At 41.6% G+C, this 72,089-nt stretch overlaps 1 protein-coding gene across 1 annotated transcript; it reads left to right on the forward strand.

The window, feature by feature from the left end:
• Positions 1–3,736: 3,736 nt before the first annotated feature.
• si:ch73-267c23.10 (serine incorporator 1) lies at positions 3,737–54,537 on the forward strand. The gene is made up of 10 exons (XM_035152927.2): positions 3,737–4,124; positions 17,307–17,468; positions 22,577–22,770; positions 42,580–42,659; positions 42,806–42,943; positions 43,166–43,335; positions 43,970–44,060; positions 45,993–46,194; positions 50,979–51,206; positions 53,039–54,537. The coding sequence occupies exons 1-10, from the start codon at positions 4,086–4,088 to the stop codon at positions 53,172–53,174; spliced, it is 1,440 nt and encodes a 479-aa protein (XP_035008818.1). The 5' UTR covers positions 3,737–4,085; the 3' UTR covers positions 53,175–54,537.
• The last annotated feature ends 17,552 nt before the right edge of the window (positions 54,538–72,089 follow it).

The raw sequence follows: 72,089 nt of genomic DNA on the forward strand, positions 1-72,089 counted from the left end.
TAAAGTGCTTCACAAAATACATGGCTGTGGAGATAGCTGGGAGAGCACCTTCACCTGAGGATCAATCAGCCCAGGTGAGAACTGTTAGATGATTGATGCCCTGATACAAAAGGCAGCAGCAGAGCTTCCTCAGAGAGTGACTCCGAGGTCGGACACTGAGGAGAGAGACTGAGACACTCAAAGAGGAGAGACTGACGGGAGGAGAGACTGAGCTAAAAAGCTGAAGAAGTTTAAGTTGAGGTTCATTTATTGTGTGTGTGTGTGTGTGTGTGTGTGTGTGTGTGTGTGTGTGTAAAGACAAATAATAGATGCTGTAAAGCAACAGAGCCATCTCTGGCTGTGTGTGGGAGAGCCCCGTGGCATGGTCGACTGCCACTATGGCAAAAAAAGGAATGAATAAAAATAAAAGGTATTCAATATTAAGCACCAAATCACATCATTACGGTCAAGACCTTCAAATTTATAGAGAAACCCTACAGTTCCCATAATGAGCAGCACTTTGGCGACTGCAGAGAAAAACTTTATCATTAACTGGAAGAAACCTCTAGCAGAACCAGACTGAGTGTGGGCGGCCATCTTCCTTGACCGGTAGGGGTTGGCGAAGAAAGATGTGGAAGAGATAAGAGGTGGGTGGAAAAGAGGGGAGAGAAAAGAGGGGGAGAGACCAGGAACAGTTGTGTTACCATCATATTTAAACTCTGTCAGACGTGTTGTTGTAATGAAAATAATAATCTTCTGTTGGCGTCATCAGGTGTTTCGGCCTTTTAATTGTAATAACATCAAAAGCCTGCTATCATCAGCAGTAGATTCAAAAGCTGTCCCATGTAAGAAACTACATAAAATATAGTTGCAATAAAAGTAAGATAAAAAGGAATAAAAACATCACAGTAGCACCAGAGTTACGAATAACATGTTAAAAATGCTTTCCTATAAAAAAAGATTTGAGCAGTGATTTAAAGACAGGTAGTGATTTGGCGAGCCTAAACTCGGCAGGGAGTTCCAGAGCCTCTGGGCCCTGACGGAGAAAGCCTGGTCACCCTTGTTGAGAAATATTTGACCATCCTCGCACATTACTGTATCTAACTCAGATGCGCCAGACAGAGAGGCACTCAACTCTCTTCAACTCTCACCAACTATAACTCTTGCGTATTTCACCAGTGGCAAGACGCAAGGACACAATGTAATTTAGTTATGCAGACTTTAGGCTTAACTATCCAACAGGATGTGAACACCTACATGTAACATAGAGAGTGACAGCAATTCTAGCCATTCTTGGATGGGCTGTTAGAATGGGTGATGCAAGTAGAAGGAGATATATGGGGATGCTGTGGGAGACATCTTCAGATTTGGGGGTGACAATTACTCATGTTACTCTGTTAGCTTTTGTATATTGTTCCACCTTCTGGTCTCCTTGATGCATCAAGTCTACATTAAAACCTTTTGCATAAGACATCAGCTGCTGCCTGAGTTCTCCTTTCACCAGCTTCCAGAAAACTTCCATAACAACCCTGAGTAACCAGCCTTGACCTAGGGACAGCTAACAAGGACAGGCTGGCCAATCTCAGGTTGCGATTTGGATTGTAGGGAGTCAAGAGCAGTGAAATGTAATTAGGGGCCAGCCCACGTTGAGCTTTGATAGTTATTAAAATAATCTTAAAATCAATCCTGAATTTATCTCACTCACACTCCTCCGCTCCCTTCACTGGTTACCAGTGGCTGCCCGCATCCGTTTCAAAACATTGGTACTTGCGTACCGTGCTCCACACAGATCGGTCCAGTCTACATCCAGGACATGGTCAAACCTTACACCCCAGCCCATTCACTCCACTCTGCATCTGCCAATCGGCTTGCTGCTCCCTCACTGCCAGCTAAACACCCAACAAAATCACCACTGTTTGCTGTCCTGGCTCCTAAATGGTGGAACGAGCTCCCCAACGACATCAGGACAGCAGAAAGTGTACACATCTTCCGCCGCAAACTAAAAACACATCTCTTCCGACTATACCTTGAATAAAAAGAAAAAATAAATGAATAAATTTTAAAAAAGGAGCGATTTAGTAGCACTTATATGGCACTTACCTATAGCACTTTGTAGTTTGGCTTTCTTGAAGAAAAGTGTACTTTCTTGAATCTTGTTGTTCTGGGTTTGTACCCTCATGGTTGAATGCACTTATTGTAAGTCGCTTTGGATAAAAGCGTCAACTAAATGAAATGTAATGTAATGTAACTGAAAGGATGTAAGACTGGGATTGACCTACGGCGTAGCTTCGACACAGAAGCAACAATCAGCCTTAAGGCGGGGGAAAGTTAGGAAACTTCCATGGGCCCAGCACAGACAAGTTAGGCAGCTGCAATGATAAATCAATGTACTCGTTGCTGAATAAGAAAAATGTTTCCTTTTTTCCCGTCAGAACAAAAGAAATGTATAAAGTGTAATTTTAAACCTCAGTGAACAGAGAACAGATTGTTAGTATTATTAGTTAGTTAATGTTTTTAGCAAAATTGTAAGGATAGCCTTTATATTTCACCCCTCTCTCTGTTCACTGCATGGTTCAGTCTTGCTTAGTTTCCAGTAGGTGCTACAAGCAGAAAAGAACGTGAACTGTCAGGCCCTGGACACACTGGCTGCGGTTGCGCCACGGAAACGCTGTATGTTGCGGTTGTCTGTTGTTCATGCTGCCAGCGTTGGTCATAGAGGTCTGGCTTTGTGTCATCAATTCTTTATGAAATGTTCGCTCATCGTGAAATGTTCACTCATCGTGCATTGTGACAGAGACTACTGCCCATCATCTGGAGTTCTCTTCAATAACTTTTAACAGCCTATAACTACAACCTTTGTGAGGTTTCTGGTGGGACAAATGTATTTCCTTGTATAAAACTGGTCCTTTATACTGAAATAAATACCAGTACTTTACAGTATGAAGTCATGCATCTCCTCAAATATTTTAGAATAAAAGCTGTTTAAAAAACAAATGAATGGCTTCAGTCAACAGAATAGCTGGAGAGCTTTTATTTTGAAATGGGTAGAGGAAGTGTTGCCAATTGTTATGTTTGGCTTTTGATTCATTGGCACAACAGCTGGGAGAAAAATGTAACTTAACTGATCTTTAAAAGATCTATTTAAATAAAATAACACCCTGCCGAAATAAGGATTCATTGGCAGGTTATAATAACCCTTTTTGTATGCATCCATCTCAACGCAGCACATTAGGACTAATTTATTCATGTAAAATTCACTATTGTGTCTAAAAAACGTTTTTTTGTATGTTGTCCATCTCTATTGCACAACAAAGTCCCTAAGTCACTTTGAAAATGTATACAGTGGTTATTTAGCTCATTTGGGGCTGATGAAGAGTGCTTATGTAGCTAATGTAGGGTTCTAGTTTTTAGTTTTTTCTTTAATTTTCTCTATTATTAAACTATGGAACATCAAATAGGTTTCCCTGTTCACACATACAGTCCCTGCGGAGAAACGGATCTCTGGAGTCCAGTGCATGTCTGGAAGCAGCTTTATACAACACAGGCGCTGATCTCCGTCATGTGAAAGCATTCACAGAATCACTTCCTGTTTGGCAATTTGTCTTCAAAGTAAAAGCATAACGTTCACTTTGTTGTTGCATCCAATGCTTTACACTGAGCGGAATTGCAGAGCTTTAATTTTGAAAAGTTGTGGACTTGGGTCTGATGAGCTTGATACAGACCTCTGATAATGAACAAATAACAGCACTTCAGTAAATCTAAAGGTTTAATGAAGCAGCCACACTTGCTGCGTGAGGAAAAATATTAGTGATATCAGACATCCCAAATTGCAGCTCAGCGCTGACAAGATGCCTGTCTGAACAACAGACGCCCGTGACAAGAAGCAGACCCGTGGCGCAGGCGTCATGCGCTGCTCACGCAGCCAGTGTTGCCCGGGCATAATGAGGATTTCAGACTAAACTCCTGTGTCCAGGACATAGACTGTGGTCCAGCACTTAATTTCAGCTCTGTTTTAAACCTACCCTGGAGAGACACAAAATTATCGGAAGCAAGAACACGGATTTACGGACTGTTACTACAACCTTTTGGTCTGAAACTGGGCAGCCATGGGAGCTGTTCTGGGAGCCTTGACATTCGCCAGTTGTGTAAGTTCTGATATTGCGAAAATGAACTGTGTTATCAACAGCCGCCATTGATGTTAAATGTTAGTCTTATACCTGGTGTTTTAGTCCCAATACTGCCCTTTCTTTTGGGCTAAGATAGAGCAGAACGTGACGTACAGCATTTAGTGACTCTTGTTCGATGTTGACGTATTCACAGAGCAATGATTACATTCGTCATACTAAATCGATGAATTGCTTTGTATTCATTCCCCGACTGTTTGTATGTTTGTGGGAAGAACGGAAACGACCATATTCTAGTAACCGGCGTTTTGATCACTTGCCTTTCGCTCACTGCTTAGTTCGGACACCACCGTCACTTTACACAGTTTCCGTATTGATGTCATTTCACCAAACTACCCGTTAATTACTGAAGCTGTGGAGTCCTCACTGAGCTCACAAGTCATTTATATCTCATTAGAGAGATGGTGATAGAACTTGTTGTATCTACAAGCACATAATCAAAAATTATAACGACTGGTTCACAGCAATGTAGTAAGTTACACCGTGTGACCAGTATCTAACAGTTCAAAGACGGAATGGGCAGATGTCTGATCAGTGAAAAGAGAAGAATTGCACATGACTGTTGTAACAAGGGGAAAATTGTAAATGGTACTTTATCAAATTAGAACTAATTCCGTGACGTCAGAGTCAACTAGACATCCCTGAAACACGATGTGATAAATTGTTGCTCTAAAACAAGGCAGAGTTTCGATCTTTTTGGCCGCTCCAAGCATCTTTACCGAATCAGCGCAAATAGACGCGCATTAATAAATGACGGCTTACTTGACCAAATTGCTCAATCCACATATATCTAAAAATGAGTGTCATCATTTCCTCTGTTTGTTAGTTAGTTTGCAGCAAAACGCAAAAACAGAAATTTTGTGTAATTGTGGTATTTGACAAAAAGAAGAATTCATAAAATGTTGCCACTTTTTCCACTTTGCGAAAAATGGCGTTTTATTGACATTTTAATGAATTTTTCAGGAAATAATTTTAAGGATCCTTGTTAAATAAACAATTTATATTTACGGGACTGATTTCTATAAGTGTGTTTATTTTGGCACAGCTTGATGGAATTTAATGGTACTATTGGGCCCTGGTGGGGGTATGTGCTCTACTGCCATTGTAGTTTCTAATAAACACAAAACAAAGGTGTAGTGTGTCTCATAATGGAAATCATAGAGGCCACTGCAATGTAAATAGTTGATCATAACAGACTTGGTCATCTGCTTACACATGATTAATTGGATTAACTCGGCTTTGTTGCCTTGTGCAGGGTCTGGAAAAGGGCCATAATCAGAAATACCTTCAAAATAATGGATTCAGATGATGGTAACAGCAGGTATATGTACTGCAGGAGGAGAGCATAAGAGTAGATAATCAAACATATGGGACAGGATCCATTTTAGATAACTGGCTTGAGTTACAACAATTACCACGAGAGGATAATAGGCTTAGGCTGCTGGGCAGTACAAATGCTTTATTCGGTTGTTTATCTGTTCAATTCCGAATTCAACAACCTCACAATTTATACGAATGATTAAAAATAATGACACTCGTCACAAGTTTTGCAATAATCAAATATTAAAACAAACATAACAAATGCGGAATTTGCAGTGATTTTGAAATAGAGAAAACAAACAGATACATTTCCAAGCTATGACCAGCAAATATTTGGGGATTTTATAATATATATACGTGATTATTATATTATGGAAATTGTCATCAATTTAATAAATTACTAATAATTGCAGCAATGTGGTTTGCTTGGCTCTACTCTTGAGTAAACGATTATCTAAGGTACTGTAATGTTCAAGCAAAATAAAGACCATGCCTCTGTCAATTTTACACTAATGAACACATTATCATGGTTTGTGTTGGTCTTAAGCTTGGTCAAGCTGGCCATGTGCTGTTATCTGGCACATATTACCATGGCCTAGTCTGTGCTCGTACTAAGCCGACCTTGTCTGGCTAGGTATTAACTTGTTGACTATATCTGATCCTCTGTATCGCTTAACACCACCTTATCAGTGTGTGTGTGTGTGTGTCAGAGAGAGAGAGATTTAAAACCTTTATTTTTCAAAATGTATACAAAACTACTGTCAATGTTTCAATGACAATAAGTGGATCTGTACAGTACATTTCAGAACAATATTAAAACCTACCTAGAAAATAATATTAAATATTAAAACATCGTCAATCACAGAACATATTACGTCATTAAAACACCACTGTTTGATGAAGCCATCCATGTTCTTCATTTCTTTAAAAAACCTAAAATCTACCCAGACTCTGGCCTTCAGCAGCGAGATAAAAACAGGAAGAGCTTCTTGTCCTGTCCTGTCCTCTACTCTATTTTTCCTGCTGCTGTAGATGGACATTTTGGCTTCTCCTACTATCCAATTTAATCATTTCCACTTGCACTGGCTGGATTTCCTATATCCAACTCCTAGGATGAAGGCACTCTTATTCCATGGCTCATCAAACTGTTTAAAAACATTCTGAAGTGTATTAAAAAGGTAACAGAGTCTTTTACAAGCATGAAAAACTGTTTCTGCTTCTCCACAAAATGGACAATTGCATTTGACTGTTGGGTTGATGATAGAAATAAAACTGTTAACCGCGATGGCACGTATAAAATCCTCCATTGCAGGTCACCAGTCCTTTTCTTCAAAGGTGGTTTGTATAAAACCTTCCACACTGGTTTGACATTGCTGTCCACATCCAGTCTTCTCCTCCACACCGTGTCAGTCCTCACATCCAGTTTGCTTCTGTTCAGGGTTAAAACACAACATTCATACATGGCTCTTCCTTTGGCTGTGTACAGGTATACCTGTTTCCAGTCCGTTTTATTTAAAAAAGGTCCTGTGAGCCCGTCCAGATTTGGACTAAACCCTAACTCTGGAAAGGGGTCGCTGTCGTCGGGGGTTTCGGTTCCAGTACTGTACTCCTGTAGCATCTTTACCTCCTCGTCTGTGAGTCTCTTAATCCATAAATAAAAATTCTCTCTGCCTGTCGCATGGACCTCTGTCCAATGAGAGAAGCCACAGCCGGGATGTCGGTTAGTCCAGGACCTGCTGCATCATCTATTTTCCTCAGGGTTACAGCTCCGGTGGTGCACAGCATACTGGTGAGGCCTGGTGTTGAGCTGCTCTGGACATCCAGCCTGGCTCCATTGATTAGCGGCTCTTCCAATAGCCAGTGCAGAGAGTTTGCAGGTTCCAGCCTTTTCCATTTAAAAAGGTTCCATGTCTTAAAAAGTGACTGATAAAAAGGAGATAATCCATACAGTTTTAAAAGCTTAAAATCCATTAAGAACAGTGCCATGTCTAAAACCAGACCAGTTGTCCCCCTCAGGATGCTGTTTGTCACTTGTCTCCAAACAACATCCTGTGGACCTGCGAGATATTTCTGGATGAACTGTAATCTAAAAGTGGCTATTCTGCTTTGAATGTGCACCAGCCCTTGCCCCCCCTCCTCCTTTGGTAAAAACAATACACACTGGGGCACCCAGTGTAATCTGTCCCAAAAGAAATCTGTTAAAATGGCTTGTAGTTTTTGTGTGAGTCCTTTTGGTGGTTCCATGCATGCAAGCCGATGCCACAGAGCAGAAGCTACCAGGTTGTTAATTATCAATGTTCTGCCTCTGTACGATAACTGTGGTTTCAGCCATCTCCATTTGTTGAGTCTTCCTTGTATTTTCTCAGCCACCCCCTCCCAGTTCTTCTGAACTATGGACTCATTGCCGACATATACCCCCAGGTATTTGAGACCGTCTCTTCTCCACATCAACCCCCCCGGCAGGCTGGGTAGAACCCCCTCCCAACTTCCAACTGCCAGCGCTTCACATTTCCCCCAGTTTACTCTGGCAGCTGACATGGTTTTAAAATCACTGACAATTTTTCCGAGTTCTTGAATATCCTTCTGGTTTTTTACAATGACGATGATGTAGTCTGCATATGCTGATAAAATGTGGCTTTTTTAAAAATCATTTAAAATCAAACCTTCAATGTTAGCTCTTATCTTATTTAGCATGGGTTCGATAGAAAGTGCATATAACATCCCTGAGAGCGAGCAGCCCTGTCTCACCCCCCTGTGCACTTTAAAAGGTGCACTCAGGCCTCCATTAATCTTCAGTACACTCTCAATGTCCTGATACAAAACCTTGATCATAGCTATGAGACATGGGCTGAGGCCAAACCTCTCCAGAGTCTTCCAGAGGTAAAGGTGCTCAACCCGGTCAAAAGCCTTTTCCTGGTCTAGAGAAATGAGACCAGTTTTTATGCCTAATGAACTAGAGAAGTCCACAATATCCCGAATTAAGGACACATTGGGCAGCTCTCCACAGAATGATTCATACATGGCATTGTTCTCAGTGTATTCACTTTTGTACAGATCATTATAAAAACTCACGGCTCTCTTCCGGATCTCCTTGCTGTCACTGAGTTCTTCTCCTTCAGGAGATCGCAGAGTGTGGATGATTCTGCTTTGTCTGTTCTTCTTATCCATTCCAAAGAAGAATTTCGATGGTGCATCCATGAGCGCTGCCGTCTGGAACCGTGACCTGACCAGCAACCCCTGAGCCTTAGTGCCCAGTAGGTCTGTAAGAGCAGATTTTTTAGACTTGAGATCTTTAATATGATCTCGATTTCCAGTGGAATCTATTAAATTCAGCAACTCCACAATTTCCGTCTCTAGATCCTCCATAGATCTGGTTATGTCTCTTGTAACATTGAGAGTATACTGTTGACAGAGCTGCTTTATCTCAACCTTCCCACAGTCCCACCACAGTTTTAAAGAAATAAAATAAAATCATTTTTTCTTTCTTTAAAACCGCTCCAAAAAAACATCCTTAAAATGTGCACCACATAAAAGAGACGTGTTAAAATGCCAGTATGCACTTCTGGACTTTAATTTAGAGATAAAAACGTTGCACACAACCAGCGCGTGATCCGTAAAACCAACAGGGAGTATATTGCACTTTTTGAAGATGTTAAAATTATGTTTAAAACAATAAAACCGGTCCAATCTCGCCATGGAAATTAAATTCCCTCTGCAATGAGTCCAGGTGTATTGTCTTTTATTGTCATTCATCCTTCTCCACACATCACAAAGGTCATGGGCCTGCAGCAGCTGCCTCAGTGCACGCTGCGATGCACTGTGGGGTTCTAGATGGGTCCTGTCTAAAACATCATCTTCTGTACAATTAAAATCTCCTCCTAAAAATAAAAAATCATAAATTTTAACTTTGCTTAAAACTGTGTGTAAAACCTTTACAAAACAGACTCTGTCGGGTTCTAAGACAGGAGCATAAACATAAAAACTAAATAAAACTGCTCAACCTTTGCCCTCACCACCAGTAGTCTGCCCTCCACCACCTCCTCCACTTCCAAAGACTCTGGTGTGAAACACCACTTCAGTTCTTTTAAGTTTCATTTGCTGGAACATCAGAGACCTCTTCGCCGCGTCTCTGGCTCCGTTTATATTCAACGAACTAAAAGACTCATGTTGTAAAATATAAAAAACCCACACAAAAACAGGACTGATTGGTAATCAGGATGTAAAACTTTATTCATCATCTTCATCATTGTTTTTGTTTTTCTGTTGTCTAATTCTTTGAACAATATTTTGAGTCTATATATCTCCTGGTCAGTGAAGCCTCCTCTGCCTTTGCTGCTCATGTGCAGCCGGGCAGAGTTTGAGAGCTGCTCTTTATCAGAGAAATAATCTTCTATTTTCAATCCTTTCATATTCTTTGTTTTCTGGAGAAACACTTTTATCTTCCCCGCACTGTAGCTTCTTGTGCTCTTTTGGCTTCCTGTCCTGAAGTCGGAGGATTCACTGTCAGCAGAGTCGGTCTCCATGTTGGACTCAGACTCTGCTGCTCCTCTCCCTCCTTTCTTCACTGTTCCTTTTTTTGCCTTTGAGCTTCCACTGTTGCTCCTGGTCTTTCTTTTCAGATGAGGAACTTTAAGCACCTCCTCATCACCCTCCATGTCAATATCGCTTACCTGATCTACCTGTTGGACCCCCCCTGTCCCCTCCTGTTCCCCCTCACCTACCTGATCTACCTGTTGGACCCCCCCTGTCCCCTCCTGTCTTTCCTCACTCACTTGACCTTCCTTTGGGACCTCCCCTGTCCCCCTCCTGTCCTTCCTCACTCACCTGACCTTCCTTTGGGATCTCCCCTGTGACCTCCTGTCCCTCCTCACTCACCTGACTCTCCTGTTGGACTCCACTTGTCCCCTCCTGTCCCTCCTGCCCTTCCTGCTGGACCCCCCCTGCCCCCTCCTGTTTTTCCTGAGTGTCAGCTGTTTTATTTCTCTGTGGACACGCTTTAGCCTGGTGTCCTTCCTTCTCACAGCTGAAACACTTCGTGTTGTTTGACGTTACAAAAATCACGTAGTCGAACTCTTCCACTCTGAGTTTAAACACCAGGTTCAGGTCCTCAGTCCTGTTATTCATGATCATAAATAGATGCCTTCTGTGGGACATCACGTGTTTTAACAGAGGGGACCTGCATCCTGAGGACACTTTCTTTAGTTGAGACACTATCTTTCCGTGTCTGGACAGTTCTCTTATCAAAGTCTCGTCTCTAATAAACGGGGGGACGTTAGACAGAGTCACTTTAACCGTCGGTGTGGCGAGAGGCAGAACAGATACGAACGTATCGCTCACTTCAATCCCGGTCGCCACCACGTGTTCGCCTTCTCTACGCTGTCTTGAAAAATGACAACCGCGTTGTTCATTCTAGCAGCGGACTTCACGCTGCTGTGCCCCACCACCCTCCCCGCGGCCGACTGCAAACACTCACACACACACGCACCACCTAACACCTCCTCCGTGTACACCGCAACACCACAAACCCTAATAACCGACAATACACTATATATATATAAACAGAATTATCAACAAATAGAACAAAATCGCACAAACCCCTCATTAACCGCAACCAGCTCTCAGCTCACACACTTTTTGAAAATAACTTTATTAGGCACTATTTAACTACACACATTGTACCACCTAATAAATTATTTTAAAATACACATTTCGGCAATAAATATATAAATAAAAGATTCACACAAGGTAATCAGCATAAACAAGTTCTTGAGCTGTCACAGAACATAAAAACTCTTGGAAACACCACAGATCATTAAAAGAGTCCAGGTCACCTGCTGCTTTATAAAAACTAAAATCAACCAATACTCTGGATTTAATCATGTTGATACAGACAGGGACGGACTAAATCTGGAGGTTTTCCTCTATCTTCCTCTTCCTGGTTATATACACTGCCATCTTGGCCTGCCCTAAAACAAAGTTTAAAAGCTGGCTTTTGTGTTTGTGTTTGTGTTGGCGCGTGTATCTAAAACCATAAATAAAAACCTGCTTGTTAAAAACTTCTTTAAAACTGGTAAAAACAACTTGTAAAAACAGAAAGAAATCAGAAAGACGGTGACACTCATAAAAACAGTGAAAGATGGTTTCTCGACCACCATAGAATGGGCATTTGTCTTCCACTGTAGTTTTGATTATGGAGACAAAAGTGTTTACTGCCATGATGGCGTGGAGCACCATCCACTGAAGGTCTTCGTGTCTTTTACTGAGTGGAGGTTTGTACAGCGACCTCCACTGAGGTTTGAATTCTTGGTCTAAACCAAGATAGCTCCTCCAAGGAGTGTCAGTTCATCCATTAAGTTTCTTTATATTCAGTGTTTTTACCATTAGTTTGTAGAGAGTTTTACCCGAAGCTCCCTCCAGGGAGACCGGGTGAGCTGGCTTCACCAGAGGCCCAGAAGAGTCTTTTGTATCCAGTGCCAGGAAAGTGGCGGGGAAAGGGTCCTCCACATTGGGGGAAATAGAACCATCTGTGAATGAGTTTAAAAGCAGGATGTCCTGACCTGTTAGCCTTTGTTTCCAGTGGTCAAGTACTTTCTCCTTGATTCTTGTTGGCCAGCCCCGTGGGGTCTTCTAGTTGGGGCCCGGCTAGCTCCTCCATCTGGCCCAGCATGGAGACCCCCGCAGCCCACAGCACTCTGGACAGGGTGACTTCTGCCCAGCGGGGATGATCTAAAACAGTCCCGTACAGGACAGGCTCCTGCAGCAGCCAGTGCAGGGAGTCCCCCTGCTGCCTTCTCTCTTTTTTTTTAAAGTTTCCAGACTTTAAAAACACTTTTGTAAAAAACAGGAAGAGATGGTGTGATTATCTTGGTATCATTCATTAAGAACAGGCTAAAATCCTGACCCAGGGTGTTAAAATGTTGCAGGATGCACCGGGATAGAGGTCATCACAGAGTATCTCTTGGCCCAGTCAGCAACCTCTGTAGGAACTGGAGGCGGAAGGCAGCGCCCCTGCTGGCCAGATGGACTAGACCCTGTCCCCTCTCCTCCTTAGGAAGGAAAAGGACACTCTGTGAGCCAGTGCATCTTGCCCCAAAAGAAATCTATTAAAACCCGTTGTACCTCTGCCAGGAGAGAAGGTGGAGGCCAGGTTGTTTGCAATGAGTGTTCGGCCTCTGTACGACATTTTTTTGCATCAGCCATTTCCATTTTAACAGTCGACCTTTGACTTTTTCTAGGACATTGTCCCAATTTTTTTTGATTTGGGTCTCATCTCCCAGGAAGACTCTGAGGTGTTTGAGTCCTCGCCTTTTCCAGACCAGACCTCCAGGCAGCCTGAGCCGATCCCCCAGCCTCTCTCCAACCATCAGAGCCTCGCTCTTCCCCCAGTTCACCTTTGCAGAAGATATAAAACCAAAGTTGTTTACAGTGTCAGATGAAATATCAATGTCTTTTTGTGTATTTACAAGGACGATAAGATCATCTGCATAAATTGATAATTTAAAAGATACACTGCACTGGGGGAAACACACACCTTTTTAAAACCATTCTTAGCTTATGGAGTAGAGGCTCGATGGCCAGAGAGTACAACATACCAGAGAGAGAGAAGCCCTGCCTCACCCCTCTCTGGATGTTAAAAGGAGCACTCAGCCTGGAATGTCAGTATAGAAAACCTGGACCATGGTTATAAAGCCTGGGTTGAACCCAAAAGCAGCCAGAGTCTGCCATAAGTACTGGTGTTCAACCCGGTCAAAAGCCTTTTCCTGGTCAATGGAAATAAGACCAGTCTCTACTGCCAATGAACTGGAGAGGTCCAAAACATCTCGAATCGATGTGACATTGTCACTTATGAGCCTGTAAGTCTGGCCAGGGTGGATGAAGGACGCCATAACCTCCCTCAGTCTGAGGGCCAGAGCTTTGGACAGGATTTTGTAATCCGTGCACAACAGAGAGACCGGCCTCCAGTTCTTCAAGTCTTGTAGGTCTCCCTTCTTCGGCAGCTGGGTGATGACGGCCCTCCTGCAGCTCAGAGGGAGCTTTCCGTTCTGGAGACTGTCATTGATTACCTCGAGCAGATCCTGTCCTAAGATGTACCAAAAGGACATCAGCAGGAAGGCCGTCTATCCCTGGAGCTTTGCCACGCTGCAGGCTCATGGTGGCTCTGTGCAGCTCTTCCAGTGTTATTTCTGCGGCTAGCTCTCTGTTGTTGTTCCTGCTGACCTGAGGGAGACCATTCAGAAAGCTGCTTTGCACATCTGGATTACTTGACCACTCACTCTTAAAGAGGTCTCTATAGAAACCGGCAGCAAACTTCCTGCTCTCAGACGAGTCTGAGACTTCAGAGCCGCTACCCGTTCTTAAACAGTGAATGGTCTTCCTTTGTCCATTTTTCTGCTCCAACCCAAAGAAGAACTGGGAGGGGGCGTCCATCTGTGAGATGTTCATAAGTCGTGCCCTGACCAGAGCTCCCTGTGCTGAGACGCACAGCAGGTTGGCTATAGCAGACTGTTTGAACTTGAGGGAGTCTAAATGCCCTTGATTTCCTGTAGAAGCGACTAAAGACTGTAGTTCTTCTACCTGTCTCTCCAGATCCCTCAAAGTCCGGGTTAAATCTCTGCTGACATTGCGAATGAACTGCTGGTAAAGTTGTTGATTTGTGTTTTTCCAAAGTCCCACCACTGCTGAATGCAGTTGAAGGCAGGCCTGCTCTCTCTGTGAGAAAACCAAAATAACTTAAAAGCATTTCTAAAAGCCTGGTCGTTTAAAAGGGCTGTGTTAAAATGCCAATAGGCGCTCTTTAAACAAACCTTTTTGATAAAAACGGAGCAGGAGACTAAACAATGATCAGTAAAACCCACAGGCTGAATAAAACACCTTTTAAAAATATAGAGGTGATCCAGTCTGGCCAGGGATAAAACATTTTCTTTTGCGTGACTCCAGGTGTATTGTCTATGATTACTGTTAAAAACCCTCCACACATCAGACAGCTCATGTGCCTCAGTCAGTTGATTCAGACTACGACATGATGCAGGATGGCTCTAATTGATTCCTGTCTAAGGTGGGATTTCCTGTTTAATATCACCTCCAAAACACATCAAATCATCACCACTACAGGTTTTAACAGTATCATCTAAAATGTTTAAAAATGCCATTCTTTTCACCCCATTAGTGGGCGCATAGACATTTAAAAACACAAGCTTGATGTTCTCATATTCTGTTTGAACCTTTAATAAAACACCTGGAATGATCTCTTCTACTGTAAATTAAAGGAAAGTGGTAAAAAAACTCCTGGCAAAAAGAATCCCCCCCCTTTAAGTTGACTTTTAAATAGCTACAGCCTTTATGAGGTTTATGGTATGACAAATGTATGTCCTTGTTTAAAGTAGCAGGTACTCAAATAAATGCCAGTACTATACAGTTTGAAGCTGTATCTCTCTCTCTCTCTCTCTCTCTCTCTCTCTCTCTCTCTCTCTCTCTCTCTCTCTCTCTCTCTCTCTCTCTCTCTCTCTCTCTCACACACACACACATTTAAGACCATTTTCAAGGCAAATCCTGTGTAAAAATAGTGCTGGCAGTAGCAGCTGAACCATGCTGCCAGTGTGAACAACAGACAATCGCAACACACAGCAGAATCACGGTGCAATCACAGCCAGTGGGTCCTTGCCATAACGTAATGAGCTCAACAGGCTGCACCTGCAATTGTGTGGTTGGGGCACGGAATCACAAAACTGTGCACGTTTGGACCAGATGGTTACATCCCCACACAGATCCTGCGAGTCTGCGAGATGTAATATCCCGTCTCATGATTTAATTTCTCTTTATCAGCTCCTCTGTTAGCTTCGTCACTTATTCAAAATCACACTATAAACCGAGCAAAATCTCTTTTAGTCCCTCAATTAGGTCAATACACTGAGATACTGACAGTTTGGGCTTTGTAAATAATGTGTGATAAAATGTCCCAAGTGGGATGAGTAAAAAATTAAGATTTTTTTTGCATTTGGGAGCGAGTCATCTGCCACGACCAGCTGTCATGAAACTTTTTATATTGTTCAGCATATCAAAGAATGTACTAACATACCTCACAGAGTACCAAATTCAGTCTGGGAGAATGACAGTGGACATACATGGCTTTCGGGAAAGGTTTGTTTCCGAATCACATGCACACCTCTCCTGTTTCCTGATTTAACGGATTCCCGTCAAAATTGTAGTGCCTTAAGATAATATATGTTATAATATGGCACTATACAAATGAAATTTAATTGAATTGAAAAAGGTTTAGCAGAGTGAACAAAGGAAATATCTTGACGTCATCAAACTTGAGTGCCCAAACTCAAAAAAAACAAAACTTTGCTATGGAGAAATTGCTTTGTTCTCTGGCTGATGAATCTGACATAGAGCCCATTATCAACACCAATAAGTTGTCCATCTGGAAGACCTATTTCCACACAGCCACCAGTTTGCGTGAAGATTTTTCCCTTTGCATCTGTAGCAGTTTTTTGTTCCCTGCAGCCTCACCTTGTGAACGCTTGCCGCCCTGACGTTTTCACTCTCCACCCCTCTCCTGTTGGCCAGCTCCATTTTGAGCGCGATCTTAAACGCTTGGCAAAAGTGAGATTCTTCCAAACAGGACTATTGTACTCACTAGTACCGACACCGGGTGTCTCTCCTTCCCTGTGAGGAAACGTTACTTACTTACTTTTATTGTTATTATGGTGTATTAACTAGGCGGACGCAGAGATAGCGTTCAATCACTTTACTGTCATCTTACGTGATAAAGGTCAATGTGCATGCGCTACTTTTACCATGGAACCTGACCTTGTAGGTCCACAAAGCATAAGTAAACATATACAATATACCAATATTCCACACCATCTATGCGGAAATGCTTAAAGCCGACCTTCAAACTTTAACCAAGGCACTCACAGACCTCTTCAGGAAGATTTGAGAAAAGGATGCAATACCTGGTGACTGGAAAAAGGGCTTAATTGTCAAGCTCCCTAAAAAAGGCAACCTCCAGAACTGTGACAACTGGTGAGGTAACACACTGCTTTTCATTCCATCCAAAGTCTTCTGCAAAGTTCTCCTTGGCAGAATTGATACTACTATTGACTAGAGGGTGAGAAAGGTGCAGGCCAGTTTCAGAAGAGGCAGCGGATGCATTGATCGTATATTTGCTCTTAGAAACATCATTAAGCAGTGCATTGAGTGGAACAGCCCTTTATTCATTGTTTCCATTGACTTCAGGAAAGATCTTGTGATCATATGGAGTTCCTCCAAAAATGGTCACAGTTATGGGGATGTTCTATCATCAGTTTTCGTGCAGTGTCAAAGTCAATGGATACCTGTAAGATTGGTTCCCTGTAGAAACTAGTGAGCAACAATTATGCACAATTAAGTCATGTCAGATGTGTAATTGTCTTATTCATGTCCTATGTAAATAACCCAATCTATGTTATTGTTAATATTGTTGAAGTGTCTTTCTGTTATTTTATTGTGAAATATTTGCTCGCTTTAAGGTCATACAATTTCATTTCAGTTTTTTGTATTACATGCTTTTATTTTGAAAGTGTTCCGGTAGAGACGCAGACTTCCTGTTATGACTAACTTCACAACGGAAAAGTTTTATGTTTTTAGCGACCCTCCGAAGAGGCACAAGTTCTTACGGTGTTATTTAAGGAAGGCTCAAATAAACCACAAAAACATCAGTTAAAGTCTCGACCATCTTTTGGGGGATATGCTACGAGTTTTTACTAAAACTGTTTAAGCTTCAGTCAGAAAATATGTCTCCTCCTAAATTCTGAAATGTATGATTTTGTTTGTTCCCAGGTGCCATGCCTGTGCAGCAGTGCAACATGTCTGATGTGCAGCTGCTGCCCAAGCAGTAGAAACTCCACTGTTACCAGAGTCATCTATGCCTTCATCTTGCTGCTGGGGACCATTGTCGCTTGCATCATGCTGTCCCCGGGAGTGGGCGAGCAGCTCAGAAGGGTATGAGGGGATCGCTCTCTCTCTCTCTGTCTCTCTCTCTCTCTCTCTCTCTCTCTCTCTCTCTCTCTCTCTCTCTCTCTCTCTCTTTTTTTCTCTGTTGTCTCATTCCATCTGCAGGATGTTAATAGCATGTGGTGATGTTTAGAAACTGCTTTATCAAAATCATACAATTGTTCTGGATGTAACTTAAAGGGATAGTTCACAGAAAAATGAAATTTATCATCTACTCACCCATATGCCGATGGAGGGGTGGGTGAAGTCTTTGAGTCCACAAACACTTTTGGAGTTTCAGGGGTAAAAAGGGGGGACTAGGATTTAGTGAACTATCTTCAGACGTAAATACTGCCTCCTTACTGCTCGTGTGGTGTCATACGAGTGTCCGTAAGCCCCGACATTCAAATTCGACTCAAAACATCATTTCTACTAGGGCGGAACGATATTAGGAAAACATGCGATATACAATATCCTTGTTGAATATTGCGATGATGATACGACTTGCGATAAATATACATAAACAGTCCCTGGCTAAGGACCCAGAGACCACGGACAGCTCCACAGCCGGGAGAAGGCGCACAGCCCGGCCGCAGCGCCACCATGTCCGGGGCAGACACCCGGGGAGTCATGCACAGTTCCACTAAGATCACCTACAGCAGTGGTTCTCAAATGGGGGTACGTGAAGGCACTCCAGGGGGTACGTGAGATTTTTAAAAAATATATTTAAAATTAGCATCCATTCAAAAATCCTTTAAAAATTGTTATTTAATAAATATTCAATAAAATATAAGTGTAAGTTCATGAACTGAATTTTATATTCAGTAGGCTATTCAATTTCATTATCCTAAAAACCCAGAGTCTCCCCATACCAGGATGGTTTGACCCAACCTGGCACACGCCACCTGTCATCACCTGTCATCACTGCCGCCTTGAAAACTCAAACAATGGAGTCGCGGTTGAAGCGTAGCAGCAATGCCGCTGAAAACACAGAGGGACAATTGCCAAAGAAGGTGAAACCAGAGCCGGCAAAATTCCGTCAGTATTCACAAGAATATGTTTTAATGGGATTTACGTCCACGAGTTGCCACCCACCCAAGGCTTTGTGTAGCATATCCCCCGAAAGATGGTTGAGACTTTAACTGATGTTTTCAGGTTTATTTGAAACTTCCCTAAACAACACCGTAAGAGCTTGTGCCTCTTCGGAGGGTCGCTAAAACATAAAACATTTCCGTTGTGAAGTTACAGATTCATAACAGGAAGTCCGCGTCTCTACCGGGACACTTTCAAAATAAAAGCATGTTTTTAAAAAAACGGAAATGAAATTGTCTGACCTTAAAGCGAGCAAATATTTCACAATAAAATAACAGAAAGACACTTCAACAATATTAACAATAACATAGATTTGGTTATTTACCCTTTGTGTTTTTTCTGTGGGGAGAGATTAGCCAACAGTGGCATGAAGCCAGCACATCTTCAGCGGCATCTCCAGACAAAACATGAAAGTCATGTTGGTAAGCCACCTGAGTTTTTTAAGAAGAAACTTTCTGAATTCAGGTCATCTCAAGACACGATGTGAAAAGCCTCCCCGCAGCAAACGGAAACAAGCTACCTGTCACTTATCAGGAAAAACTCCTGGAAGTGTCATCTGACCGTGGCCTCCAGATGAAGTTTGCCACATCCACACTCACACAGTTTTGGGTGTGTGTGAAGCAGGAGCAGGAGCAGCTACTACCCTTTGCCTCCACATATTTATGTGAGGCCTCCTTCTCTGCAATGACTGTGATCAAAACAAAGCAAAGAAACAGACTGTGCCTGGAAAAGAGCTTGATCACAGCAGTTGCTTCCCTGCCACCAAGACTGACAAAGATCCTCAGTGAAGCACAAGCACAAGTTTCTCACTAAAATGTAAATGCAAAAGCACTCACTCAGTTCAATGCAACAATGTAATCTTCAGTGTTGACAGTTTGTAAATTTAAGATCAGTATTCTTTTCGATCCTTAAAGAATATATTTTAAGATGATAAATATTTAAATTTTTTATTTTTAGCTAATCTTTTATTTAAAATTAAGTTAATGATTTATTTTTTGTGAAGAAGTGTTTATCTATAATTAAGTTCATGAGTTCAGTTTGAGAACATATCTTTATTATGATCCCAAAAGAGGTCACTTTAAGTTGATTGTTTTTATGTGCACAAATCTTTATTTATAATTGGGATAATTATTTCTTTTTTAATAAGTCTTTAGTTATTTTTATATCTTTTTATTTCCAAATAGTTCAAGAGAGACCACTACAAATTTGTATATGGAGTGTCCGGTCACACTGTGTGTGTGTGTGAGAGAGAGAGAGAGAGTATCGATCATTATGTGATGATCAGTGTCGATATTGTGACGACAAACAAATCAACTTTTAAAACTGTAGCAAGTCAGAGGGAGAGAGACAGAGAGAGAGTTTCACAGTAGAATTTAGTCGGAAGAGGAGGAGCAATATCTGTTTTCAAATTCTCGTGTTTTTTTTCTATTCTCTTTTTCCAACAATGATTCATTGACCTGTCAATGATCTGAATGTCTTTAATTTACTGTCTAGGGCAGCAGGGCTCCATCTGATTGGCCAAATATTTTTGACACGCAGAGCGTGAATGCATGGCGCATGGAACACCATTTGTCGCAGTTTTTGCTGTCTTTTGCGATATATCTATCCCACAGTTTTGATATCGCGATGACGATAGATTTTCCATATATCATGCAGCCCTAATTTCCACCATGTTTTAAGCCTAAAAGTCCGCTGATATCTTCCGATGAGGTGCAATTAGGGACTGTCGGAAATGCTAACTTCCTTTAGCTTTAGCCACTTCTGGTGGACCTTTAGGCTTAAAACACGGTGTAAATTAGAGGTGTGGAAATATCTTGATTCTTAGATGCATCGGGATGCAGACTTGGACGACTCTGCATCGATGCAGAGACCGAACATAAATGATTCATGTTTTCCGCTACGTTCAATGGAGCTTCCTCCTCACTCCCACTCTGACCTGTGCTCACTTTACATTTTAAAGGGGACATAGCATGCAAATTCCACTTTGTTAGTGCTTCTACAGGTTAATGTGGGTATCTGGCATGTCTACCAACCCAAAAACTCTGGGGAAAAAACACTCGCGCGTTTTGTTATAGTTCCTCTAAGTCAGAAACGTCATGCTTGAGCGACTCGATTGCGCTTCCTGGGTATTGTTTCGTAACAAGGAACTGGAAGTCTCCCTACATGGTCTTGTGTTAGTTCTCCAGCGCGCAGCCGCCTGGCTGTTCACACGGGACGAGCATTTCTCCGCTGGTCAGCCCCATAGACTGTATATATAAGGTCAGCCCGCGATTCTGCTTTCTCCGCTTGTTGTTGTACCCGTTGAATGTCGGGGTTCGGGGTAAATGATGGTCTTCATAGCCCCCACCTCTCTTTCTCTCTCTGTCTGTCTGCTTGTGTGCTTGTAGTGGATGGGCAGAGGGGACATTTAATTATGTGATTGGGAAAATTAAAACTCCAGGACAACAAAGGGAATACAAAGTATGGGATGCATATTTGATAATTTATATCATATAAAATATGTAATTTATATCGTTTAAAATCATGGGGGGAGAGGGGGGAGGGGGGAGCTGGCTCATTAGCATTTAAAGGAACAGGCACTCAAAACAGGTCGCTCTGTGGAGGGCTGTTTTATACAGGGTAAAAAGGGTGCTGTTTTATATGATCCTTGTGGTATTTTGACCAAAGTATGTTACAGACATTTCATTAAGACCCCAAGGAACCATATCAACTTGTGGTAAAATGGGCATGCTATGTCCCCTTTAACAATAAACACTGTTTAAGCCAGCTACACAACACGAGACGTAACGTGATGAGCACAGTCAGGACATCAGGGTTAAAGTGACTGGAACGATCCATAGTCAAGATCTGACATCATCGATTCATAACTAAATACAAGTGATTATCAGTTCATGTGAAGAGGGACAGAGACGAGCAGACACACACACACACTCACACACTCCTGCCGACAGAGGTTCTTCCCGCAGATTACAACGTAACATGACGTGCACAGCCAGGACATCAGGGTTAAGACCTAACGCAATGTTTTAACTTCATTGTTGCAGAAGAAGCGACGACTCGTTTATCCAGGAACATAAATATTCATCCAGCAGGTTTTTATAGAGATCAGTTGTAAGTGAGTGATTAGAAAACATCAGAGGAGCAGAGTCACTTGTTGACCTGCGGAGTAATGCGCCTCATTGCAGTGGTGCTGCTAAGGAGGGCCAGGGGGAGCCAGGCGGGGTATCAGAGTTTGTCCTTTTAAGTTGCAGCACACAAGTTTAAATTGAATGAATGTCAAATCAGTGTGGAGAACACTGACCACTGTCATAGACTTACTGTTGTAGTCTGATTTTTGAATTGAAGACCTTATTTCGTAAAATACGGCACAATTGTTATAACGTTAACAGTCTATAATACTTTTTAAAGCACTTTCTAAATAAAAACAGAGTTCATGTTTGTCTGAGTGATTGTATTAATCGTGCCACATGCAGTAATATAGAAAATTGGAGATACATTGTGATACATTAAATGCATTGAAATGCATCGAGATGCATTGATGCATCGTTGTGAATCAAATCATTGACTGCTAAATCGTAATCGAATAGTGAGGCTAGTGAAGATGCACACCTCTAGTGGAAATGACCTTGTTTCGATTTGATTATGAATGTCGGGGCTTGCGGACACTTTGATGACATCGCACAAGCAGTATAGATGCATGTTGTGTTTTTTTATTACGTCTAAAGATAGGTCACCAATGTCTTCAATTTTATTGAATTCGGCTGCTATGCTGTTTACCCCTAAAACTCCAAAAGTGTTTGGTGGACTCAGACACTTCACCCAGCCCTCCATCGGCATAGGGGTGAGTAGATAATGAGTGAATTTTCATTTCTGGGTGAACTATCCCTTTAAGGTTGTTCATAATGTTTATTTTGTTAAATTGTTTTGCCCAGCCTTACTCAACGAGGTTCAGCTCCTGATCATCTTGGTGTTGTTTATTGATACTTTGTACAGGTAAAATGTAAACTCCTTTTGTTTTGCTGTAGATCCCAGGCTTCTGTGAAGATGGGGCAGGTTCTTCTATCCCCAGCCTACAGGCTAATGTCAACTGTGAAATGTTTGTGGGCTACAAGGCAGTGTACCGTGTCTGCTTTGGCATGAGTATGTGGTTCCTGGGATTTTCTTCTCTAATGATCAATATCAAGAACAGCAGAGACCCCCGTGCTGCCATCCATAATGGGTAAGGATTGAAGTTACCCCAGCAATGCACTCATTTTATTCCATATGTGGTGAGCTAAGCATGTGCATGTTTTTGGAAATCTAGCTGCCTTCTGATTCAATTTCTGAAAACAAGCATACACCTAGGGCCTGATCTACTAAGATCCCAAATAAAGAGTGCTAAATTGCTTGTGGATTATAACAGATTGCACGTTTGGTTGGTGGGCGGTTTGCGGGTGATCTACTAAAAATAATTGCGTAAATGATAAAAGGTGCAAACATGGTAAAGGCAGTAGTAACTGGTTTCCGCCATGGAGCATTACTGAGAGCAGAGTGACCGCAAGCACAAGGCGAAATTTATTATCATGATATTGGAGGTGTTAGTGGAAGAGGCAAACAAACATGTTGTTGAGCTACGGCAAAACAAATGAATATAACTCAAAGAAATGAGATATGGGAGAGTATCTGCGAGAAAGTAAATGCTGTGGATAAAACAAAAATAGCGACCAACGAAATTAAGAGAAGAAGAAAAAATTGCTATTAATAATACCTCGGCAAATAAAACAGGTAGGGGTCCGTCTTCTTCCATGCCGTCTCCTCCTCACCACAATAACTGCAGCCATCTGTGCACAAAGCTGTGCAGATTAGCACCTACATTTCAAACCTAAATATAGACGCAGTCACAACCACCACAATTATTTTCAGGCTTTGTAAATCACAATGCTTGTGCATTCAAGTATTTGCATCTACTCCTCCCAATATATTGCACACCTGGGTAGAAATGCCTGATATTGCATATTAATTTAGGTAAACGTACTAAATGGACAGTGCTGGTTATTCTGCACGCAATCCTCAGTGCGCACCGTTAGTAGATCAGCTTGCATGTTTTTTTGCGGGTGAAATCAAGTTTGCACACGTGACAACCTTTAGTAGATCAGGCCCCAAGTGTATTTAATAAGGCTTTTTGTGATCATAGGTTTCATAAGGTTTACATCATGGACAGCAGCTACCTTTGCCCTGCATTCACATTTGGTGTCTTGAGATTCTTTACTACAGCTGCAGCTACTGTGTATTTCTGATCTATTCATTATATTTTTGATTGTTCAGAAAAAGTTGTTCAGTTTGTTCAGTTTAAAAATGTACCAACCATCATGTTACTTGGTGAACAGCTTCATTCATAAATTATTTGTGTACATAGCTGACTAAAAAATAAGATAAGATCATCCTTACTCAGACAGGGGATATTTGCCATGTTACAGCAGCAAAGAGGTCAGTCAAAATAGACATCAGTTAAGTAATGATGAATAAACATGCAATACCTATAAATGTAAGGAAATATAAAAAAAGAATTTGAATAAAAACTTATATATACAGTGTTAGAATATGTACAGATAAATGGATTGCACAGACAGAAATGAATATTGCATATTTAGCAGAGTTAAACCTGAGTTAAAGTGCAGTCCATAATAGGTGTGTGTGGTCTACTGGGAGTAGGGCTGGGTGTACAGTCGTCCTGTTGCATAGAGGAACAACCTGCAATACCTCTCCATCAGACACTTAGGGTGCATTAGTCTGTCATTGAAGGAGCCTCCTTCATGGGGTATCCCAGGACTGAGCTGGCCCTCTAGTCAGCTGTTGAAATGCTGCTCCCCCAGAAAATCCCTCCAAAGAAGATGGCTGATGTCTTCACAGATGCACACAGACAATGATAATGTCTGCTCTGACCCTACTTGTAAAGTGCAATGGCATGATCAGTTCAGTCCAGATTATTTTTCAGGTGAACACCCTGATACTTACAAGAAGGGGGGAAATCTACCACCAGTTATTTAATTTCCCCGCATTGATCTAGGGGCAGTTCCGTTGGCACCTATCCACAAAGTCTTTAGACACTAGAAATTTGTTTTCACAGCCATTCAAGTACAATCAACACAGAGTTTCACATTTAATCCACAGAAAGGACAGGATGTCACATGAAACATAAAATATAATGACTGACTTTGATGCACAGCTATGTCCTGCGTCAGTTCTCTATATTTCCTGAAGTCCCCATCTGTGATGAGGCTGACGATTGCACAGTAATCAGAGAACCTCTGCAGGTGACAGGAGGCTGAGTTGTACAGAAGCCAGGGCCGTTCCTTGTGGGGCCCCCGTGCTGCAGACAGCTGTGTACGACGCACAGTCCTGGGTCCTCATATACTGTGGTTGGTTGGTCAGATGGTCCAATATTCAGGATGTGAGGCGGAGGTCTACTTCAACATGCTCCAGTTTGTCTCTCAGAAGTGCAGGTAAAATGGTGTTGAAATAAGATGGAATAAGACAACAGAGAGAGAGAGATAGTTGTTCATGATCCCTCTTACCCTTCTGAGCTGCTAGTCCACTCACGGGCACAACAGCACTGGAGGAATAAAAAAACATGATTCTCCCAGTGCTCTCAGGCTTCTCCAGGTGAGAAAGAACTCTGTTGTTGCAGCTGGTCCTCCATCTTCTTCCTGTAGTTGTTCTTTCCCTCCCTGATCCTCCTCTTAAGCTCCGTCTGAAAAACCTTCAGCTCCTCCTTGTTTCCTGACCTAGAAAGCCCCCTTTTTCTCCTTGCTATTTTGCAGATTTATTTTCCATTGTAATGTTATGTTATTTATGTTATGAAATATCATATATTTTGATTGGGAGTTATGATAATAATGTGCTGGAATGTCCTGTGTTGAGTTGATTGTTATTAGTATAATTATTATTAATGGATGATTATTACAATCTGATTTAATTTGATCATGACATGACTGGATAACTGTCCAAAACATTGCAAAGTAAATCTGCACAATGGCGTCAACACTCTTGCCCCTAATTGGCCATTACAGGGCAATTTCTTCATGTACATATGCTATAAGAATCTACAAACCAATATACTCAAGAGATTAGGATTTATCAATTACCCAAATCCCTCAGTTTAATGAGTTCATTTGTGCCTTGAAGTCTTTTCAAGTGTCAATTTCAAGGGTCAGTTTGTCAGTTTCACAACTTAAATTTGAAGGTAAATCAGTAATTCAAAATTAGTACACAACATTTAATGTGGTGCAACTTCAAAAACGCAATCTAAAAAAACAATTATTATTATTTTTATAATTTCGGATTAAATCAAATTATCTTGGATCAAAGCAAAGAAGGGGTTAGGGGTATAGGGTCGTCTCAACATAGGTCAGTCAGGTCTGGCTTGTCAGGTCATGTTTTTGAGTAGGCACAGTTTTGTAATGGACCTGTCCACCCTTTTGATCATTCAATGATGATCAGCACTATATCGCCTGGTCTCAGATTTCCTTTTATCTGATTCCATTTCTGTCTATCCCAATCAGTGGAAGATACTCTTGAGTTCAGCGTTTCCAAAAGAGGTCTGTGATGTATTGGACCTGTTTCCATCTTCTTCTTGAGTAAGTATCCCATTTGTCAAAAAGTCTGGATGGAAGAATTGGCATACCCTTTATTTGAAGCAGGTGGTTTGGTGTTAGAGGTCCTAGGCCTTTCGCATCGTTGGACAATGCTGTGATAGGACAATTGTTAAGGACTGCCTCCACCTCCTCGAGTGTTGTTTGGAGACTTTCGTCGCTTAAGGTTTGCTCCTTTGTGATTGAGTCGGGAATCTTTTTGATTGTTCAGATGAGATGCTCCAATACGCCTCAATGATGCAAACCGTAAGGGTTTTTTAAAGTTCACTTGAAACCTTTCTGGAGAATCAAGTTTTGGATCTTATTAAAGTTAAGATGACCAAGTGCTTCTTGGAGTTTGTGATATATTTGTTTGTTTGTTCCGTTGTCAGGGTCCAAGCCAGTATGGGTAAACAGTGGCAGATCAGGTGTAATACGGTTTAGAGGTTGGTCGGTCATCTTTTGTTCCATTGCATTACCATGCCATTGCACGCAGTTGTGAGTTATCTTCCACACAGCCGGAATATTTTGTTCATGGTTTGGAAAGCATTTGGTTTCTTCTGCAGGGACCCACCAAGGTGTGCATGTTGCTCAGGAATAGTCTTGAGAAGTGGCTGTCATTGGGAAGAATATCCGGCTATTTGGTCTCATCTGGCTTTGCCAGCAACTCTCAGGGTTTCCTTCTGGAGGATAGGATCTAGTTTTTAGGTTATACTGCTCTCAGTCATTTAATCTCTGAAGAATTGTTCTTGGATGTAAGACACAAGTGCTTCCTCAGCCTCTGCAAGATAGTTCATGGACAATTGTTGTCCGGCATGGTCTGATTTAACAGATGTGTGCGTAGAGTGACTTTTCTGTGAATTTGAATTTCAAGAGGTAAGCTGCAGATTTGATCTATATGTCCCATGATGAGAAGTGCCCAGTAAGCTGGGTTAGAGGACAATGATCATGCAGAGCAGTTGCAGCAAAAACCACGGCAACTTTCTTGACATCTGGGACAAGTACGAGACTGAGTACGAGAGGTACTTGAGGATGTATCGGCCAGTGGTTCTCAGGTTGCATCAGGAAATCAGGGCCTTTAAACCACCATCCTTCTTTAAAGAGCAATTTGCAGGTCAAAAGTTTTACGAAATTCACACTTAGCCTCTTTTTAAAATGATCAGTCAAAAGGTTAATTCATGATGTTTTTTACAAGACATTAGGGAAAAATTCAGAGCGAACAGCATTGCTCCTACAAATGCTTTTCTTTCAATATCACGTCATATTATGTCACATAAGGGGTGTCATCTCTACTGCAAACTGTGCAGTAGTAGTAATTGGTCATGAGTCTGATCTGCTATGTTTAAGGAAGTTGCGTTTTTTTCTGGAGTTATACATTGCATTCAACATCTGTGATCCTGCTGAACTATTGTGTTTGTGTGGGCTGCACCAATTCCAGCCTGTCAGGACATCGTGTCCACAGTTTTCCTGACAGAAAGAGTGGCACTAGATTTAGAGCCTGCGTTTCAGGTGCAAGTGAAGAGAGAAGATTTTAACGCTGGATCTGTCACAAAAATATGCAGTCGTATGCGGCGCTCATTTCAGAAAGGAGGATTATGTTCCCAGTGTCTTGATGGAGTTAAGGATGGGATATCAAAGCCAGAACCGGGTGAGATGACAGCAAATACGGTTCCATCGCTTCATCAGGTGCACTGTTAGCAGCAGCTTCAGCTTCCACTGTCTGCAAGCTTCCAAATCAGTCAGCATAATGATTTCAATGTGATAAGTAATCATTTTATGGCAGCCTGGTCCGTTATGTATTATCTGATGATATCCAGCCTAACTATTATTTTAAGCCACCTAGCTTATAAGGCTAACATTAGCTAGCATTAGCAACGTATTTTGTAAAACCTACCATCTGACCATCGTGAAGTGCATTTGCATAGCTTGATGACTTTGTTTGCACAGCTAATAAATATGGAATGCATTTTAATGTGGAATATAATGTGCCAAGATTCTTGGAGATACTGCGAGTGATGACTCCATCTGTGCTTCACTGTGGCTTGCAGTGCAGCAGGTAGTTTAATTATCACTCCTCTATCGAGTATTAGCTATACAGATTTTATAGCAAATACATTTACTTTTTCCATTTACACAATGTAGGAGGGAAACATTTTTTGACCAACTGCATTTGAACTTTACAATTTTAAATTACTTATACTTCACCAGTTGTTGTCCTTGTCTTTCGGTTTGCATGGCTACACAGACAATAAGGGTGCTGAAGCAGTTTGGGCTTCAGTATATCAGTGCAAGCACCTTCTTTCGCCTTCAACACCTGAACACAATCACTACCATCACACAGACCTGGCAGAATGAGCAAAGAAGGATCTGAGAGAACATGAAGAAGATGGGGGTGTTAATCCGCTCTGGTGACAGCAGGTAGTACTCCTGGATTTGTAACATAGACATACAAAAGGTCAAACAGTATTTGCAGCTATAACATGAAACCATATGCCATTGCAAAATCTGAATTAAAGTTCATAGTTCAGAGTCTGAACTTCAGACTGTCCTGTCATTGTGCCAAATGTGGAACATACTCATTGACTAAGGACCTAATCAACAATGTTTTGGATCGCCAACGAGTCCAGGTAATGTAACGTAATCAGACACTTAAAGAAGTTGCACTTTCGATTCTAACACGGTCAGCAATATGACTCAATAATGTTTTTAGAGCTCAGAGGTCCCAAGTTGCCCCTGAAGCGCAGCATGGAGTTCCTTAAGAAACAACACATTCAAGTGTCAGCCCTCATCTCAGACAAAAATCTGCAGGTACACACAAGAGAACACTAATCTACACTCAAGACTGCAGTACCCCCTACTACCAAGGGGATGTAATGTTCCGCCACTAATCTGCATTTATATGACAGTATTATATATATATACTTTTTTTTGATATGAAGTTTCACTATCACCTCTCTAACACAGTTGGAACAAAAAACATTATAACAATGAAGATGGAATTTATTTCAGGGCTCCTGTATTAGACTGCATTAGTATTAGTCAGGTGCACTCAATCAACTAGGATAGTTAATGGCACTTTTTTATTCAACTTTTGAATTGCATAATCAAATTTTTCTACAGGATTCTCTTGGCAGCCCTGCATTTTCATAGTAATGGCAGCCGTGAGGTTACTCAAACTAGTGATTGAGAAGAGCGATATGCGTTTCGCATTCAAGGTGGCCGGATAGTCCGCCCTAATAAGGAGAAGCCATCATACAGTTATCACCTTCATTCATTACCTTAATATTATGTGCATGAGTCAGTTATAATATCACTGAATGTGATCTAAACATTTCCCCTTCCCCCATCATATGCATCAGTCCTCATGGAGTCTCTGAGAGAGAGAGATACTCCAGGTCACCACAGGCTCTACGAGAGAGCAGTGCCTCTTGTCCTTCCCTGCACCTGCCCCCCTTTCCACATCCTGCCAAAAGACTAGCAAGTATCGAGCAGTCACGATTTAACAGAATTTAACACAAACAGAGAAAGATCAACAGACTAGACAGAGGCAGACACTGAGTGGAACTGATGGCGGGAGTGCAGATGCAGCAGGCAACTATGAAGGACCCTATGAGAGATAATTCATAATGGTCTCTCACACACACCAGTACACTCTCTCACACACACTACTATACTCTCTTACATATACCATCATAAACTCTTAAAAAGACTACTATACTCTCTCACAAATACTATTATACTCTCTTACATGTACCATCATACTCTCTCACACACACTACTAGTGTTGTCCTCGTCGAGACAACCAGTGCGTCCCCAGGCATAATGCCCTGCTATATTTTAATGGATATATTTATATTTATATAATATATATGTATACTATAACATTATATTAATGTATTAGTATTATAATTAATATACATTATATTTTAAAGTGGCCACAAATATAACTTTTACGATGATGTCATTATACATTACCATATGTTTCTTTACCTGTTTGCATCATTCAGGTGGGAGGGAGAGAGAGACAGACAGACAGAGAGTGAAAGAGATAGTGAGAGACTATTGCCCATCACCTGAAGTTCTTCAAGTTAACTTTTAATAGTACTATAAAGTACTATATTTCTTGCTTAACTCTCTGCTTCACAATAAAAACATTTCAAAACAAATGAATAGATTCCCTCTACAGAAACTCTGGAGTCCTTTTTTTTTTTTTATGTGCACATGCATTATTGCAATCATTTATATTTGTGACATTTATTTAAAAGACAAACATTGAAACTGTGTTTAAAGTTCATTTCTCTGTATATTCTGATGCGAAACGCAGCGGCAGGCGGAGAAAATCTGAACAACAGGCAGTGTTTCCGCTCTGATCTGGTAAATGGACGTGGAAATGAAAAGCAAGCCGATCCGTGGCCGTTCCGTGGCCAGTGTGGCCCCGGCGTCAGGCGAGCTTCAGATGAAGCGCCCCACCTACATGATAACCTACATGATAACCTGATAACGCTACACCTGACGAACAAGGTCTGAATTTCCTCCTCAGCCGCAGGTCCCTATGTGTGGCTGTATTACAGGAGGTCTCTGTGGATCCAGCATTTCTGACGTTGTATTGGTCAGAGAATTTAAAACATTCCCCAGGAGGCGCAGTGCGGCCAACATGTTCCCTTATGGATCTGTTGATTTTAGATGGCAGGACTTTTCAGTGAAACCACGCCTCATCATAGATAACCAATCAGGAGCTGAGAGTTCCATGTAACTTCTGTTTCAATCAAACTCTCTCACACACCCTATCAAACTCTCATACACAGACTATCAAACTCTCATACACAGACTATCAAACTCTCATACACAGACTATCAAACTCTCATACACAGACTATCAAACTCTCATACACAGACTATCAAACTCTCATACACAGACTATCAAACTCTCATACACAGACTATCAAACTCTCACACACACACTCTCATACTCTCACACACACACTCTCATACTCTCACACACACACTATCATAGTCTCATACACACACTATCATGGTCTCATACAGGCACTATCATAATCTCATACAGACACTATCACACTCTCACACTGACACTATCATAATCTTACATACACACTGCATTTCTTCAGAAACTTTCACATAGACACTACTATTGTCATTCACATCATATCATTGTCTCTCACACACACTACTATGGTCTTTTACATGCACCATCATACTCTCTCACACACTACTGAAGTCTTACACAAATACTACTATACCCTCTCTGAGAGAGAGTCTGAGTTTTGACCAAACAGGAATGCCGTTTAAATTATCATTGCCCGATTGGCTTACAGTCTTGAATTCAAAGCCTGCCCCTGCGAAGACCACTGCTAGCTAAATTGAAGTTACAAGGAGCATTTAAATCAAGCAGCAGCACTTTTAAGGACAAGTTAACAGCTTTGTTAGAGCTGCAGGGAGATAGCCAATTTACCTTCTTTTTCAAGGTCAGTTGTTGTTTGTGGAAGAATATAAAGAAGTATATAGAAATATATATATTTAAAATATGTAGAAAATATAAATGTAATTAAACCGGTATATACAGTGTAAAGAAATATATTATGTGTCAGAATATGTACAGTGAATGGATTGCACATAACCGTTTGTATTGCACAGACAAATAAATATAGTACAGTGAATATTGCACAGTTGAGAATGTTAAAGTGACAGTCCATAGTGGTGGTGCATGGAGTTTTACTGGGAGCAGAGCTGGTTGTACAGTCTTACTGCTGCAGGAAGGAACGACCTGCGATACCTCTCCTTCAGACACTTAAGGTGAATCAGTCTTGTGCTGAAGGAGCTGCCCAGTGCTGTGATGGTGTCCTGCAGGGGGCGGGACTGGTTGTCCATGAGAGAAGACAGCTTCACCATCATCCTCTTCTGTCCCACCACCTCCACTGGGTCAAGCGGGTATCCCAGGACCGAGCTGGCCCTCCTAATCAGTCTTCCTGTCAGCAGTTGAAATGCTGCTGCCCCAGCAAACTACTGCAAAGAAGATGGCAGATGCCACCACAGAGTCATAAAAAGTCTTCAGGAGCGCCCCCTGCACTCCAAAAGACCTACAAAATGTATATAATGGAAATACAGCCAATTCTGTATAAAGAAAGGAAGCGCATAGTAAGAAAAACAGAGATGAGCGAAAAATACAAAAAAGAATAAATTGGAACAAAGGAAAGAAGGAAGGAGACGAAATATGTTTTTTTTGCCATGGATTTTGTGAAGCACTTTGTAAACAAGTGCTGTACAAGTAAAGTTGTTATTATTATTATTATATGGAATCAGTAGTTGACAAATTGGCCAGATGGTTGTGTAGCACAAATTACAGTAATATTATAAAAAAAGTGTATACATTAAAGTACTTTGCATACAACTATTTCACAGGACCAGGTTCAGAAGACACTAAATTCTGCAAAGGTAGAAATTGTTATGGTTTGCATTAATCAAGAACACCAGACACTCTGAATTGTGTATGAATACTTTTGTATTTCAAAGCGTTAAATATACATAATATATATTAGTAGAAATATCACATCAGTAAAACAAAAAATTACAAAATGAACAAATCAATGAATCAATGAAAGTTTCAAGTGCACCCTCTAAATACTATTCTAGATTTCAAATCTAAAATCTTATATCAAAGTATAAATTGTCAATATCAAGGTATCAATCACACTATTCATTTACTGTGTCAATCTTAAAGTAAGTTACTAGCGGCTTCTCTTCAAATGTTATTCAGCAACGGAACAGTATACTGATGCCTAGGGTACTGCAGCCCTGCCTCTTGAATGAGCTAAGTCTCTTCAAATTTGTAACTGTTAGTTGCCTGGGCTACATCTGCACTAAAGCAAAGCTAGGAGAAACCCAAAACCTTTTGATTCATCCTCTGAGAATAATGAATGTTCAATACGATGAGTAGCCCAGGTATTTTCTCCTATAATAGTATTTGTACACTTTGTAAACATGACAAAAACATGAGACCTTATCACAATGTCATATCAAGCAGCAATATTTACCTTCAAAATCTTGCAGGTAATCCCTCCAAAATGGGACAACACATTCCTCTGCCCTTCTCTTGTTGCTTCCCACAGCGAACAGACAAATGTGGACAATGTGATCCATAAAGTCAGCAGTGAGTAGGCATGGTTCATGACACATTAAGGGTCTGAAGCTGTCTGGATGCATTCTCATTGAATCCAGAACACCAATGGTCTTCAGCCCCTCCCTAAATCTATAAGAATGAGACACAAGACAAAAAAGACTGTTTACAACTGGGTTGGAAATTATATATTCATCATAACCATATGTTAGACTTGCCAGGGATAAAGGAATAACTTGTTTCACCAATTCAGAAGGATGAGAAAATGTGAATCCAAAAATAACTTGTGCAGACTTAGACAAACAATTTCAAATCCACTATATATATATACAGAGAGAGAGAGAGAGACAGAAAATATACACTTAATTATCAAATGTTTTGTTCTTGAATTTATGCAGAGGAAAAGAATAGAAACCACTCTTAAATTCTGTGTAACAAAGATTTCCCTAATTTGGTTTGTAAACACAAACCTTCCAAATGCACCACAGACTCTGTGGACAACCTGAAACATGAATATCGTCAACCAGCAGATCCCTGTCTTCTATGCATTTCATTGGCCTGAGACACCCAGCATTTGCCATGTAGTCTTGCAGTGGTTTGTGGCATCTATCAGGTCATCCAAAGAGGTACATTCAGAAAGCTAAAAAACACCACACGAGAAAAAATTATAAACAAAAGCATAGTGTGGCCACCAAAAATACAAGCCGTATATGATAAATCCACAGGTTTCATTTGTCAAGTTTTTTGCTCTTAGAGAACACCACACACTTTTAACTCGAGTCTGAATTTTGGTGCAGTTGAAACGGATTGCATTATACATAAATGTTTAGGTTATTTAGTCTTACACCACTGAAATGAAACTGAACAAAAACTGAACATTAAAACCCTCATGAATTGATTTATTCAATCAATCAATCAAATTTTATTTGTATAGCCCATATTCACAAATCACAATTTGTCTCATAGGGCTTTAACAAGGTGTGACATCCTGTGCCCTTAACCCTCAACAAGAGTAAGGAAAAGCTACAAAAAAAACCTTTTAACAGGGTAAAAAGAATGAGCCATTTAATGAGCCATTCGCGTTTTCACTGTACCGGACGTGTACTTAGACTTGCATGACTTAATCTTTGAGACAAGCATATGCTACTGGCAGGATCAACCAGGACTTAACATTTATTGCAGGACTTAACATTAGACCGCATTACTTTAAGCAAGGTAGACCAAATTAACTGTCAGCTGAGTGTATATTCACAGTGCATTTACCTTTTTAACCTTCCCAGGGGTCGGTATCAGCAATGTCTCCTTCAGGACAGCTTTTATTGATGAATTGCCACCAACTAAACGAGAATAGGGTGTTGGCGAAATGAATCCTGGTGCAGGACATCCATGGACAAGACTCACGGCAACAGCCAGCGATGAAATAACAATCTTCTCTTAAAGCTGAAACAAACATGGCATGGAAAACAAATCACAGTATAAAATGGGTGGCACAAAGCCTGTGATGACATTAGAGCTAGGAAAGGGGATACTGTGAAAAAAATAGACACACCGGAACCAAAAATAAAGCATATATCTGTACTGTCCAAAGCCAAGTTTAATTTGTCGTCTGTTTCTTCAAACAGTGGTGACAGGGCTTCCATGAGTGTGTGGGTGTTCACATGCTCTGTTGACAAAATAACCCGAAAAACACAAGAAATATTAGGATAGGTATAAGAATACATTTTGTGGACATGTTTTATCCTCACATGATAATGTAATAAGCAAAGGACAAAAATCCCCTCAGGGATGTCACGACAACCTTCGGAACCAAATCGATACAAAATTTCTAAAAACGTCACAGTGCTCTTTTTACAGTACTGGAGGTACCGAACAGTAACAATGCTGCAGGGTGGTTGCCGTTGCCGCTTCGGGATCGGGGGAACATTGAATATCCAGTGACCTTGTATCGTGCTGTGTTACCCTGCCACATGTCTTCCCCCCTCGTTCCCCCGCTGACCTGCGCTCACTTTGCACGTAGACGCACTTCCTGTACCCGTTTTCAAAATGAACACCACTGCGTTTCTGTTGACTGAATCTATTCATTTGTTTTTAAATAGTTAGAATTTTATCATTAAAGAAGGTCATAAAGATATTGCTATTCAGGGATCGAGGAATACTGGGTTCGGTGGAGGTGTGACTCTGTCAGCCTGGCTACAGTGCTGAAGAGAAACCTTGGGTAATTGGGGCCACCTACTGATTGAATCCCCTTATTGGCAACAGAGAGGCATCATTATTAACGTGTGGAGTGTGCCAGCAATAGCCCAAACAAATCCAAGTGGTGATGGCTGTTTTTTACCAACTGTAAGTAGTTTAAGTTTTCTGTTTGTGATTCTTTGGATTGTATGTGTGTCATGTCTACAGTTTACAGAGTGTAAACAGATTCATGTTTTCCGCTAAGTTCACTTTTTTACGATGTCCCGCTTTTTTTATAACCAGCGCTGCTTCAGGACCAGGACAGACGCACATTATAGGTTCGGTTGTGCTGCGTCGGAGTCCGCTTCCTCCTCAATCTCTGACCTGCGCTTACTTTACACTTTTACAATAAACAACATCGCTGACCAACAAGTTATTAGGACACGTACAGGACTGACGTTTACTTTGTGTTGGTTTGATTCGCTGTAGAGTTAGTGAGACGCATGTTTAAACTCACCGTGCACGCATTCCCCTGCTTCACACAACATGAGACATAACGTGACGCGCACAATCAGGACTTTAGGGTTAAAGTGACGGAACAATCAGGAGTTATGATCCGACATCAACGATTAATAACTAAATACATGTCGTTATCAGTTTGTGTGTGAAGAGGGACAGAGACGAGCACACACACACACACACTCCTGCCGACAGAAGTTCTTCCCTCAGATTATGACGTAACACAGTGTTTAACTCCATTGACTGAGAAGAAGCGACGCCCCGTTTATCCAGGAACATAAATATGAATTCATCAGGTTTTTATAAAGATCAGTTCTAAGTGTGAGGAATTAGAAAACATCAGAGGAGCAGAGTCACTTGTTGATCAGCCGAGTAATGCTGCTCAATGCAGTGGCACTGCTAAGGGGGACCAGGCGGGGCCACCTTGATACAGTAAAGGACAAAGTTTGTCCCTTTAAGCCTTAGGTGCAACACACAAGTCTAAACTGAATGAATGTCAAATCCGTGTGGAGAGCACTGACCCCTGTCATAGACTTACTGTTGACAACGATGCATCAAGATGCTCAATCGTAATCGAATCAAATCGTGAATCTAGTGAAGACGCACACCTCTAATGGCAACAGACAACAGAGAAGGAGGGTTTCTCACATCCATGTAATACAAATCACCCATTTGAAAAAACGGAACGGGGACGTGTTCCATATGCTTTAAAACCGTATGCTTCAAAACAATGTGCCTGTGCGTCTCATTGCCAGGGGCACCGTAATGCAGGTGAACGTTAGGATGATTCTAAGGGCCCAGCACAGACAGGGGCCCTCAGAGAACACTAATATTGGTATTTTTATGAGTTAGTTCATGTAATTAAAATGTAATAACAAAATCTATCTATTAAAAAGTTATAAATAAAATAAACATGTGAAAATATCAGGATAGCCTTTATATTTTACCACTCTCTCTGTTCACTGCATGGTTCAGTCTTGCTTAGTTTCCAGTAGGAGCTACAAGCAGATGGCATTTGTTTGTTGTTCACACTGGCAGCTTGGCTCATAGACCTCTGGGTGGTCTAGTCTCCACAATTATTTTTTGTCATAAATCCTTGTTGAGTGGTCCGAAATGGGAAGAGTTTTTTGGAGGGCAGTGTGCATGTGATTGGAGGGCAGTTTGCATTGCAGGCAGACACAGTGTTTTAGTCTCATTGGGCCCAAATTTCTAGCAGGGCCCCTGCTCATCGCCGTGCCATCACAAAAGAAGTTGCAAATAGGGGGTTCAAGTCAGGCCTGGGGAAGGTGACAGTGCCAATCAAAACTTCACAATCATGTGTGAGCAACATATCATCAATATTAACTACTGGAAGCAGGGTGGCTTGGTTCAAAGGTGGAGCCCTGTCGGCTGAGATGTTAGAGTTTGACAAAATGGCCGCTTCATATCCTCATTTACAAGCAGCTGTCATGTTGTGTAGCGGAAATGTTTACAATGTGTAGGACAGCAGGGGAAACATAAACATGACATTCAGAACCCATGAGAAGAGGAGCTGATCCCTCAATCAGAACAGCTGCGACTGCTCTCAAGCAAGCTGGCATTTCCTGGACAACAGACGGCAGCTTGGTGGAACAGAAGGCCACTGGGCAGTAATTGGAGCCAATGTTTTTGGACTAGGTTGCCCGAGGTGAAACTGTTGCGCTCATGTACATACAGACTAAAAGGCATCTATTGCTCTTCTGTCCATCCTGGGAGAGGGATCCCTCACATGTAGCTCTCTGAGGTTTCTACATTTTTCTCCCCTTGTTAACAGGGGTTATTTTTGGTAGTTTTTCCTTAGTCTTGCTGAGGGTTAAGGGCAGAGGATGTAGCACCCTGTTAAGCTCTATGAGACAAACTGATTTGAAAATTTGATGTGTGTAACAGGCATGTGTCGGACCCAGATGCAGCACAACAGAGTCAGTTGGTAAGGACCTTTAATGCAACTTGCACCAGACAAGAAAATGCAGACAGGCGATCAGAAAGATCGGACACAACCTGGGGGCTCGGGCTGAATGCACAAGGCAAGGTAACAGTTCGGTGTGAGGATTTTCACTGCAGGAGAAGACGAGCAGAGGAGCAGAAGCACTCAATCTGAAGTGTCTACGGAGGAAAAAGGCCAAACAGCCATTATGTTGGTTTTTGCAATTGGGAGAATTAATTTAAATTTTATTTGTATAGCAAATACGGAAACCATCCCAACATACATTATCTCAAGGCTTTTTAGTCTACATAGTAAGGTTGAGACCTTAAAGGTTATAGAGAAACCTAACAGTTCCCACAATGCATGCACTTCGGCGACTGTGGAGAGAAAAATCTCATTTAACTGGAGGAAACCTCTAGCAGAACCAGACTCAATGTGGGCAGTCATCTGCCTCGACCGGTTCGGGTGAGCTGAGAAAAATGGGGAAGAGAGGAGAGGTGGGTGGAAAAGAGGGGAGAGAAAAGAGAGAGAGTGAGGAGGGGGAGGAGAGGAATAGAGAGAGACCAGGAAGAGTTGTGTAACTGTCATATTTAAGCTCTGTCAAACTGGCTGTTATAATTTAAAAAAATAGTAGTGACATTTAGAGATGTATAAATGATAGCAGCACCAGTTAATAATAATAATGATAATAATTATGTGTATTGCAGGGACTTCATGTTTTAACTAATACACCTTGCTCAAAGAGTGACATGATCACAGGCTTAATTCCATTAATGGCTTGTTGGGATAAAGCATATTGTTTATTATACAGCATTTGGTTTCAAAGTTACTTTGTGTGGAGTAGCAGAAGTTAAAAATACTATATGATTCTTAGGAAGAGCCTACAGAGACTAAGGAACCTCAGCCAACTCTAAGGGAGGCTGAAATTGCAATTCAGGAATTGGTGAGAGATATTAAAGAGAAGTGGAAAAAGGCTCGACTGAGGAAGCTGTAGCATCCATTCAGTGAAATGAGGTGCAAACTGCCTAAAGTTGTGGTCTGTGTATGTGTTTCATGTACTGCGATCTCGGGTGAGTTCTCAAGTGTGTGCGTTTGTGTCTGTGTGTCTTATCAATCAGCCTTTGCACCATGGCACCTAAATCACAAGGTTGAAAAGCATGTGAATCTGTTAATGGAATGTGAGGAGCAGATAAGGAAGTGCAAAACATCTCTTTCTGTTCATTGGATAAATTGACTGCTGCAGATTAGCCCTCTGGACCACAGTAGATGTGTATGTATATGTATTTCATGTAGTGCGCGCTGGGGTGAGTGCTTAAGTGTGTGCATTTGTGTGTGTGTGTGTGTGTGTGTCATACCAACCAGCCCCTGCACCATGACACCTAAATCACAAGGTTCAAAAGCATGTCAAACTGTCATCAGGCAAAGGCAAGAGCTGGGCACAGACAGGGACAGTCAGACAGAGGCATAGAGAATCAGGTAAATTTTATGTTTTTTGTCTCCAAGTTATGATGAAAAAGCCTTCTCTTATTTAGACTTGTAAAAAGTAAAAACATTAGTCTTGTTGTTGTGTTGAACTGTGTAGTTATGAGTATGGAAAACACCTTATTTCTATTCAAGTAGAGAGACTATTCAGGGTCATTGAGAGTGGTGGAACGGTCAGATCCAGGGAGAGAGCCAGGTGACAGGGGCCCAGCACATCACGAGGACCCTATTGCCAGCACCAGCACTGAGGATAGGGCCAGAGGTAGCAAAGATCATGAGGACCCTTCATTTATATATATGTAATTTATCACTCAATGAATTTATGAAGTGCATCCACAAAAGGATAACACAACTAACAAAAAAGAAATCTAATAATTTGTCAATGCTTACATTATATCATCTGTTTAGGACTAAAAAAGGTCTCTTCTTTGAACATGGTTTCTATGTTTCTACTCATTATATCTTCTTGTATTTATTTATTCCATATTTATTTTCTTTGCCTACTTACTGAGTATGTTACTGTGGCAAATCAATTTCATTTCAGGCTTAAGTTTTTTTTATTACATGTTGCTTTGAAATTAGAACAGCTTAGATGATTATTCTCTATTTTCAGCGTATAGAGACTATCTGTATTTCTGTGCTCTCTTTTGGATCTGAGCTTGAAGCTCATCTATCTTTTTGTTAGTATAGTGTTTTGAGATAATGGAACTTAACTGTTTCTCAGTGCTAAAGTAATTGAGTACACCACAGTATTTTGTTTGTCATTTATTTATTCCATTCTACTACATATATTTTACAGCCTTAGTTGCTGTTAATTTCAAGATAATATTTTCACTCAATGGATACACCTATACTTTAACTTGTGTTTTGCTGCACTGTAAAGCTGAGTTCATCCCAAAATGTAGATTTCAATATTTTTCCCATAGTTGCTTGTTATTGTTTTAATAAACGTATTCATAAAATAAACAAGACTATTTTGTTACCCAGTTAAGAGAAGAAAATCCAGTTCATCCAGACACTGCAAGATATATATGATTACTCCACTTCAGCAGGCTGGACAGTTTACAACTTTACAATTTAAAACTGTTTATAATGTACATCATTACAATTCACTTTGATGACCTGATTAGAATTTGGTGCTCAAAGGTCATTGTGACCTCTCAAACATGTGTTTTGCCTTGTGAATGTATTATCTCAGGAACATCTGAAGGGAATTCTCTTAAATTTGACACCCATGTTTACTTGGACTGATTCGATTTTGGTGGTCAAAGGTCAAAGTTCAAGGTCACGTTGCCCTAAAACAAAACATTATGGCCTCTTTTTTGGTCCCATTACTGTGAACCTGATGTCTCAAGAATGCTTTGACAGAATTTCCTCAAATTTGTTACAAATATTTACTTATATTTACACAAGGATAAACTGATAAGATTTTTGTGGTCAAAGGTCAAGGTCACTATCACCCTCACAAAGCAAATTTTTCACATTGTGAAGGTGATATCTCTGGAACGCCATCAAGGAATCCTTTCACATTTGCCACAAACATTCACTTAGACTCAAGGATTAACTCACTTGATTTTGGTTGTCAAAGGTCAAGGTCACAGTGGCCTCACAAAATATGTTTTTGTTTTTCTTGAAGGCGATATTTTCAAGATCCAGTGTGTAAGATTTAGGTGAAAGGGATCTATTGGCAGAAATTGAAATAAAAATAATCCTAGTGATGTTTTCACTAATGTGTAATCATCTAAATAGCACAAATTCTAGTTTTCTTTGCCCTAGAATAGGCCCTTTTATGTTTACAATGGGAGAGGGTCCTCTCTACAGAGGCCATGTTTTTTACAGTAGTCCAAACTGGACAGACTAAACACCTTTTGAGTTTTCATGACAACTGAACTACAGGTTATCTTTCATATTTGGATGGGGAGGGTTAGGTGAGGGGTATTCAAATGCAACATGCAACTTCACCACTAAATTATACACACTGCACCTTTAAGATCAGCTTGATGGAATGCCATCACATCTGGCACAAACATTCACTTAGACTCAAAGATGACCTGAATAGGTGGCCAAAGGTCAAGGTCACTGTGACCTCACAAAGCACTTTTTTTGTGGAAACCCCTTCCATGCCCTTCAGAGATGCTTGAGAGGAGATCACACACCTTCAAGTTTAACTTCATCAGTCATAATTCTCAGGTGTTTGTGTTTCGGAACCAGGAAGGAGGCAATATATGCAACCTTGTGAGTGCTGCTGACAGCGGCAGGTACAAGATACTGTTTCGGCAAAGCACACACAGTGTGCTCGATTTGAGACACTTTGTGTGACAAATTCGTTGCATTGTAAAGGAGTGGGAGTGGTTGTCCTTGGGTTTGAGGAGTTTGTTGATGGTGGAGAAAAGTGTTCTTGGATTGTCGCAGCCAGATTGCATTAGTCCTGAGTAAAATGCAGAGTGGATAGTGTTGAGAGTGTTTTTATAAAGATGTTGGTGTTCTTTGTATGCCTCTGTGTGGGCCGTGAGACCAGTTCTCCTGCCGAGCCTCTAGAGCTGGCATCCTTTTGATTTTAGCTGGTGCAGCTCATCAGTGAACCAGGGGGCGGAGTGGGTGAAGGGTGACAGATCTGGTTTGAATGGGTGCTAGCTGGTCGAGGCAGAAGGAGAGTGTGGTGTTATAAAAGTTGACCAAGTTGGTGGGGGAGACATTTGCCAGGTTTTCAGCAGTATACTGCTCTGGTATTGCTTTGGTCTGCAGAACAGCACTCTTTATCTCTCAGTTGAGTATTAAATGAGAGGTTACTGTAACATAATCTTCGATTGTAAGTGCTAAAGAGTGACATCAAGACAAGAGAGGAAGAAGTTCTGTTTTCTTCTCTAAAATAAAACCACAGCAACAGGAAATATTTTCTACAGTTACATTATTAATATATGCTGTCTGTCTGAAAGATCAGTGATGTGTCACACTTTCACACATAAAAATTTTCCCTCATCAAGTGACTCTCTTACTGTTAAATTTAGATTAAACGCTTTCGAGGCTTTTGTGGGTCACTTATTAGATGTACTGTCAATACAACTCCAAAAATATATATAACTGCCTGACTGATGCTATTTTAATTTTATTACAGATATGTTTATGTGCCTCCTGTATGCTTAATAACTGTCAGTTCATTTGTTTTCAGATTTTGGTTCTTTAAGTTTGCTGCCTTGGTAGCAGTTACAGTGGCTGCCTTTTACATTCCAGATGGGCCTTTTACCTACAGTAAGAACTTTATATTTGAACTTTTTAAAACTCAGATCATTCAATCCAATATACAATAATATGATAATAGATAATAGTAATAGATAATAATAGATATTATATGATAGATGAGTAATTTAATGACCTGTGGGCCTATTTCGTTGCAGTGTGGTTTGTGGTGGGCTCCGGTGGAGCTTTCTTTTTCATTTTGATCCAGCTCGTGCTGCTGGTGGATTTTGCCCACTCCTGGAATGAGTCCTGGGTAGACAAGATGGAGAACGGCAACTCCAGGGTCTGGTATGCAGGTAAGAGACTCGAGCTGTGGCCTAGTAACATGCTGTATATGAAAACATGCAGGCACAGTGCAATACACACAATACAATAAGACTGCTCACAACTGAAATAAGTGATAACCATATCAAATCAACGCAGATGCATAGGTTGAACACCAAATAATTGAGATACATATCTTGAGTTTTTTGTATACCTATTGCTGAATAACTAACATTTCTGCGTTCTGTTTCTAGCTTTGTTGGTGGTTACAGCGTTCAACTACATCCTGTCATTTACTGCCGCCATAATATTCTTCATCTTCTACACCAAGCCTGATGGATGCTTCATCAACAAGTTCTTCATCAGCTTCAACATGTTGTTCTGCATTGTGGCATCTGTTGTCTCTGTTTTTCCCAAAGTACAGGTACAGAACTGAGAACAGTGGTTCAGCATCAAACATCTAGTCAGGCAAATGTAGTCATTTGATGCAACATTGCCAAATTGTGACATGCACAATTTAAAGAATATGTTTAAAGTCTGGTAATATTTACCATATGTACAGGGATTGCAATACAGTAGAATATTCTTAATACAATTAGGGATGAAATTTGTCCATCACTTTGACAGATTTCCATCAATTTGATTCCAGACAGGACATGTATGAGATCAGTGTTGATTGAAATGTTATTTTAACTTCAGAGGTCAAAACCTAGAACTGATTTGTTGCTTAAGTTGCTATGCACTTGTTATGTCAATAGACTTCTGTCAAACCTTACCAGGATTTAAGTGTGCCGAATGCAAGCTACATACCATGAGCCCAATTACTGATTAAGAAGCATATAGGACCAGTTTCTTAACAGTAGAAAAAGACCAAACTGTATGGACTGTTATGAATGGGACTTGTTTTATGTAGCCTGTACTCACACCTGGCCCTGGAAGTAGTCTGATGTATCTTAAGCCATTTTCAGACATGCACTCAAGACAAGACAGGATGTCTGCAGACATTCTCGTGAGCTTGCCTTTTCATACATGACTGTTCTATCTGTGTGTGTCCCTAGGAATCTCAGCCACGTTCAGGTCTTCTACAGTCCTCCATCATCACCCTGTACACCATGTTTCTGACCTGGTCTGCAATGACCAATGAACCTGGTGAGACTGTTTGTTAGTTGCAAGAAATATTCCTATGATTACAAAATTGGTGCAGTTATGGATTGCAGAAACAACAGCGATCTATTAGAGAGAGAGCGATACAACGACAGCAGGGAAAAGAGCACTACACACAGCTAATGAAATGACACTATTATAGTTCAATAAAGTAACTATCGGCTGATTTGGATATAACGTGTAGGATATGTATCACCATGCTGATGCTTTCAATTTTGTATGCAATTAATTTTGTTCTTGGTTCGGCTCAATGTGTATGGTTCATGTTCACATGCTATAGTTAATTGATTTTCTAGCCAAAAGTACTTAGAAAGAAAGCATTATTATTACTTTGAAATGGTTTAAGTAGAATTTTCAAGCTAGTGTCTTGGAGCTCAAGAATTTTCTCTCAAGAACATCTGAATGTCAGGAATGTGTCTGCAAATGAGGTCACACATTTTCAGAATATATCTCATTACATTCCATCTCATAAACCAGGGGTGTCCAAACTACGGCCCGCGGGCCAACTGCGGCCCGCCATCCATTTTTAATTGGCCCGTATCAAAGTCTAAAAATATAATGGACTATGGCCCACTGTAGTGCACTTCTTAGTTTAAACACTAGGTGGCGCTAATGTCTTGAACAAGGCAGCGTCTCCACAAAGCAAGCAATCGAAGAGACGCAAGATTGCAAGCGAGTGCAGAAAATTTCAGACTCGGTGGAAAAATGAATATTTTTTCATAGAAACCAAGGGGAAGTGTGTTTGTTTGATTTGCAATGAGAGTGTTGCCGTGATGAAAGCATTCCGTGCGAAGCTCCGTCTCTTCGAGTCACAACTGCGCAACTTCAATGTAGCGCACTTCCCCACGCTGACCGAAATCAAATGCGCATTTTCAAATGCCAAGCTCTGCAAAAATGGGAGAATATGTGTCTGTGATCACAACTCTCATGACAGAATTCAGTCAGCGCTTCCAAGATTTTTCTGTCATTGAGAAGGAAATCACACTGTTTGCGGCTCCGTTTTCAATGGATGCAGAAGAAGTGGAGGAGAGTCTGCAATTAGAACTGATCGAAATTCAGTGTGATGATTCTCTGAAGAATCAGCATCAGCTTCTCTCCCTACCTGACTTCTACCGGAGCTTGGAAAAGGCCAAGTTTCCTCTGATGAGACGCCACGCTAAACGAATGATGAGTCTGTTGGGCTCAACATACATCTGTGAGCAGACATTCTCTCTGTTAACGCTGAACAAAAGCAGACTGAGAACCAGAACGACCGACAGCCATCTCCGTGACGTCCTTCGCATCTCAACCACCAAACTTACTCCTGACCTGCCAGCTATCCTTCAGACCAAAGCGCAGCATCACTGCTCCCACTGAGTGCAACATTCTTCCCCTTACAGGTGAGTTAAAAATATACACACAGTTTTCATTTGTTAATAAGCCCAATTACTTAATAAATTCAGTCAATTAAAGTTGATCACAATTTTTTAACAAACGTTAGTTGATGTGTTAACAAGCCCAATAACTTATTTGTGTAATAAGCTTGAAATATCCACATCCCCTATTTCTCTTCTTGTCTCTCCCTTCATACAGGACAATGACGGGGGATCAGCACCCTAAGAACCAATCTGAGGCTGTCACTGAGAGAATGACCTGCCAACATTTTTGTAAAAAATAAAATGAAAATCTACTAATGGAGAGCTTTGATGGAGGCTTTTTTTCTTCAAACATGTTCAATTATCAAACGTAATTTACCTGCATTTGATTGATTTTGCCAATATTAGTGCATGAGAAGTGAGGCAGTATACCTCACGTCTAGTGAGTGGCCCAGTCCTTCATATATTTTTCTGTATGTGGCCCTCGGGAAAAAAAGTTTGGACACCCCTGTCATAAACTATGCTATAGATAAAAACATGTAATTTTTTTTCCTCCTCTCAGACAGAGTATGTAACCCCAGCCTGCTGAGTATCTTTCAGCAGATCACAACCCCCACGCTAGCCCCTCTTGAGATAGAGAACCAGACGGCCGTGGTGATCATTGGCACAGAGGAACCTGTCCTATCATCTCCATACCTGCAATGGTGGGATGCCCAGAGCATTGTGGGGCTTGTCATATTTGTCCTGTGCATCCTCTACTCCAGGTAGGGTTACTACCCCGAGGTAAGATTTTAGATGTCATGATACCAGTAGTTTAGTAGTATCAATATCATTGAAATTCAATACCACAGCAAAAATTAGAAAGCAACAGAGGCTGCTGTACACAAGTGTGTATGCTGTAATGTCATGAGAGGTCACTAGGGCAGGCTAGGGTGGGGTAGTGCAATATAACTGACAAATAACAGGCAAACATCGAAGGTTCAAAAGAAGGTAAAGTTTTATTCTTCCATAAACAGGCAACTCAGGTAACTCTCTTTATCAAAATCTAAATCCAACAACAAACGTATAACATCCCAGAGGAGAAAGTGTTTCTTTAAACTCAACAGAATTCCCCAAGAAAGAAGTCAGACGGTACTAGTGACAATGATGGCCGCAGGTACGCATGAAACAGCATCGCAGCCGCCAAATACGTACACAGGAGGATTTTCCCGTAACTGGTACAGCACAAAGGCTTGGCAAGCAGGAAGTAGCCATGTGAATGCTGTCTTTTGCTTTAAATGGTTTCTTTTAAAAATTACTGGAACAGATACAGCATGGACTGTTACTGGAGTAAGAGATATGAAACATTTATCCGAAGCCTACTCTTAAACATAGAGAGGGTGTCTGCCTCCCGAACTGAAACTGGGAGATGATTCCACAAGAGAGGAGCTTGATAGCTGAAAGCTCTGGCTCCTACTCTACTTTAAAGGGGACATAGCATGCCCATTTTACCACAAGTTGATATGGTTCCTTGGGGTCTTAATGAAATGTCATACATACTTTGGTCAAAATACCACAAGGATCATTTAAAACAGCACCCTTTTTACCCTGTATAAAACAGCCCTCCACAGAGTGACCTGTTTTGAGTGCCTGTTCCTTTAAATGCTAATGAGCCAGCTCCCCCCTCCCCCCATGATTTTAAACGATATAAATTACATATTTTATATGATATAAATTATCAAATATGCATCCCATACTTTGTATTCCCCTTCTGTTGTCCTGGAGTTTTAATTTTCCCAATCACATAATTAAATGTCCCCCTCTGCCCATCCACTACAAGCACACAAGCAGACAGACAGAGAGAGAAAGAGAGGGTGGGGGGGGGCTATGAAGACCATCATTTACCCCCGAACCCCGACATTCAACGGGTACAACAACAAGCGGAGAAAGCAGAATCGCGGGCTGACCTTATATATACAGTCTATGGGGCTGACCAGCGCGGAGAAATGCTCGTCCCGTGTGAACAGCCAGGCGGCTGCGCGCTTGAGAACGGCGCTGCGCTGCCTCGCAGCCTCGCTGCGTCCGGTGTAAACCCGGCGTAACGAGTGGGGGGGGCTCTGTGTGTGCCAGTGTTACAGTAGTGCTGAACACTGCTGGCTGTGTGGCGTTGACACAAATTCCAGCTCACGCATGGGAGAGCGAGCGGTCGCGCCCGAGCAACTGCTGCAGCCTCCCAGTCCCAACGATCCAGACAAATGCCACATGTGAGTGAATCGCGGGCTGACCAGCGCGGAGAAATGCGAGTCCTGTGTGAACAGCCAGGCGGCTGTCCTACACAAGAAGGAGATACTGGTCCTGCCACTGGGTTGATGCCCTTCTATGGCCCTGTCCAGCTCTCCTCCCATAATGGCCAGTCTTTCTTGTGACTGCAAGTATGGATTTGCCATCCTGGAGGAGCTGGACTACCTGTGCAGCAACTGATTGGGCGGCAGGTACTGGAGTGCTCTAGTGGGTTGGCATGGTACTATGAGCTCTTTAAGGTATGATGGTGCCATATTATTAAGGGCCATGTAGTGACAAGGACACTAGCAGAACAAAAAACTAGAGAAGAATCAGTCAGCAAGTATAAGGAGAGAGCATGTGATGGAAATCTGGAAATACAAGAGGCTTGAACACCAAATTTGTCTTTGTGTATTTTAATAGAGGCTTTCTGCAGAAAGGATCAACACAGAGAGTCACAGGGATCTCAGAGTGAAGATAGAGAACAGTCAAATACAAGGATCTTATATAGGAGAACTAAGGCTGTTTCTCTGAGCCAGTTCAGAATGGTTCTGTAGGCGCAGTTTGAGAGAGGAATCAAGAAACAGAAAACAGATTTACATATGTTTCCTTTGGACATAAATTCAGTTCTATGGAGAGTAAATAAGTGATAAAAAAGGTCTTACAGTTTTCAGGTCATACACAGTTCAGACCATAAAACAGTTCAGGTCATAAAGTATTTAGACAGGTTATATATGTATTTAGATACAGGTCATAAAACTTACTTTTCAACTACAACATAGGTTTCAACCACACTTAGTTATTTTTCCACTACAAGCAATTATGAATTGTGGCCACCACATGCAAAACCATTCACTTTTTTGGGGTTGTCTTGCTTTTGCCTCTCCATTGCACCTGTTGTCACTTTCATTTGCACCAAAGCAGGGGAAATTGATTCACAATCACTTGTGCTTTCTAAATGGACAGATTGATATCCCTGACGTTTAACTGACTTGGTGTTGCTGTGACGATTAAGTGTTCCCTTCATTTTTTTGAGCAATGTAGTAAGAGCTGGCTCAGTTCTGCCTTGGACCAGCGCTTAGTTATACTGCTATAGGCCTAGATTGTCTGGTGACACATGGCACATGGAGCTGCTCTTTCTTTCTCTCCCTCTTCATCACATTAATTTCTCATCAATACATTTTACTAACTTGACTTCTTCCCCGGAGTCCTTGTGCTTTATCGTCGCTGCGCCCCCATTATGGATTGAGATATATTGTTTAGATTTACAATATACCTGGCCTGCCCACATATACTACTATTACTGCCAATAACACTATCATTAAATTGTCATTGCTGCATTCCTTTATTTGTGTCACACATTTTTCATTTTAGCAACCAACTGAAACAACTCAGTCAGTGTCAAATCATTGTTTGGCAAGACTGCACTATAGTGAAAATTAAACTTTCAATACTGTCAACTTGGGGATTTCCCAGCTCTCCACAAGCTGATCCATTCATCAAAAAATGTCCTCTTTGGGCGCCATATAGCTCTCCTGTAGAGCTGGTGTTCCATGTACAGAGTTTTTAAGCCTCTCTCTGTAGTGGCCCAGGTTTCGATTCTCGTCACTAACCCTAACACCACTTTCACACACTTAACTCTGTCCTATCCAAATAAAGGCAAAAAATTCATTCTGTGCACGGATCTAAATGTCTGTCTTTGAGGTGATTAAATAACTTCATGGGGATTCCTCCTCCATCAATTAATCCTTAACTAAACTCGAACTCATTTGAATGCCTTGTTCTAAGTTTATCACACCCTTCCTGGAAAACACATCAAGCAATCCTATTAACTGTACAGAGGAAACCGGATATAGTCATCACGGATATAGTGATCCACCGTTTATATGGATCAAATGCTTGGGACAGAATCGTTCCTACACAAAAGCTAATGCAGTTATAGTAATTAAGTAGTCTGCTTATAGTGTTTATTTTGGGTCTTTTCATACAAATTTGGACCGTAAAAAAATATTTTCAACAGTTTTTACCAGCTTTGTCAGTAATTTACTGTGCCTCTCTGTGTCTCTGTGATCCGCGCTGCGTGCTGTCATTCGAATCGTAAGGAACCCAGCGCACCCCGCCATCTCCTCCGGCTCTCCATACATTGCCCAAGTTTACAAACTTGGTTGTTTTTGCCCAGAGTTTGTCCTGGTCAAACAGAACTCCTAGGTTCCTCACAGTGGAGCTGGGGGCCAAACTAATACCATCCAAGATGACTATCTGGTTTCTCTGAGATGTTTTGCCAATTAAAATGACCTCAGTTTTTTCTGAATTTAGAAGTAAGAAGTTCTGGGTCATCCAGGACTTGAGGTTTTTAAGACATTCCTGAAGTTAAACTAAGTGATTAGATTCATCAGTCCTCATAGATATGTACAGCTGGGTGTCATCTACGTACGTAATGGAAGTGTACTTGGTGCTTTCTGATTATGTTGCCTAAAGGGAGCATATATAAGGTGAGGAGTATCGGTCCAAGGACAGAACCTTGTGGTACTCCATGACGATGATTGTGTGTTCATGGAGGAGTCATTGTTAACATTAACAAATTGAAATATATCTGATAAATATGACTGAAACCAGCCTAGTGCTGTTCTTTTAATCCCTACATGTTGTTCCAGTCTCTGTAACAGTATCGTATGATCTATGGAGTCAAATGCAGCACTAAAATCCAGCAGGACAAGTATAGACACAAGTCCATAATCTGATGCCATGAAAAGATCATTAGTAACTTTTAATAGTGCTGTTTCTGTGCTGTGATGGATTCTAAATCCTGACTTAAAGTCTTCCAACAAACTACTACTATCTAAGTAATCACATAGCTGGTTAGCAACAGCTTTGGGGTGGGCTTTTTTATAAGCAGAGATTTAATTACTGCTACCTTAAAAGCTTGTGGTACGTAGCCGGTTAACAAAGATATATTAATCTGATTTAATATGGAACTGTCAATTAGAGGAAAAACTTCCTCAAAAAGTCTAGTTTGGGTTGATTTTAATAGACAAGTTGTTGGTTTAGAGGACGAAACTAGTCGAAACCCTATAACTATTATAAAACAATTACGAACAATGTCTTGGACAGTCTCTTTGTTGTAGTCTTCACAAACTTGATTTAATTTACAGGGTTCAGATAAGTATGAAAAATGTTTGTCATCTTGTTTTGTCATATGCTGTTGTGGTTTATGCTTTTGGGTCTTTGTAAAAACACAGTAATCGATAGTAAAAATAACTGTACAAACTATTCATTTAACCCTGTTTAGCATTCGTTCATCCAGCACCAGTCAGGTGAACAAGCTGACCATGGCCTCCAAAGACTCAGCCATTCTGGCTGAGGGTGGCAGCAGCCCTGACCTATCAGAGGAGTCAACAGGACCCAGGCGGGTGGAGGACAATGAGCGGGACATGGTTCAGTACAGCTACTCCTTCTTCCATTTCATGCTCTTCCTGGCCTCACTGTACATCATGATGACCCTTACCAACTGGTATAGGTCAGTACACCCCTTCTCAACAAACCACCTACATTGTGTTACTCTGGGTCTACAATACAGGAGTCCAGTTAAGATGTCACTTTGAAGTGATACATATTAGCCTGTTAAATCTAATAATGAATATGGTGTGGTGATAAAGATTCATTCAACCACTGCCATATTTCTATAGTGTCCCCAACAACTACTACTACTACTGTTTTGCAACTGAAAACTGATCATTAACAAATAATAATATCTAATTTCTATTGGTAACATCTAAAGTAGTTGCTTGAAATTTACCTGTACAAGTATACTATTGCTCCTTGAGAAATTTTGATTTCAGACCAACCAAAAGGAGCAACTTAGCTGCTGTAGCTAACTGCACAGCGACCAACTTTCAGGGTCGTTATTTTTTTCATTTAATTTTTTTTAATTTTTTTATTGTTATGTATATATTGCACCTTGGGGATTGCTGCTAAATTACATTGTACACTGTGCAATGACAATACAATTATTCTATCTTTTCAATCTATTTATCTAAATGGTCTGTATTTATATAGCGCTTTTCTAATCTAGAACATAAGTACTAAAGTAAAAGGACTGAAATTCCCAAATAATATAATAACATGAGGGCCAGAGTAAATGGTATTCAGACATAAGTACAGAGTTGGCATCATGCATGGCCTTTTTTAAATAAATTTGTTAGGTGAAGATTCTGCATTCTGCATCAACCAATCAAATTTAATTTGTATAGCCCATATTCACAAATCACAATTTGTCTCATAGGGCTTTAACAAGGTGTGACATCCTCTGCCCTTAACCCTCAACAAGAGTAAGGACAAATCCTTTTAACAGGGTAAAAAGAACGTAGAAACCTCAGAGAGAGCCACATGTGAGGGATTCCTCTCCCAGGACGGACAGAATTGCAATAGATGCCACGTGTAATGGAGAACATCAGAAAGATAAGGGTATTTGTAGCATTGATTAGAATAAACACTTTGTAGCATAATGGAAGGTCAATGAATTGATGGATTATTGTCAGTAATGGTCGAGTATCTTAAGGAGACATATTGTATATCAACCAGTCTTGTTGTAATCATAGTCCACGGTCAGCAGCCACCACAATCATGATCCACCATCACGATCGGATGCCACCATAGTCCACAGACATTGTCCACTGCCGCCATCAGGATCCACCATCAGCTGCCACCTCGATCGTGGTCCAACACCACTATCAGATGCCAACACAATACAGGATCCGCCATTATTATCACGATCAGCCAGCTAGATACAGGATCCGCCATTATTATCACGATCAGCCAGCACGATACAGGATCCACCATTACGATCACGATCTCTGATTAGCGATCCACCATCATAATCCACGAAGTGGCCGCAGCCGCGGCCCTGGATCTGCGGACGATAAGGCAAAGGGACTCCGGGGAAGAAGTCAAGTCAGTTACATGTATTGATGAGATATTAATTTCTTTGATGTAATAAGGATGGAGAAGAGGAAGGAGAAGCTGGGAAGAGAAGCTCCGTGTGTCATGTGTCCCCCGACATTCTAGAGCTATAGCAGCATAACTAAGAGCATCAGGGGATTGAAATGTCATTTGTATTTAGTTCTGTTGATGACATTCTGAACTATAAGTAATCGTAATAACTCCTTATGGCACATCTGCATGTCCCTGTTTGAAAAGTCATGTAAAATTTAACATTAAATACCTCAATTGAAAGCCCTATGGTAAGGGTCATTCTCTTTTCATGCTATATGAAAGATTATTATCCAGCTTGAATCATGACAAGTAGATAAATTATGATTACTGAAAGGCCTTTGTTGTGTTTTCCGACAGCCCTGACGCAGACTACACCATAACTAGCAAGTGGCCAGCAGTGTGGGTGAAGATCACCTCCAGCTGGGTATGTTTGGCCCTGTACATCTGGACCCTGGTAGCCCCCATGATCCTCACAAACCGAGACTTCAGTTGATCGACCATTCTCTCTCACTCCACTTAATCTTGCACAAAGTTGCGGTCAAACTCCAGCTAAATATTACAATCAGAATGAAAACAAAACATGGTATGGTTCACAGATGATATAACAACTGTGTAGGTACATGTATAATATATGTCATATATGCCAATCACATATTTTGTGTTGAGGCTCTTAACACAACAAATATTATTCAGAATTAAAATCAAATATGATATCTACTTTATACATTCAAAGTATATCATTTATTTTAGTATTACAACTCTCCTCATTCATTACTGTAGTAAATACTGAGAGTTGCTTTGTGAATTGCATACAGTTGTACGCTGATATACTTTGCTGCTACGCCCTCCAATGCCTTGTATGTCTGTAAAAGGATGGAGATTTGGGAATATGTTGAGAGTAATCTTAAGTACATCAGTGTATTAAACCATGGTGGATAAACATGACAAATATCTGCAATATGACTTGAAGTCAGTTTAAGTTTCTGCCAAATATTAATGGTCAATGTAAAACATGTAAAGGTGTCTTTAAGATGTTGTGGTTACATTTCAGTATGTAACATGAACCCATGCACGACGGAACTGCACTGACAGTCACATAGTCTTTTCTTAATGAAACATGTATTTTGTTAAATGGTTAATGTTTGTGTATCAAACCAGATTTACATGAAACACAAACACTGGCCAAATGATGTTTGATTTACTGTAATTGCCATGTGATAAGCTCAACGTCAGTACTGCTTCAGTTTCTGTTTCATTTTTGGGAAGATTTGTCTTGCTTTTACATTTATTTTCACAATAGCAATTTTATTTACACAACTCACCTGGCACATGCACACATAGACATCAAAGGGGGCTTGAGCCCCTTCCCTTTTTCATCCTAGAGATAAAGTGCCCTTTTTCTAGGGTGTTTTTTTAATTTATTTATGCATGCATTTATACATGCACAGACATTTTGGGGGGCAGGGGCTCAACTGAGAAAAAGGGCACTTCTCATAATTATTTATTTAAAACAACAATTTGAATATAGTAGAACATCTTTGACTAACTTAACAATTTATTTTATTACCCTTACACTCACACAATTGTTTAATACTCAACAGTTCACACAGAGACAATGGTCTTCTTTGGTATTCACTAGGTTTATCACAAGAGCAACAACAAAGGAAACAACGATGCATCTTGAAGTATTTCAATGTATCACATCCACAATTTCCTATATTACTCCACTTTATATTAGTTTAAAAAATCTGTTAAACCTGAACTCTGTTTTTATTTAGAAAGTGCTTTAAAAAGTATTATCATCAATGAATCAATCAAATTTTATTTGTATAGCCCATATTCACAAATCACAATTTGTCTCATAGGGCTTTAACAAGGTGTAACATCCTCTGCCCTCAACCCTCAACAAGAGTAAGGAAAAACTACTAAAAAACCCTTTTAACAGGGTAAAAAGAAGGTAGAAACCTCAGAGAGCCACATGTGAGGGATCCCTCTCCCAGGACGGACAGAAGTGCAATGGATGTTGTATAGACTGTTACCGTTATTACAAGTGTGCTGTAATTTACAAAATAATCATAATCATAATCATAATTCTTTTTATTGCCAAGTATATTTACACATACAGGAAATTGCCTTGGTGTGGTTGGTGCCTTTGGACATAACAACAAATCAGACATAAAACAACAATATATACAGAAAAAACAATAGGCACGTGCGGTGCTAAGGTGCAGTGATTGGTTCCGGATAGTGCCAACAATATATAAGTTATAAGTTATGTGCGGGGGGCAGAGTCAGTGTGATGCAGGGGGCTTGTTTGTGAGCCCCACTGCCATGGGGAAAAAACTGTTCAGGTGGCGCGAGGTTTTGGTCTTGATGGCCCGGAACCTTTTTCCAGATGGGAGTCTCTGGAATAGGTGGTGGCCGGGATGGGAAGGATCAGCAATGATCTTGCCTGCTCTCTTCCTGGTCCTGGAGTGGAACAGGTGTAGGAGAGCCGGCAGGTCACAGCCGATGACCTTCTCAGCTGACCGAATCATCCGCTGCAGTCTGCCCTTGTCCTTGGCAGTGGAGGCAGCGAACCAGACGGTGATTGATGCAGTGAGGATGGACTCAATGATGGCCGTGTAGAACTCGACCATCACTTTCTGCGGCATGTTGAATTTCTTCAGTTGCCGCAGGAAGAACATCCTCTGCTGGGCCTTCTTGGTGATGGTGGTGATGTTCTCAGCCCACCTCAGGTCCTGTGCAATTATAGTCCCCAGGAATCTGAACGACTCCACTGTTTTAACTGGGGAGTCGCACATGGTGAGGGGGGCGGTTTGGGCTGGGCTCCTCCTGAAGTCTGCTATCATCTCTACAGTTTTCGAAACGTTCAGCTCCAGGAAGTTCTGGCTGCACCAGGAAGCCAGGCTGTCAACTTCCTCTCTGTAGGCGGCCTCGTCCCCATTGGAGATTAATCCAATTAGGGTTGTGTCGTCTGCAAACTTCAGGAGTTTGACAGAGGGGTGGCTGGAGATGCAGTTGTTGGTGTAGAGGGAGAAGAGTAGAGGAGAGCACACAACCTTGTGGGGCTCCAGTGCTGATGGTCCGGGGCTCAGAGACAAGCTTGCCCAGCCTCACGCGCTGCTTCCTGTCTGTCAGGAAGTCAGTGATCCACCTGCAGGTGGGCTCAGGCACGCTCAGCTGTGTCAACTTGTCTCGGAGAAGAGCTGGGGCGATAGTGTTGAATGCGGAGCTGAAGTCCACAAACAGGATCCTGGCGTAGGTGCCGGGGGAGTCAAGGTGCTGGAGGATGAAGTGGAGTCTGTCGTGTTCTTTTTTCCTTAGGTAGAGATGGTAGAGTCGGTCTGGTTCAAAAAAGTATTTATTTAGAAGCAATGAACAGCTACTACATAGCTATGGGCACTCAACGTACAACCCGCAAGCCGCCTAATACCGCCAGGGAAGTCAAGAGTCGCCCCGAGCGGACGGTGGGTGCAATATTTATAATAATAGGTAGAACTTTTCCAGTGCCTTGAGGCTGGTCCCAGCCTCAAGGCACTGGAATTTGCCAATGATGAGGAGCCGCTCCAGTTTCGTCCCTCCTTTGACAGTAGCTGGGACAAATCTTCACATTCTGACAGTGTTTGGTTTGGTGTTTTTAAAACAAGCCTTGAATCGGCTGACAGCTTGTGAGCTTTCAGTATGGCATGCACATGTTCCTATCTGTCCTTCAGACTCTAGTGGCCGCTGCTTGAATTCTTTCTAAGGGTATGTCACAGTTTTTTAAGAAAACAGTGCATTCATCTATGTGTGATTTTTGAAATAAAGCTAATGGAGTTTATGCTGTAATATAGTAAGTTAGGTATGAGAACAAGTTAAAGTACAGTTTATTGTCTGCCACAGATGTACAGTCTTCTCAAACAGGCATTATCAGACAGGTGCAAGACTGAACTGCGATGTGACGCACACCCACACACAACAATCAACTTCAAGATTAAAACCAGTCAGCAACGGCTACTATCAGTCACTATGTGAAGGCCACACATTTTCCCACCTATTCAGATTCAGCCCAAACTGCCCCTGCCCCCACCCCTGTCCAACCTACTGCACTTGTTTAGAGTTCAGTTTCATTGCCATCTTCACAGACACATATTCAGAAAAACATAGATTTTAGTCTTAACAAATATTCAAAGGAAAACATAGATTTTAGCCTTAACAAATATTCAAAGGAATACATAGATTTTAGTCTTAACAAATATTCAAAGGAAAACATAGATTTTAGTCTTAACAAGTCCCATGTTGACTGCGTCGTCTACAGACCTGTTGGCTCTGTAGGCAAACTGCAGTGGGTCGAGGAGGTGGTTGGTTATGGCCTTGAGGTGGGTCAGCACGAGGCGCTCAAAGGTCTTCATTACTACAGAGGTCAGGGCGACTGGTCTGTAGTCATTAAGGTCTGTGATCCTCTGCTTTTTGGGAACGGGAATGATGGTGGATGTTTTGAGGCAGGCAGGTACCATGCATTCAGCCAGTGAGGTGTTGAAGATGTCCGTGAACACTGGAGACAGCTGGTCCGCACAGTACCTGAGTGTGGAGGGGGAGACAGCGTCTGGTCCAGCTGCCTTGCGGGGGTTCAGTCTCTTCAGTAGTTTGTTGACATCTCTCTCCTGAATGGAGAGAGGTGTGATGGGGGGGAGGGGGCAGTCTGGGACCATTTTGTGGGGGGACGTGTCTTTGTCCAGGCTGGGAAGAAGAGGTGTGATAGCTCTGTGGGGGTTCAGAATGTGGGGTAGGGTTAGAACTGGTCCATTGTCTGTCGAATCTGCAGTAGAACTCATTCAGGTCGTTTGCAAGTTGAAGGTCTTCCACAGAGTGGGGGGATTTGGTTTTGCAGCCGGTGATCACCCGAAGGCCTTTCCAGACTGACGAGGAGTCGTTGGCTGCAAATTGTTGTTCCAGCTTCTTTGAATACTGTCGTTTGGCCTCTTTAATCTCCTTGCCAAACGAGTATTTAGCCATCCGCTGTATGTATTAAGCTCGAATGGTGGGTCTGCAGGTGATGAAAAAGATTCCAGGTCAGGAGAACAGGATTGTAAAATCACTTTCACGTGCTGCACCAGCCATGGTTTATATAGAAACAAATCCCTCCGCTTTTGCTTTGCATGAGAGGATCGGGTCGCGGTCCGCGCGAACAGCTGAAAGCCGGTCAGCTGTGCGGCAGAGTCCGTAGATTCCGTCAGCCACGAATCCGTAAAACACAAAACAGAAGAAAGGGAAAAGTCTCTATTTGTCCTGATGAGAAGGCGCAGTTCGTCCATCTTATTGCACAGTGAGCGGACATTGGAGGAGTATACTCGGGAGAGGCAGCGTAATCCTCTCTCCTGAAGCGCACCAGGGCCCCAGGCGCTTCCTCTCTCCGTCTCCGCCTCAGTCTCGCTGCGTGACCGAGGACCACGGCACCTTTGATAAGTAAATCCACTAAATCCACGGAAGAGGCGAGAAAGTTGGGAAATAAATCAGATGGTGTTGTGTCCCTGATGTTAAGTAGCTCGTCCATCGTGAAAATAATCCGAGTTGAGTCGCAATTAACTGAGTTAAAGACTAAAAACAAACAAACAAGTGCGCACCAACACACCGAGGCGGCCGTTCGAGGCGCCATCATGTGATTTTCAGGTTTTCAATTCATAAATTAAACTACAACAGTAAAGTCTAAACTGAATGAATGTCAAATCAGTGTGGAGAGCACTGACCACTGTCATAGACTGAGTGCTGCACCTAAGGCTTAAAAGGACAAACTCTGATTATAGCCTTTACGGTAGGGGTCACAAACTGGCGGACTCCGGTCCAAATCCGGACCGCGACTCTCCATTAAAAAATATATATATAAATACTTCGGCAGCCTTGTTTGACTTTTAAGAGACTTTTAATCAGGCATAACGACGCCAGCCCAGTGGAGCCGCTTGGGTCCTATGGGTTGCTATCATATACTGTGTAGCCGGGTTGCTAGGTAGCCGGGTCGCCACGGATGAAGGCGAAATATGGCGTTATCAAAAGTTAGGGAAAGTTGACGTGGAAAACCGAAGTCTTCCGAGCAGAGTGGACAGAAAAGTATGTGTTTGTTCTTCCTGCAGTGAGCTCAACAAGACCGGTGTGTCTCATTTGCTCTGAGTCTGTTGCGGTTGTCAAAAGCGGCAATTTAAAACGCCATTATGAAACCAAACACAGACACTTTGAAGACTCGTACCCGCAGCAGTCCGAGGTAAGGACCCGAAGAATAAATGAGCTCAAAGCCCAGTATGAGCGATCTACGCGGGTCCTCTCTCATTCGCTCTCCGCACAACAGCGGACATACGAGTGTTCGCTGAGAATACACTGGATTTTGTGACAACATAAAAAGCCCTTTACAGATGGGAGTATCGTTAAAGAGTGTTGTGCTGTGTCCGAAACACTTCTGGATGGAAAAGAAAGACGTGAACTGACAGAAAAAATTCAACAAATCCCCCTCTCAGCCACAAGACGCACCGAAATATTAGGAGCGGATGTTCAGTTACAGCTCACTGCTGCTATTAAGAGTGCACCGTGCATCGTTTTAGCAGTTGATGAATCAACTGATATTAGTGACAATGCTCAGCTTTTGGTATATGCCAGATTTTACCACGCAGAGAGGAACGATTTCTGTGAGGACATTTTAGGCATCACAGCACTTACAACACACACCAGAGGGGAAGACATATACTTAGCTATAAAAGATGTTAATACAGAGAGGTATCAGTATGAAAGATGTTGTGTCCATCACCACCGATGGAGCTCCCTCCATGATGGGTAAAGAAAAAGGAGCAGTAACTCAAATGAGAGAGGACAACCCAGACCTCTTCTCATATCACTGCATTATCCACAAGTCTGTTCTGTGTTCTGCTCTTTCAGAAGAGTATGCAGAGGTTATGAATACTGTGATGAAACTTATCAACTTTCTCAGGGCATCATCATCACATAAACATCGCCTCCTTTGAGAATTCCTGACGGAAGTTGGTGCAAATTCAAATGACCTACTGCTGCACTGCAATGTTAGATGGTTGAGCAAAGGCAGAGTTCTAGCACGCATTTGGGCAATTCGAAATGAAATAAAAATGTTCCTGGAACAACAGAAGAATCATAAGGCCAGACAGTTTGCTCAGTTTTTGGAAGATGAGAGAAAAAAAGATTTTATGGCCTTCTTAGTTGACATTCACACCTAAATGACCTCAACTTAAAACAAGAACAACTGTGTGTGATTTGGTAGCAGCTGTCCAGTCTTTCCAGCGGAAGTTGGAGATTTTCAAAGTGGATCTCCAAGAGAACTTTACACATTTTCCAGCAATGAAGCAAATTCAGGGTGAGAGAGATATTTCTTCTCATGTTGAGTTCATACAAAAACTGATTGGAAACTTCAGTGATCGTTTTGATGACTTCAGCCTGGGAGAACAGGTCCTCCTTTTCATTCAGAATCCTTTTCTGGTCAAAAATGTGACCACATTTTCACAGGAGGCTAAAATGACCTTCAAGTGGGTAGATATGGCATCTCTACAGATGGAACTTGTTGATCTGCAAGCAAATGTAGAGCAGTGTGGAGTTAGTGATGCTGCCAGCTTCTGGCTACAGACTGTACCTGAGAAAGTTTTCCCTGGTCTCACTAAAGTGGCAGTACACACCTTGACGATGTTTGGCTCCACATACAGTTGCGAATCAGCATTCTCAACACTTAAAGGGGACATAGCATGCAAATTCCACTTTGTTAGTGCTTCTACACGTTAATTTGGGTATCTGGCATGTCTACCAACCCAAAAACTCTGGAAAAAAACCACTTGCGCGTTTTGTTATGGTTCCTCTAAGTCAGAAACGTCATGCTTGAGTGACTCGAATGAGCTTCCTGGGTTTTGTGTCGTAACAATACACTGGAAGTCTCCCTACATGGCCTTGGCAGTGTTCAGCACTACTGTAACACCGGCACAAACACACAGAGCCCCCCCACTTGTTACGCCGGGTTTACACCGGACGCAGCGCCGTTCTCAAGCGCGCAGCCGCCTGGCTGTTCACACGGGGGTTCGGGGGTAAATGATGGTCTTCATAGCCCCCCCTCTCTTTCTCTCTCTGTCTGTCTGCTTGTGTGCTTGTAGTGGATGGGCAGAGGGGGACTGTGATTGGGAAAATTAAAACTCCAGGACAACAGAAGGGGGAATACAAAGTATGGGATGCATATTTGATAATTTATATCATATAAAATATGTAATTTATATCGTTTAAAATCATGGGGGGAGAGGGGGGAGCTGGCTCATTAGCATTTAAAGAAACAGGCACTCAAAACAGGTCACTCTGTGGAGGGCTGTTTTAGACAGGGTAAAAAGGGTGCTGTTTTAAATGATCCTTGTGGTATTTTGACCAAAATATGTTACAGACATTTCATTAAGACCCCAAGGAACCATATCAACTTGTGGTAAAATGGGCATACAATGTCCCCTTTAACATTATTAAGACCAAATACCGTTCAAGAATGACTAATGAACATTTACATGCCTGTTTGAGAATGGCACTGACCCAATTCCTCCCAAGGTTCAAAATACTAACAGAGAAAGCTAAAGCCAATTTCTCCCACTGAATTAGGGAAGTAGGCCGACAGACAATAGGCTACATGTGAATGAACCTATGAAAATTGTTTCTTGTTACATTTTCTAAGAAGTTTTTGCTTCAATCTTTAAGTGGTTGTTAAAATCAATTCAACCTAAAGCACTTTATATGTTTGTCTTTGAGGATGTTACATCTTTATGGTTAAAAGGAATGTAGGCCTATGCAAATTCCAAGACAAAATGTTTATTGCACTTTGTTTCATGTTTGTCCACATTGTATTTTTCCCAGTTTGTGTTTGATTTTGTATTGTTACAAAAGCAACCTTCTGCAATAAAAATGTTAATTAAACTGATTAAGTCAGAGCCCATATTTGTATGTCTCTAATTATCCGGACCCCAGAAGGGGAGAAGGGTTGATGTCTGGACCTCTTGCAATTTTAGTTGAAGACCCCTGATATAAATTATCAAATATGCATGCCATTAACACCGGATTCACACCGGACGTGGAAGCGCAGAGCAGCGAAATTCTCTCGCGCGCAGCCGTCTGGCTGTTCACGCCGGACGCACATTTCTCCGCGCCGGTCAGCCCGCGATTTCTCCGCTTGTTGTTGTATGTAACCCGTTCAATGTAGGGGTTCGGGGGTAAATGACGATGGTCTTTATTTTTTATTTAATCAATATATTTGTTGACGGGGAAGCTGGGTTAGAGTATAATATTAATTTATTAAAAAAATTCAATAAATAAAAATAAAAAAGCACACCAGAAAAAGGGCAGGGGCTAAAGTCCCCTTTGATGTCTGTGTGCACGTGTATGCGCATGAGCTACTAGATAATGTAATAAGTTAGGGCATACAGGCTAATGTACTGTACTTAAGGGTAGACACTACAGGTGAATACAGTTAAATTTGTACCTAATGATGTCATCAAAATTGCCTCCTTGATATGCATATTAGACTTTAACTAATAAAAATGTGCTAATTTGCATACATTTGCCCATTGGCACTGCAGGTGAATAGGATAAAACTAAATACTAGAACATATCACTACAGAACTTCCCCAGCTAATGACTTACATCAAGAAATGGTATGTTTATGTTGGGATCGAGCCCAGGACAAAGGAGAGGCCTACATCACATTTGAGAAGCCTGACCTAGAGTTGTTTCTCTGACCATGAGGCCAGAAAACCCCCAGAATTCCCTTGGGGCCTCCATGTTTTTTTGACCGCCGCCCGAGGTCAAACTCGGGCCTTCCATTGGCTGAGAGCCAACAGACCCCACGGCCCCTCCCTGGAGGGAGGCCGGACACCTCTCAGGTAATAAATACAGAGAACCCCCTCAATTCATTGCTTTATCCCGTGCACTGAAGATAGGACCAGAACCTCTCCCGGTTCCTCCAGATGATCCAGACACTTAAGGGAGCAACCACCAAACGTTTGTATTTGTATTTTTTAACTTAAGTTCATTCTCTTTTATTTTTGTGAACTTCCCTTTTTTTACCTGAAATTTATTTTGAAACAACCGCGGCAAGGTCTTTCACTCGCAGGCCGAGTTATCCCCAGACTTTTCTCCGGATCCAAAACCACAGCTGCTCCTCAGCTGTTCATCCCTGCAGAAGGGCAAGTAAATTCGCCAGGAAAGGCAAGAATCATTCGCCACGAAGGGCATGACACATTCGCCAAGGAGAACGAGACGAATTCTCTCCTATCCGGCCCAACTCAATCCCCGCTGCCACCGTGCGAATCAGCTGTTCTAGAGAACACGAACACAATTCACTTGTCTTCCCGGAACGCGCCGCTCGCGCATCAACGAACCGTGGACCAGCAACAAGTAAGAGGCTTATGTCTGGGCAGAGACTAGTTTAAACATTAGCGTGTTATTATTTGAGTGTATATTTCTGTAGGACCGCCAAGTCCCTTTGTTTTGTGCCAGCGTGTCGTGACGAATCTGTGTTTCCGGCCACATCACGGCACTGTTTACCGTTAGACCAATTTTGCGGAGATTTTAACCCATTAAAAGATCGGTACACAGCTGGACGGATCTTAGTTCGTCCGCTTGGGTACTGAAGTGGTAAAGTCCCCGCAAAGTTGTCTCTGGCGGTGTTTGAGATCTCCTCTGAACATTCTTTGCATGTTTCCTTTTCTCTCTCTCTCTCTCTTCTCCTAAACCCGCCTGCACACACTTTCCGACCTGCATCCACATAATTCACGTGTTATACCCATTCGGGGACTTAGATAGTGCGGTCGCATCTCGACGCCATTCGGCGCTTTGAACCACGAGATAGACCAAAGCATCCCTTTGTTCTCCATTTCCCGTTGGTCAAACCACGAGTTTATACCGCCATCTTGAATTCGATCCTACGTCAAATCACGTGGTTAGACTGCCATCTTGAATTCAGTAACACGCACACGCCATAGACCGCCATCTTGAATTCAGTAATACGCGTCATCCCCGTGACTTTGTACGCCATCTTGACTCCCCCTTTTCTCTCTCACACACACACACACACACACACACACACACACACACACACAGACCTACACACAGGTATTGCATGTGTGTTATAAATCGTGTTAAGTGCTAGTGTTGTGATCTTTGATATAGTGGATTCTTGTTAGGATAATAGTCATTAATTAACATTGATGTTATTATCTTTAATAAATTTTATTGTATTTAAAGTACCGGTATTGTGTGATTATTTGTGCATATGTATGTGAATACAGCTGGAACATGATAGCCAGTGCTTGAACTGTTCATTTTATAATCATTAATAGTAAATATTGAGATTTTATGAGACTGATCTTTACAGATTGATTGTTGGTCCCTGATACCAGGGTGGTGCCCCGTCTTTTATAAATTATAATTACAAATTGTATTATTCTTAATTGATAATTTTATTGTTTCTCATTAATTATTTCATTATTCTTAATTGATAACTTTATTGTTTTTAATTAAATATTTTATGATTATTAATTAGCCAACATCAAGTCTACCTATTATTGCACAACATTTAATATGCAGATTACCTTGTTTGGTGAATTTATGAGAAATATACAGATGCAGACAGTCAGAGGGTAGTAAAACAAACACCATCAAAATGTGTACTTTTTAACTTTTCTTTCCATTAGAGTGAAAGAAGACATGGAACCAAAATAGACCAAAATCTCAAAATTGACCAGTACATGAAAAAAATATGTTTTTGCCATGTCCTGCCTTAAACAGTAACTGCATCATTTTGATTGTAGGCTCCACATCTAATAAATATTAATTCCACTAGTTTGTTGTATGCTGATATATCTTGATACGGACAGCCCTCCCTCAAATGTGAAAGGAGGGAATTGTAGATACACTGAAACTAAGGCCCAATCCTATTTCACCCCTTGGCCCTACCCCTTAGCCCTTCCACTTCATGTTGTGCGTTCACGTGTAGGGGTAGGCTGTCCCAATACCTGTTGGGACGGAGGGGTAAGGCTTTATACCCCTCAAACAAAGTTTTTTTGGACCCTCACTTCAAACGGAGGGGTACCTAGAATGCCTTGCCTACACCGGCAAGCTGGGAGAGAGACCCTAAAATGTAGTATTTTCTCCATAAATAAGGATTTAAAAATTACGATATTGATTGTAATATCTTAGTTTAATATCGTTTCAATGTATTACGATCACTTTTTTCACAACAACCAATTTTTTCACCAACAAATTGTTTCATAATTGAAATGTTAACAACAACCATGCAAATACCATGATAAAATAAAGGCAACAACAGCAACCATGCTTTAGTCATTATTACATTTTTTGGGGTCTTTGTTGTAATTCTTCCTGACCGGAACCGTGAGTGCAAAAAAATGGTTTCCAGTAGGTCACTGGTGCATTAAAAATGATTCAATATAAATTTTTCTTTAAAATTTAAACAAAAAATCTAAAAGGTTTAAGAGAAAAAAAATATGATACTACTTTTTTTAGAGTTCAAATATTAATCTTCATGAGGAAAATTGAGAAGTTAAGTAAAAATGCACCTGTAACTTTGCTTTAAAGAAATTCTCTGGAATATTCCCTCCAAATAAATGTATCTTCATAAAACATTTAAACTAGAATGGCACCAAGTCCCGTCTCCAGGATAGTCTTGTCCCTTGTGTATTGAAAACCTGTGCTACTCTCCTTCTGTGCCAGATCGTGTCAGCGCTCCAGCTTTATCTTCCTGTGTACTGTATGCCCTCCTGTTACGAACAGTTTTCTGGACGTTCTGACCTGTGTTTGCCTAGCGGATTTTGGATACCTCTGCCAGATTACTTGGACTGCCTTTTTCTGTACCAAACCCTGCCTGATTTAGTAAAGCCTTTGTACTTAATTTAAACAAAATTGAAACAATCTGCACCAAATTGTACACACTGACACACTGTATAGCACTTCTCTAAACAAGGTTTCAAAGTGCTTTACAAACTCCATGGCAAAAATGAATGAATAAAAATAAAAGGTATTCATTCAATTCAGATTAATTAATCAGTCCCCTACATAAATCAGATTTTCAATTTGCTTAAACCCTGCAGGACCAGTGGCAGGTCTCAATCAACTGTATGCTGCCCCTGGTAGGTTTTTCTTCCTGACATTATGCAGAAACTATGCTAAGTAATATGCACAGACTGGCCCATAATCAATATGGCCATGTTTTACAGATATACAGTAGCTTAAAGCAGCCGGATCAGCTTCAAAAAGAGACTGCAAATAAAGAAGTTTGTCCTGCAAAGGGCAGGGAACAGGGTCTAATCCCTGGTCTCCATGAAGAAAATAGAGTCCAAAAGTTTCCATACCCCATCCTTGTTGAAGGAACCCTTGCACTTCACGAGGTCTAACAAACTGAGAACTCAAGGCCAGAATGCTAAATCCTCCCATTCAGCTGGGACAGGAGGTCCATCCTTGCTGAGAGGAGCTGCCATGGATCTCCATCCAACAGACTGAGGATTGTGGAGAATCTGTGGTGTAGTGCATAGTATACACAGGTATACGGCATTTCAATCAGCACAGCCTATACTCACTTCTATATCATCTCTGGTACGCATCAATCAATAGTGTCCTGTAAGCCATTTTTTCTACGGCAGTGACAGCATCACTTAACTTACTCTTCCTGAGTGGTGATTGGTTAGTAAGGAAAGGAATTTCAGAGTAAGCCAATCTTGTAACCTTGTAAGTTATATTAATAACAAGCAGTGGAATCAGAATCAGAAGTATTTATTGCCAAGTAGGTTTACACCTACCTGGAATTTGCCTTGGTATATAGGTGCATACAAGGAACATAAAACATAAAAACACAATAAGTACTACACACATGAAAAAAACAAATATAAAATAAAAAGATATAAAAGATATATATAGAAAAAAATGAAGTAAAAAGTAAAATGCAAAATGCAAAACAGGAGTGCAATGAGAATGTGCAATGTGCAATGTAATGTGTGTTAATGTAACACAGACTTGAGGCGTGGGGGCGGGATAAGAGTCCAAGTCAGGTGGGGGTCCCGGGCCTTGTTGATAAGGCCAACTGCAGCCGGGAAGAAGCTGGTCTTGTGGCGTGAGGTTTTGGTCCTGATGGACCGCAGCCTCCTCCCGGAGGGAATTACCTCAAAGAGTTTGTGACCCGGGTGGGAAGGATCGGCCACAATCTTACCTGCACGCCTCAGGGTCCTAGAGGCAAACAGGTCCTGTAGAGATGGCAGATTGCAGCCAATCACCTTCTCAGCAGAACGGATGATACGCTGCAGTCTGCCTTTGTCATTGGCAGTGGCAGCAGCGTACCAGATGGTGATGGAGGAGGTGAGGATGGACTCGATGATGCAGGTGTAGAAGTGCACCATCATTGTCTTTGGCAGGTTGAACTTCTTCAGCTGCCGCAGGAAGTACATCCTCTGTTGAGCTCTTTTGGTGAGGGAGCTGATGTTCAGCTCCCACTTGAGGTCCTGGGAGATGATGGTGCCCAGGAAGCGGAAGGACTCCGCAGTGTCGACTGGGGAGTCTCTCAGGGTGATGGGGGTGGGTGGGGCTGGGTTCCTTCTAAAGTCTACAACCATCTCCACTGTTTTCAGAGCATTGAGCTCCAGGTTGTTCTGACCACACCAGGTCACCAGATGGTCAATCTCCCACCTGTAGGCGGACTCGTCCCCACCAGAGATGAGCCCAATGAGGGTGGTGTCATCCGCGAACTTAAGGAGTTTGACGGACTGATGACTGGAGGTGCAGCTGTTGGTATACAGGGAGAAGAGTAGAGGGGAAAGAACACAGCCTTGAGGGGAACCGGTGCTTATGGTCCTGGAATCAGAGACATGCTTCCCCAGCCTCACGTGTTGCCTCCTGTCAGACAGGAAGTCTGTGATCCACCTGCAGGTGGAGTCAGGCACACTCAGCTGGGAGAGCTTGTCCTGTAGCAGAGCCGGAATGATGGTGTTGAAGGCAGAGCTGAAGTCCACAAACAGGATCCTGGCGTAGGTTCCTGAGGAGTCCAGGTGCTGGAGGATGAAGTGAAGGGCCATGTTTACTGCATCATCTACAGACCTGTTGGCTCTGTAGGCAAACTGCAGGGGGTCCAGGAGAGGGTCAGTGATGGCTTTGAGGTGGAGCAGCACAAGGCGCTCAAATGCCTTCATCACCACAGAGGTCAGGACGACGGGTCTGTAATCATTGAGTCCAGTGATCTTAGTTTTTTTGGGGACAGGGATGATGGTGGAGGTCTTGAAGCAGGCTGGTACGTGGCATGTCTCCAGTGAGGTGTTAAAAATGGCTGTGAACACCGGAGACAGCTGATCAGCACAGTGCTTCAGGATTGATGGAGAGACAGAGTCTGGCCCGGCTGCTTTGCGGGGGTTCTGTCTCCTGAAGAGTCTGTTGACGTCCCTCTCCAGGATGGAGAGAGTCGTCACTGTGGTAGGGGAGGAGGGAGGGGGCTCTGAGGTGGGCAGTTGTGGAAAGGCGCAGGCCTTTGCTATGGTGGGGGAGGTGCAGTTGATGGGCTGGAGGGTGGTGTCACGGGGGATGGTGTCAGGACTGTCCCATTGTCTTTCGAAGCGACAGTAAAACTCATTCAAGTCGTTGGCCAGGCATGGGTCGTTAGTGGAGTGGGGGGCTCTAGGCTTACAATTTGTAATCTGCCTAAGCCCTTTCCAGACAGAGGCAGAGTCATTGGCTGAGAACTGGTGTTTGAGTTTCTCAGAGTACAGACGTTTGGCTTCTCTCACCTCCTTGCTAAACCTGTATTTCGACTCTATAAACCTGTCTCTGTATTTATACAATAAAATTTGCAAAATGCAATATTTATACAGTAATATAGTTAGTTGACTCAAAATGCATGTTCATGTTGTTGTGTCACCCTACAGTCTGTGGGCCAGTATTGATGCAAAATCTGCATCAGAAATAAAGTGACAATGTTCAAATACTATTGGCACATTTTTGGGTAAGCTAAATATGCAAGAATAGTCTTAAATTCCACAGTTTTTAACACACAATGTGTATCCCTTGCTGAACTGGCTGAAGTATACCAACTTCCCCAGGCACCACTAAACCGCCGTTGAGAAACATATCCTCGATGGTTACTTGGGACCCACAAGGAGGACCCTGCAACTCAACATTCTCCCCTCGTAAAGTGTGGGAACTATCAGGGGGATCGGGGGGAATGCATAAAGAAGAGTGCTTGGTTAAGTGTTAAGTACATATTCCCAGTGGGGCAGTGGTCTCTGCCCAAGGAAAACCAAAGAGGCCGATGAGTTTGTGTACGTTGAAGTGACTAGAGCTATCTGGGCTTCCCCATAATGATTTCAAATAGCCTGGGTCTAACCTCATTCCTTAGCGTACAGCCTCTGGCATGAGAGATAATCTACCACTGAGTTAACTGTCTGATGAACATTGTCCTCTAGGAGGTCAATAGAGGCTGAGACCATGTCTACAGTTTATGGGCTTCCATAAATGAATCCCTTAATTATTTATATAAAACACTGTTGAGGTGTTGTCCGTCCGAATGAGTACAGGCTTGCCCTTGAGGAACTGCAAGAAGTGCTTCAGTGCCAAGTAGAGTTCTGGTAGATTTATGCAACGCTCTCTCCACTGAGGGATCCCAACTCCTTGGACTGACCTCTTCTGCCACAATGCTCCCCAACAGTGATTTGAGGTATCAGTTGTCACCACCTCTTGCCCTCCTCTGGGACTGACCCAAGAGGAACACCATGCAGCTGAAATGTAATATCCCTCCATCTACAGATATGAACAAGGCACTTTTGATTAACTCTGACCAAGACCTGAACCTCCTGTGTTGACGAGGATTGATGTGGAGAATGTTGCAGAGGCCATAGATGCAGGAGCCCCAGAGGTGTGATTGCTGAGGCTGCTGTCAGCATACTGTCTGAGTCATATCTGTACAGTCAGACTCGCTCCTAGGTGAAAAGACAGCAGTATGCAGTATGCATTGAATCCTCTCCAATCTCTCCACAGTCGGCCGTGTTCACATTGCAACAGAATACAGACATAAAGGTGGTCTGCTGTGTTGGATGCAATGAGCTCTTTTCCCAATTTACTGACATGGCCAGTGCCACAATGTTTGAGAAGACCTTCAATGTCACTTGTTCTGCCTCCAGAACTAAGGGGGCACAAATTGGTCAGTAGGATGAGGATAAGTGAGAATCTTTACTCCCATCAAGCCTAGTGACTTTTAGGCCACTCATGTATTTTGTCAAAATGTTGGGATCCAGCGACAGGCTGAATGGAAGGGTCGAAAACTAGTAAGCTTGACAGAATAAAATGATAACTCCTCTTCTGCAGGCTGGACAGTTTACACTACACAATGTCACAAATACTGTAAATATTAAATATTTCTTTTTTATTTCAAAACATGTAAACACTTTAGTATTTCCACTTTATACTACTTCATACTTCTACTCTCATACATTTCAGAGAGAATTATTGTATTTTATATTGCATTACATTTATTTGACAGCTTTAGTTCCTTTTACAATGAAGATTACAAACAATAGATAATATAACAAGCTGTTAAAAAAAGTTGTTAAAGACTAAACCAGTAGATTTGAAAATGTTTTGCTTCTGAAAAATACATTTTGTATTTCAAATGTCTGAGTTATTAAAAGCCTTTTCCCTCTGGAGTTCTCAAATACTTTAATGATCCATCTCACCACAAGTCAAAGAGAGAAACAAGCTCTCACAATATATCTAATGTATATAAAACTGTTATATATAACGTATATATAATATAATGTATAATATAATGCTCCTTCAGTATTAATGATCTAGTGATGTCATATAGCTTAATAAAATAATATAATAATCGGTCAAATTACTACTTTTACTTTAAAACTTTAATTACAGTTAACTAGCCTGTATCTGACGGTGTCAGGTGTAGCTAAATTTTAATATTTCAGCCCAGAGACCGCAGCAAAATGGTAAAAAAAACTTGATTAGAACTGTTTACTGTACCCCTGAATGATATCAGTTAATAAAATCAGTCAGACAAATATGAACTACCTTTTTATTTAGAAAGTGCTTTAAAAAGTATTAGAGACTGTTATTACAAGTGTGTTGTAATTTACAAAATAAGGTTTGCAATTCAAAAATCTGACTACAACTGTAGGTCCATGACAGAGGTCAGTGCTCTCCACACTGATTTGACATTCATTCAGTTTAGACTTGTGTGCTGCACCTAAGACTTAAAAGAACAAACTCAGATTATAGCCTTTACTGTATCAAGGTGGCCCACATGGTCCCCCCTTGGCAGCACCACTGCACTGAAGCTGGTCAAAAAGTCACTCTGCTCCTCTGATGTTTTCTAATCACTCACATGAAGAGCTGATCTTTATTAAACCTGCTGAATTCATATTTATGTTCCTGGATAAAAGGGCTTCTTCTGCAACAATGAACTTGAAACATTTATTTATCGATGGTGTCGGATCATGACTCTGGATCGTTCCGCTCACTTTATCCCTGATGTCCTGACTGCGCATCACGTGTTGTGTAGCAGGTTTAAACACGTGCCTCATAAACTCCAGAGTGAATCAAACAAACACTAAGTAAATGTCAGTACTGTACGTGTCCTAATAACTTCTGATCAGTGATGTTTATTGTTAAAGTGTAAAGAGAGCGCAGGTCAGAGGAGGAGTGAGGAGGAAGCAGACTCCGACGGAGACTCTGACACAGGACTACTGGACCATTAATGTGCGTCTTTCCTGATTATTCAGCGGTGAAAATCTGCTAAAACAATGAACGTATCGGAAAACCCGAATCGATTATATGGTGTCCATGGAGTGGACAACCTTTTTGTTCTGTAAAACCATGCGGTTAGAACACGTTGCACACAGAGATGGCTGGTTGGACTAATTTGCTGCCATTTAAGCTATTTTCTGATAATTTGCCAAAATGTCATTATTTTCTCCTGATGATTAATATTACATTTCTTCATTACACCTCTAGTCAACCCACAGAAAAGAAAGGAGCTCTAATAGAATAAGCATAAAAATCACGCTTGTGCCTTGGCAAAGTGCACAGTTGGTGTTATGACGGTCAAGTGGATGTGTATTGACATAGCTGGTGGCTTCTCCACACTCCAGAGACGCCATGTAAAATAAACAAATTTTGGTAGTTTTTCCTTACTTTTGTTGAGGGTTAAGGGCAGAGGATGTCACACCTTGTTAAGCCCTATGAGACAAATTGTGATTTGTGAATATGGGCTATACAAATAAAATGTTATTGATTGATTGATTGATATACTAATGCAATGGATAAGGTGTTAATTGTCTGATCCAGCACCAGTAGAAAACATGCCAGTCTAATATAATCTCCAATTGCACATTTTGTC

The sequence above is a fragment of the Hippoglossus stenolepis genome, chromosome 3 (assembly GCF_022539355.2).
Source record: "Hippoglossus stenolepis isolate QCI-W04-F060 chromosome 3, HSTE1.2, whole genome shotgun sequence".
In the NCBI taxonomy this organism is placed as follows: Eukaryota; Metazoa; Chordata; class Actinopteri; order Pleuronectiformes; family Pleuronectidae; genus Hippoglossus; species Hippoglossus stenolepis.

What these genes read in the sequence shown, in the direction of transcription:
- si:ch73-267c23.10 (XM_035152927.2), top strand. Translation starts at nt 4,086, where the DNA reads ATGGGAGCTGTTCTGGGAGCCTTGACATTCGCCAGTTGT. An exon ending in AGATGGGCCTTTTACCTACA is followed by an intron (nt 42,660 to 42,805) that starts GTAAGAACTTTA and finishes ATTTCGTTGCAG; the next exon opens with TGTGGTTTGTGGTGGGCTCC. An exon ending in CTCCAGGGTCTGGTATGCAG is followed by an intron (nt 42,944 to 43,165) that starts GTAAGAGACTCG and finishes TTCTGTTTCTAG; the next exon opens with CTTTGTTGGTGGTTACAGCG.